The sequence below is a fragment of the Aptenodytes patagonicus genome, chromosome 13, assembly GCF_965638725.1.
Source record: "Aptenodytes patagonicus chromosome 13, bAptPat1.pri.cur, whole genome shotgun sequence".
Lineage (NCBI taxonomy): Eukaryota > Metazoa > Chordata > Aves > Sphenisciformes > Spheniscidae > Aptenodytes > Aptenodytes patagonicus.
The window spans coordinates 17,563,807-17,635,895 of record NC_134961.1 but is presented as its reverse complement, the minus strand read 5'-3'; the positions used below and the strand labels follow the sequence as shown (position 1 = coordinate 17,635,895).

At 42.2% G+C, this 72,089-nt stretch overlaps 1 protein-coding gene and 1 long non-coding RNA gene across 3 annotated transcripts in view; both read left to right on the top strand.

The window, feature by feature from the left end:
• The window catches only part of HAPSTR1 (HUWE1 associated protein modifying stress responses), a 17,464-nt gene extending 1,964 nt beyond the window's left edge, over positions 1–15,500 (top strand). For both annotated transcript variants that reach the window (XM_076351363.1, XM_076351362.1), the window contains 2 exons: positions 3,647–3,922; positions 12,194–15,500. In XM_076351363.1, coding sequence (XP_076207478.1) covers positions 3,647–3,922; positions 12,194–12,438 — 521 coding nt within the window. In that variant the 3' untranslated portion in view covers positions 12,439–15,500. The remainder of the gene's footprint in view (positions 1–3,646; positions 3,923–12,193) is intronic.
• A 28,865-nt stretch (positions 15,501–44,365) lies between these two features.
• Positions 44,366–54,799, top strand: LOC143166459 (uncharacterized). Its single transcript, XR_012996403.1, has 3 exons — positions 44,366–44,790; positions 47,092–47,158; positions 54,001–54,799. It is a non-coding gene; the product is annotated as an uncharacterized LOC143166459 (long non-coding RNA).
• Positions 54,800–72,089: the final 17,290 nt, after the last annotated feature.

Below are 72,089 nucleotides of genomic sequence, written 5' to 3'. Positions count from 1 at the left end.
ATGACTGTGTCCAGGGTGGCTGTAAGAAAGCAGTGTTAGCCAAAACTTTGATAAGAGTGCACTCTGCACGTGGCTATGCTTTGGTGCTGGTTTACTGTGTGTTTCTACTTGTCAGGATCTGTTTCTGAACTCTGCTGTTCTTTGGGTTGTCAAAAGAATTCTTGTCTGCAGAAGAATCATTTGGTGGTTTCTATCTTATTTAAAAGATTGTACGAAGATGATATCTATATCAGTGGAGGCTTAAATGGGCACATTGCTAGGAAGGAAAAAACTTTAAAGTTCCAAATTGTTGTTTTTCTGACTTGCAGTTTAATTTTTATTGAGTTGTGGGGGGGTGTTTTTTCTTGGTCTGTACAGCATTATCTCTAGTTCTACCTGCATGTTCTTTCATTTGTCTCCAGTTTTCCCATTTTGGATTTGCTTTAAACAATTGAACTTAGTAACATGTTTGTGATGGCTGATCAGGTTTCTGACAGATGTGAACAGAGCAAGGAGGAAATGTAGATGCATAACCCTTGCTGCCAGAGACTTGACTCTTGCAGAAAGTGCATTTGGATGTTGTGTATATGTCATAGGTCATATAAAGGGGCAGCACATCACATAACAAGGTAGGTGTTGGCCTGAGGGAGTGGGTCACTAGAACGTGGTCTGGGACACTAGTCACTTGAGTATGGTGCTAGAGTAGCAGCAGGTAGTGTTAATAAGTTGTCTGGAATAATTATAGTCGTCTCTTACAAATGGCATTGCTCTCCCTTACAGCATCTTTACTGCAAAGACTTAGGCTATTTATTTTTGGTTACATCATTTGATTACTTTTTGCTATAGGCAAAATGAGCCCTATTTTTCTGCAATAATGTGATTAACAGAAGACTATGTATGTGGTGATCAGGGAACTAGAATTTAAGTAGGAAGCTGTCTTCAGTCAGGTGTAATGTAATACTTCAAAAAGCAGCACCTGAAACAAATCTTTCCTTAAAACAGGTTTTTAAGAAGTGCTGAAGTCCCTCAGTTATTCAGAACTGCCATCTTTCAATTTTAAATTAACTTCCAAGTGGGTAGAAATTTGTTGAGAACACAGGTAGAACTACTAGGCACTGGCATACTAGACAAGTTGGAGTCTCTTAATGTGAATTTGCCTCCCTAGTGATGAAAATGGTTCTTTAAAAATCTCCTATTGTTTCTCACATACTCAGTAATGTTCATGTTTTGGAGGACTCTGTCAAACCACTGGAGAAATACTTGGTGTGGTAAACTGAACACCACAAATGGCCCCTTCCCCTGTCAGCTGGTTTCTGATCTGATAAATGTTTGGAATTTTGATGCCTCAAAATTCTTTTTAACAAGTGCTGCATGAGGAAGAGTGCATAAGGAGAATGCCATGATGTCTTGAATGTCAGCAGTTTTCTGAAAATAGATTAGAAGTTTAATATCACCACACTGTGAAGGTCTTGGATCACAAATTTGACTGGTGCTGGTGATAGAGGCCTCATTTAAAGACATTTGATTATCTTCCAGATTGCACTAAAGAAGTGAAGGCATTGCTTGTAATGTAGGATTTAGAACTTAAGGCTGCTGTAGAAAGTCTTGGGTATATACTAGAATAAGACTTCTGAGCCTACAATTTACCTTATTTTTATTAAAAAAAGCTAAATGTTTGGTGATGTTAGTTTTGACTTAGTAATTTCAGGATGTAGGCAACTTGACTGCTTATATTTTGCCAGTTTAACTTTGTAAACAAAGTAGTTGTAGCTTTTACCATGAAAATCTAATCTTTCCCAGGGTAATGATGCTTGAAATTTGTCCAGGCTACATCAGCTGTCAGTGTGTTTGACCTCATAACTAGTTCATAGTTAGTCCTTTGTAAAGCATTCTGGTGTACAAGGAAAGAAGGTTATTGATGTAAAGCTGGGCTCCCCACCTCTCAGAAGGACTTTCTCATGGTATTTCAGGAAGTGATTAAAGGAATACTGTCAGTTTCCAAATTAGCTCCAGAGTCTTTAGATAGCTTTTACTGAGTGCATTGGAGCCTTAGCTGCTGTGGTGTATAAAATGGTTGGAGGAATAATCTGTCATGTTGCCATTGCTTTCACAGGAATTAGCATTTGTAAATCTTCTAGCCTTTTGATTACAAAGCAGCATAGGCAAAATACTCTTTCGAGTGCATAAAAGTAACATGTTAAGTGTACTCTATGTATACCTGTATAGTTTCTGTTCTAAAAGCCCCAAGATTTAGCTATGAACAACTTGAGATGTTTTTCTTTTTTTGGTAGGCTGTGTTATGTTTGAAGTGCTGTTCTTTGATAGTGTAGATTTTAGTGCTGTCTTTTGTGGACCATGCAGTGATGCCTTAGAACATAAGTTTAAGAATAGCATTTAATAGTGATTATTTTTGGGTTTTTTTTGAGTGTGAGAACTAGATTAGATGTGTATGTCACTGCTTACCTGTAAACCAGTATCTTGGACAGGTGTTCTTAAATAAATCTTAATATTGTTCTGGGCAAATGGCTCTTAAGTTGGACTTCATTAGTGAAGCAAGAATATAAAAAGCTGTTTTAATCAGCTCTACCAGGTTTAAAAAATCTATGGAAATCAAGTAAATGAAATTGGAGTGGCTATGTTGATGTCTTTTAATGGAGCAAGAGCTAACAGAGCAGTAATTTTCATAAAACTGAAATAGCTGTTGGCAAAGCTGTGATAACAAATCTATGACAAACAAGATGAGCATAATTGTGTAGAGAATATGGTTTGTACCACCTGTTACTGTTGTCTGAAACTTACTCATGCTTAAACTAGTAGGCAGAAATGTACTTGCTGAAGTTTGAAAGCAGTGTAATATAAGGCATTTAAGAGTGCTTCTTAGAGGCACAGTTATAACTGATGTGTACAGGTGACCAATTACATCAATGGAGAATGAAACTGCATTTTTTAGTAGGATTAATTGCAGATAATGTGTTTAAAGCTTTTGTATATCAAATTTGCAATGGGATCTTAAATGGGGAAGGAAATTTTTTTACACTTCCTTTGTAAATGGTATGTTGCCTAATTGAAAGGCATTGGGGACACTTGTGTTCTAACTAGTTTCAAAATTATGGCCTCCTGTGAATTGCCTCTGCAATTGAACATCAGATGAAACTAGAGGGACTCTAAAGGAATGGTGAGTTTTATGGAAATTCCTTACCTGTCAGAATCAAGAGAAGCAGTTATTCCTTTTGGTTTTGTGGGGTTTCTTGACTGTGCCAATGCACTTTAAGAGTATGTCTCTTAAAGTGCATTGTCTGTTGATTTTAAGTACCTTCCTCAGATGGAGAAGCTCAAAGCATGTTTTTAATGTTAATACAACATGGTTTCATAAACAGTGCTGTAGTGTTGACCTGAAGTATAGTAAATGCTGTTTAGGTGGTGCTTGAGTTGCTGTTGACTTGTAAAGGGGGTGGAACTTTTTAGCTAATGTTCTCTTTAGGTTTAATATGACTCAGCTTCAATGCAAGCTAATTTGTTACAGCTAACTTGGTACTGCGTTACAGTAACCTGTAGAAGATATACTACTTTCCCATGGTTGACTGGAAGCCATATCAGTGATGTGCCATACTATACATTGCTCTATCTGTAACACTTACTAAGAAAGCTTTTTTCTGTCTTCTTGCAGAAAGTGTGGATGCCCATCAGCGAAGCTTTGATGTAGGAATTCAGATTGGCTATCAGCGTCGAAATAAGGATGTGTTAGCTTGGGTTAAAAAACGCAGAAGAACTATTCGTAGAGAAGACTTGATCAGCTTCCTATGTGGAAAAGTTCCTCCTCCAAGAAATTCTAGAGCTCCCCCAAGACTGACTGTAGTATCCCCTAACCGAGCTACTTCAACAGAAACTAGCTCATCTGTAGAGACTGATTTGCAACCCTTCCGTGAAGCCATAGCTCTGCATGGTAACACTAATTTTTTCAATACTACTTGGTTAAAATTGGGTGGGGGTTCTTAAAGCATGTCTGGCTCTTGGCCATTATTGGTGTCATAATGTGTCATGTACCTGATGTTCCAGCTGAAGGTATCTCCTTAATTCTCGAGGGAGTTTTTGCATGTATAAGGCATGTAGCTACTAAAGTTGCATAGTCAAATATTTTGAATGATGAAAAGGTATTGTGTAAACATGGGGTTTGGATCTGTAATACTCTACAGCTGTGAACTCAACAGTTAAGTATCAACTTTTGGTAGTGTTTTTGAAGCATGAAGGGACTTAGCATTCATACCAATGCTAAAGTAAACAGAATTCTTGGAAAATGATAATACTATGCTAGCAACTAGTTAAGATTTGACTAGTAGCAAATAACTAGCAAATTTTTGCAGGGTTAGGGAGGGAATTTGATGTCTGAAGCTGTCTCTGGGGTACCTTCACTCCAGTACCCTTGTTGTTATGCACTGGATAATATGGTTTAGCATTCTACTTAAAGTATCCTGGAAAGGGTACTTCACTTGCATGTCGTTGCAATAATTGATTCCTGTCCAGAACTTAGTTCTAGTTCACTTTCAGTCTTAAATGTCTTCCAGTGTCATACTGAATTTTCTTCCTTGCCACCACCAATAATGTTGGTGGTGTATCTTTTCTCCTTTTCAGTGAATATGCAGTAGCTTATTCTGCATTGGACTGTTACCTAGCAAGTGATAAAGAAAAATGTGTTTTAAATTGCTCCTGAGGTGAAATGAAGTTCACCTGTGGGTTCTATGCCTTCTGAAATGCTAAAAGGTAGCTGATACCTTGTATAAATAGTAGACCATTCTAAAAGTAAAAAATCAAGCTATCTAGAAGTACAACCTGTGAAACTTAAATGAAATTTTTACTGTCTCAGTAGTCTCAGTGGGGGGGTGGAATTAATGAGTTAATTAGATGAGTGGATTCCTGAAAGTGCAGTCTTTGCTTCTGCTATGCTGTGGTGGTTTTTCAAGATATATAAGCCAGACACTTACTGTCTAGGTGACAGCCAAATTCTGGTATTGTTTGCTGCTCTGTTGCTGTTTAAATCAAGCATGCTTCCACCCAGTCATGTAGTTTTTGTCAGTTTTCCTTCTCATATTGGAAGCTGGCTAGAGAATTCTGTGCACCAGTATTGTTTATTCAGTAGGTAAAGCTAACTTCATGAGGAGAACAACTGCAGAAGCTGGCTCTCACCTGATGTGATAAACACCCTCTTAAAAAAAAAATCTTGTTTTCTGACACTAGTTGAATCCGGTGTGCACTTGGTTTTAACTGTAAAGGCTTACTCTCAGGTGGGAGTAAGCTGGGTAGACTCACTTCAGCACAGTGAGCTCTTGAGCAGAGTAAACTCAGAGGCATTTTTTTATTGCTAATACGGCTCTCCATGTCCTTGTATTGTTTCGTAGCATCTGCTTTGTATAGAGGTGGTTTATGGAAATCACTTCTATATATAGCATGGGAATCTGAACCATGAAGTATAAAGTTTTTTCATATTTCATAACCTAATACAGGGTCATGAGGACTGTAGGAAGTTCTCTGCTCTGTACTGGCACTGCAGGGGCTAGAAATGCACTCTTCCCCTTCATCAGCTGGTTGACAAGATTACATGTCAGTCACCTTCTGGATTAGGTTCTCCTGATATCAGTTTCAATCTGGTCTTCAGCACAAAAGCATTTGTGTCAATCCTTTAGTGACTAGGCTTGTATTTGGCCTCATAACTGTTTTTAGGTTATCGCCTACAATGTCTGTGTTTCTCCAGCTTCTCCCCTCCTTTTCTTTAACATTAAGGAAGCTGTGGTTAAACTATCTCCTGAACTATTTTCCTATTTATCACAGGGCTTCAGAACTGTGTTTTGATGTTGAAACCTGTGTAGGATCTTCAGGTGTGTGTAAATTAATGTCCTCTGTAGGGCTATGTTTATTTTCATTTTTGGCAGGCTGTTTAAAAGTGATTCACTGCTTTTAGGTATTGTGAGGAAACATGAGAAAACCTGATGATAGTGAGTAGCAATCTCAACAGGTGTTCAGGACTAAAGCTTTAAGGGGAATTTTTGACTGGCATGTAAAGGAGTGAGTCTGTTTTGTGCTGGTAGGCTTCCTGTGGAAATGGAGTATTTCTCTATTGGTAATGTGGATGGGCTGAATTAGATTTGATGGGTAATGCTAAAACTTGCTGCTCTAAGCAAGGTCTCTCTTAGTGAAGCAGGGATAGGTATGAATCTGTTGTATTATGACACCAAGTAAAGCTCTGTTGAAGTTGAGCTGGCTTATTGACTTCTCAGAAATAGGTACTAACATGTCTAAAGACCATGCTCCTATAACTTGTTGATCTTGCTCTTTGATGGGGGAAATATCTGTATTTTGATCATGTAACCTCTAAATGCTTCATAATCACATCTGAAAACTGTGTTACCACAGCTTCTGTCCAAGTAGCTTACAATTAAACATTTCCTGGAACATCAAACACGATTCTAGGTGTATGCCCTAGACTAAAACATTAGAGAAGGGTAGTATCTTTAGGTATCTGTACAATCTTAAAACTATGCTGCATCTGAAGAGAAATCTGTTAAAATTGGGTTTTTAACCTTATCTCTTCTATCTCAAACCTGGTTATGTCTGACCTATATTATAGCTCTGCAAGGTAGTTAATAGTTTTCTTGATGAAAACTAGGGATTTTGAACCCAAAATTTAATCTTCTGATATTAGTTATCAGTAGTCTTTATGCTATAAGGAAACTTGTTCTTCTCTACTGTTCTGCTTTCAAGACTTGTTACAGTAGCTAAAAGCAAAATGATCATGACAAAGCTGTACTGACACAAGAATGTTTAAGGTGTATGTGATCTACCTTTTCTTTTAACTCTATGGCACATATGCTGTGCAGCTGTTACTGAAATCTTTAGTGTAACTTAAGGGTACTTGAGAATGAGTTTTTGGAACTAAGTAACCTCTTGAGATAGTTGAACTCTGGTAAATAAAAAAAATCTTTGCCCTTAATATCAGCTTTCCATTGTTAGTGTGCTGATGGGTGACCTTTGAAATAAAACATGGCTGGAAACTTGAACTGTGAATACCTGAAAAGAAATTAAAGCCTTCAAGAAAAGCTGAGTAGTTAGCTCAAGGTAGTAGATGCTATTTTACTGTGAAGTTAAGTGGATTTTTCTGAAACTTCAAGAACTGTGCATTTGATGCTTAGCACTTTAAGATGTGATAATAGAAAGTAAATACCTTTATTTTTCAACATCTTAAATACAAAGTTGGGTTTTTAACTTACACCAGACCCTAAAATGTCATTGCAGTTAGCATAGGTATGGATGTATCTTCACCTACTTTCTGGATGCATATTGCCATATCCAATTCTGTAAGAGAAGAGTTTCAAATGACAGCATTACATCAAACTGAGATAACAGTCATAAGATTCCCAAAAGCTGACATGTGCCAGGTCATTTTCTGCTTGGCTGTAGCCAGCATACTAAGTCTTGCAGTGCTGGTGGCTGTGCACAGTCCATGTTTGAAATGATGCTGTGGTCTTTTAATGTGGAATATGCTCCATGCTTTATAAACTGTTCTCCCACCATAATGCAAGAAAATGCTATGATTTTGAGAAGGGGAAGAAGCAAGCATGGGAAGGCAATGCTGAAATGCATTAGACTTGAGCATTCTTAACTAAAAATGATGTGAATGAGCAACAGCGCAGTGAGGGAGTTAGTTAATTTGCTCCTTAGCTTTAATGTTGATGTACATCATTTAATGTGATTCAGTCTTGGGGGGTGGAACCCTTGCTCTAACATGTAGAAATGTGTAGCTTGGCCCCTTTAAAGAGCCTGAATTTCCATTAGGCCTTCTTATTCTCTTTTCAAAATATTAAACTGCAATATAAAACACCAGCAGTTGTTAGCAGAGTGGAGAAGAAGCAGTTGATAGAGGGGATGGGAGAGCAGAGTTCAGATTAGTCTGAAAGAGTTTAACTTAAAGGTTGTGTATATATATAGCTATCATAGAATTGTGTATTGGTATGTACTGCTAAAACTTGCTCTTTGAGCAGTACTGTGAAAGGGTGAGTAGGACATAGAGGAGTGACAAGGATCTGTCTGCATGCCATTTTGTATTTATCTGGGGTTATTAACTAATTCCTGCTTTAGTCACACTTATCTAAGCGTGAATGTTCTTTTTGATACTTCCTGATTAAAACTTCTGGAAAACAATAGTTAATACTATTACTATACTGAACAGTAGTTATCCAGTATATTATGCTGTGGTAGTGACCTGAATAACTCATACTCATTATGGACATGGTTGTAGTACAGATAAAATGGCATCTTCAGTTTATTAGGCCAGTGGTGATAAACTACCTAATTATGAGTTTACAGTTTTATTTACCTTAAGTATTTCGTACTCCATAAAACACATACTTTTAGCCAAGCATTCTAATCACTTGATAGTTTTGGAGGTTACTTAGTTATAAATTAAGTAGTATTGGTCACAATTTCTTCTACACTGCAGATTTTGTCTAATAGTACTGTAATAAATGCTTTAGAACGTAGCTTCAGATAAAAGCAGAGTTCTTTGAAATTACTGGCTATGAAACACCATGTTGTTGATGATTTGACTGAAAGATATGGCAGGAGTGAGAATGTAATAAGTACTGCAAAATATTTCAGGTATGCCCTCCACTTCAATCCTTTCAAGTTTAAAAAGGGAGAAAGAGCCACATGTCCTTTCGTAAAGGCCTCTTGTAAAAAAGGAAATGTCTCCTGTAGAAAGCAGTGGGAGACTTCAGGGGTGGTCATAAGATCATGAAAGAAGTAAAGACACTTTAGTAGCTGTTTGAATCTCTATCCTGTTATAGAGACAAAACTGATGTGCCTGTGATTAGGTCATGTTAATAACAATATAGAAATTTGAGGTTGTGAAATGGTGTTGCTAACAGTCATGTCATCTTACTACTTCCTAGTATCTATTACTGCTTGCTTTCTGCTTTAAATGGTTAAATGCTTTGGCAAGAGGTCTCAGAGATCCACTGAAAACTTAAACTCGGAATAATTCACAATAAATGGCTTTTCTGAGATTTCCTCTTCGCATTACAACAACTTTCCAAGAAAGAATGAACCGTGGATCACAGTTCAGTCTCAGATCCTGAAAGATGCTTTCTCTGTCAACAAAAAATAGAACTTTTTTATTGCATTGCTGATTGTCTTCAAAGACTTTGCTTCCATGAAATGGCAACTTGGTATTTCAGTGCATGCCTCAAATTTTCTTTCTGACTCTTACATGTTAGCTTGATTACCCAATCCTAAACTGTGATCTAGATGTTATGTTTGACAGTTCTGCTCTTGGATTGATGTGTAGTGCTGTGTGATATGGTTAACTGCCAGTAACTGATACCAAATTGTCACTGAGTCTAACATACTCAGTAATGAGTGTTACTTACTAGTTCAGTATTAAATACCTGTATGAGATGCAAGATTAAACTGCAACTAGAGGTCCATGTTGTGATGCAATATCCTTGTACTCCTATCTTTGTAGAAATTAATTCAAAACTACTCTCCTGCATTTGACATCAGGTTTGATTGAAGATTTTAACTTCTTGATTATCTCCTGAAGGCTGTTTGTGTATTTAAATGTACAGTGATTCAGTATTACCTAAATACTGGAAAGTTAATGCCTGCTTGAGGCATTGCTTGCAAACCTTGGTAGTCTGTTTTAGAATATGCTGCAGCATATTACACATGCATCTCTTAATTCTGACTTATATCTGCTATTTTAAAAAATGCTTGTTGCTTGAAAAGGCTTTGCTTAAACATAGTTCTTGAGTGATGCCAGAAAATGTATTTTTGCATCACAGGTCAGTTTTGGGGCTTATTTTAAATAATTTTTTCTATCTTTACTTGGGCATGAGGCATAATGAAAAGATGTCATGATAAAACAATTAGTATATTGGTCATTTGGCTATGGGTTGTATAATGTGAGTAAATGACTGATAAATGGTGTAAATTGTTGACTCTCAGTGGAAGTAACACTGAACTTGTGTGTTCAGAGCAATTTTGCTTGGAATAGTGATGTGGGGGGAAATATCTGCAATCAATTTGGGTTTGAAACAATGTCACCTTCTGTGCACTGTCAAACTTTTTCCAATTTAAATGTACAGGATGAATTAATGTTTTTCTATGTATGTCATGCCAGTTGAAATTAAACTTGCTGTTGTCATTGAATTGTGAAGTGATTTGTTACCTGCCCAAATCTTGCACATTAGTGGTTTATCCAAGTTATGGTATCTGAATTGGTTTTTTGCTACTACGTATATGTCATCCAATTAGTTGCTTTACTTTCTTTGGTAGATGTATAGGAACCTCTTCTCATAATGGTTTTGAATTTAAGCTTGACCTTAATCCTGGGATTACTGGAACAAACATTGTTTCTGAATTATCTTTTCACTAAAACAGTTTCTGCTGTTTAAATACTTTCTGCCATCATGAATGAAAGGTGATTTTAGTATTAATAAAATCTGCAGGGTCCCTATCAGACTTCAAACCATGCTTCTGACTTGTGTTGGAACAACACTTAAAGCTGTAAGCAAAAGCTTTAAGAAAGCATCAGTGATTAGTGGCTGTTTCTACTTGTTGCGTAATGCCCAATCTGTGTAAAAGTATATCCTGTGCTGCTACACAGGAAGATCTGTGCTGCTACACTACAAGATCTAAGCTTTAAATGTTCATTCAACAGTAATGTACAACAGTGAAATTGGTTGGCCTGTTTTATCCTGACTTGTATATCAACCTGCCATTGCTGCAGATGGCTTTAGCATTTATCTTCCAATTGAGGTTTCTGGCAGCTGATCTAGTAGCTCTAGCAGTCGTCTTCTCACAGAGCCCCTGAAGTTGCTTGTTTGGCCTATCAGCAGCTAATAGATAGGGTTTTGTTAGGCTTTACTTGTCACTGGCTGCCTACTTGACTAGATATGCATATGCGTATTAAATGGCTTTGCACACACACAAGGTGTGTGATGGCTGGACAAAGGTATGGAGTATTTAAGACTAGAGAACCTCTGAGATAGCTGAAGATTTTGAAGGTTACTGAGGCAGAAATCTTCCTGGACAGCTAAACATTTGCTTGTTCTTACTGCTAGAAAAATATACGGATGTAGATCTTGTTCTGCTGTTCTTCATCTTCCTGCATCACTCTTGCTTTGGTAGTTTATTTCTAGGGCCAACAGATTTTTTTTGTACTTTCCTAATAATACTCAGATTTGAAGCAGTTATGATGGGAAAGATGTTTGCCTTATATCTGAGCTCTTGTTTATCTGCAAATGTAGCCTGAATTCCAAACTGAGAAGAATTGTTAGGCTTTCATGTACTACCCCTTACTAAACTTATGTTTTGGAATGTCCCACTTTTGCAAAGTTGTAATAGTAACATTGCTGAAGACAAAGTTTATATTAAGTTCATGGTTTTCTTGTTTATGGCCTTGTTTCTACAAGAAATAAAATGTTTAATTAAAACAAAGTTTATTAATAACCTGAACACAAACCAAAGTGATTGCAGGGTACCTGTGATAGTGTTTTGGATCACGTCTGTCAAGAGCAAATTTTGGGGGATTGTCACATGGTCTTGCTTGGCTTATTCTTTTATTTGTAAGTGCTCTTCTGAATTCTGATAATACTAATGTGTTGGCTAATAGTGGCAGCCATGAAATAAAGCTTTTATTTAAACACTAGCTGTGGTATAGACCCGCCTGAGATCTGCTGTCATACTGCAGTTTTCTTTTTGAACTACGGTGACTGAGGGGGTGAAAGGGAGCAGGGTGGTGGTGTTTGAAACAAGACCAAGTCAACCTGGAAAGCCCTTGGTAGGGGGATTTTAATTCTGTGTAACTATTGATCTAGTGTGAAGCCTTCATATTGGAATAGTCTACTCTTGAGTATGTACATGTATTTTGAATAGCATGTCATGCTTATGGAGCTAGCATTTGCCATAGTGTGCTGTTACAACCTGGTGTATAAAATCACTTTTAATGTCATAAAAAGCAGTTCTAGTAATTGCTAGATTCTTATATGGACTAAAAGCTGGGAAGGTGTGGTCTGGATTTCAAATTGGTAAGTGTGGTACAAATAATAGGGTGAAGTGCCTTAACATCTTACTAGAAGTCAGATGAGCGTCATCCCTTCTGCCACACGTGGGGTATTAAGTTTCTTTGCTGTTTGACCTAAATGCTTTTTCTTTTTTCCCCTAGGTCTTAGTGGTGCAATGGCTAGTATAAGTGTTCGCTCAAGTACCCCAGGCTCGCCCACTCACGTGAGCAGTGGCTCCAATGCTAGTCGAAGGAGAAATGGACTCCATGATGTTGACTTGAACACTTTCATATCAGAAGAAATGGCACTCCACTTGGACAATGGTGGAACTAGAAAGCGTACCTCAGCCCAGTGTGGCGATGTCATTACAGACTCACCAACTCATAAACGCAACAGAATGATCTAAACTGCAAAAATTTCAAACCCACCATGCTGCTTGAAAGCCACTTGATCCTCAGAGTACTATTGAAAAGGAAACATGAGGCCATCTTTCCATATTCACTGTTTAAGACAAATGAATTCAATAATTGCCATAAAGGAAATTTTAGATATTACATTAGATGCCTCTTGTAACTGCGGCTTTCTTAAACTATATTCTTAGCAGAGGACATCAGATATTGTGTAGTAGTTAGCAAGATCATCATAGGCAAACATGTATCCGTTCCAAGGCTAAAAGTGACCTTACTTGTATTCTTAAAGGGAAAGGAAATTTCAGATGTTTATTTGGTTATAGAATGCTTTTTTTGTCCTTTATTTCCTGCTGTGTTGAGTATTTGCTTAAACAGTATTGCCAGTTTGACTGAAATTGTCTACAACATGACTTGGCATCTTTGTCAAAACTGCAGGCTTCCATTTTTGCAGCACTGTACCATGCACCTAGTTTCTATATAGTAACAGTGTGCAAGTTATAAATATTGGACTGTACCCTTTTTAGTTTTAAAAGCAGTTGATAATTCTGGTGATTGTGTGATAATGTAAAGAGGTGCTATGATGGTCATGCAATTAATACTTAATATTGAATCAATACAATGATCTTTATTGGATTCACTTTGTGTGTTTTAGTGCTCTGAAGTAGCAATATTAAACTTTCCCCAATTAACTTCATAGGCTTTTAAATCAGTTTGAGAAATTATATGTACTTATTGGTATTATCCTTGTGGTAATCATACACAGTGCAGACTGCACCAGTGCTGACCTAAATTTAGAGAAAGATGTCCTGTAATTGGAAAATAGGCTTTTCTGTTCAGTATTAGTGAAGGGTAGGTTTTGTGTACACCCATATCCCATTTTACATTTCTTGTGAAGTAATTGCCCATTGCTGGGAGGGGTGGGAGGAGAGGGAATGAGGGGGAATAGTTGGAAACGGGGTGTGTTCTAACAAGTAAGACTTCTGGTCACATGTGGAAACTTGGACTAACTTAAGATTCTGTGTGATGCCGTCTCCTTCAGGAGGGAGTGACATGCAGGTTCTGTGAAGTGCTAAGAAAATAATTTAAAACTGGAAGTTGATTATAAAGCTCTGGATGAATTTAAAAGGATAAATGGCTTTCTTTTTGTGTTGAGCTTACATTCATAGGATTGAACTCTGGCTGCCATAACTTAAGCATAATCTAAAACTGAACTAGAGATCAAGATTGATCTTGCTGCAAATCTGTTTCTGAATGGGGAAGGATATATGTCAGTCTCAGAGTGTCCTAACTGTTTTTACATGTAAATGCAGCAAGTCTTTGGTGGAGAGCTCTGGCTTTTAGGGCCTCTCAATCTCTGCCTAGGAAAGGGATAATACAGGAAGAATAAGAAAATGAAGAGCTCCAAACCTGCAAGTTGGGAAGGGGTATTTAGTGAGGTGGTATATGCATGCTTTAACTGGAAGCATAGGCTGATTCTTGGATGAAACGCAGCTATACTAGATTCACAATGCTAAAAAAACCTGTGGTGTTCTAGCTAAGTTAAGGCACCTTGAGCTCCATGTTAATACACAGCTCTTCAAGACTTTTGCTTACATGCTTGTAGAGTCAGATCTTTTTTCTATTCTCTTCCCTGTTTGAAGCAGACTTCACTGTAGTTTTGCTCCTTTTTTTTACCCTGATGTCCTCTCATTTGGTGTTCTATAGTCAAGGCAAGACAGCAATGATGTGTTAAATTCTCAGAATTCAAGGCTCTCTACGAAGAGCATGATTTCCTTGCTTTGTGGTGCTTCCATCAAATTTCTTTACATTGAAGAGCTCTTGAAGATGTCAACAGTTGCACAATACTGTAGCTAGAGGTTCTGTAGTTTATGGGACAAGTGTAAGAATTGTCCAAAGCAAGATAGTAAAAACTGTTCAAAGCCCCCACCTGTGTTACATAGCTGAACTTGCACATCACCCAAAGACTCAGTATACATTAATTTCAGTTACTGCTATTAACTACGATTCATAAGACTTATTTTATGTAAAATATTAATACTGTATAAAGCTAGTTTTCATTTGGAGATTTTGAAGATGGTATCTAAATATATCTGTTAGTATTTATTAGGCTGTTGGCAGAGGGACTTTTCTGTTCCAGAAGAAAAATCTGGAGTCCTGAACAGAAAGGACATGTGTGAGAACCATTCTTCAGCTCTTCTGTTTATTCATTAACTGGCTTGTACAACTAAGATGCTTATGCTCTGCAACTTCTAACACACTTTACTATTACATGTGGTAAAGGTAACATCATATTGGTATCAGTTCTGCATATATGGATTGAACTGTAACAGTGCTTCTGGTCTAGCCCAAATATACGGAGCCTGTTCAAATTACTTCTCCCCTTCCTTGCAGTGAAATAAATCCTTTTAATGCTTTGAAGTGTTAATTCAGTCTAGTACCACCTAAAACTAAATTTGTCTGGCTCTTTAATTTGTGCCATTTTTCTTTGAAAGAAAGCAGGCTTAGATATCAAACTGGTTGCATTAATGTTTTTTTGCTTGTACCTTAAATATTTGGCAACTTTTTGATTGTTTTTTGTTTAGCCCCAACTGTTGTTTGCTCTTTGTTAACCTCTGCCAGAATGATCAAAAATGCATGTATTCACCTGGTAAACACAAGGAGAACAGGTTGTCTCTCAAGAAAAATAAAAAAAAAATCCAGTACCTGTTGCTTTGAAGACTATTTCTTGTGCCAGTGTAGAAAACTGATGTTCTGGAAATAGCTTTCAGCTATTATCCTAACTGTAGCTCCTGGAGCCAGAAGTGAGTTGATTTGCTGTAAGAAACCCTGAACTGAGAACTGTTTAGTTTGGTAAAAATGGTGCTTACTTTTGCTTTCTCCTATGAATCGTATAGTTGACAGGTCTCTTCTCCATGTACATCAAATCTAACATGAATGTGCAGCAAGTTACATAAAGTACATCCTGCACTGAAGCTACTGAGCTTGGCTTGCTTATTAATGAAGTAAGTTTTAAATGTTAAATTTAAATCTATATTACAATAAAGTAATGCAAAAATGATTTTGGCTGAAACTGAAGTCCTGCAGTTAAACTTACTCTCAAATGTGGTTTACCCAGCTGGAGTAATAGAAACTCTAAGTCATAATAAACCTAATAAAAAAAAATAAATACAACTAATCAGGCTGCTTTGTAGTTCTTTAAGCTTCTGAATAAAACAGTCCATCTGTAAACCCAAACCAAGATATGATTCATGTGAGTTGACAGGCTTATTTGCTTCTGCAGAGTAGGATTTTTCTTTAGGAATGCAATTTGATGGTAGCTGTTCAGTCTAGCTACACTTAAGAGGCTTTCCTTTAGTTTTTTATGGACTAATGAAGATATTAAGAATTGGGGCGTACTGTTGCATTTGTACAAGATGTTCTGCAGAGTTTAACATCACTAATACTTAGGAAAAGCATCTTAAACTATGCCACTTAAAACCTCTTCAGAAAGTTAAGTGGTATTGACTTCAATAGTAGAGGTTTCCAATCTCTTGCAAAAGACTTTGGATTGAAGTGAAATTAGGTGCTTTAATTAGTAGTGTTTTTCCTGCTTTATATGGGTGTCCCTAAACCTTTGAATTTCATTATGAAGGAAAGCTTTATTTCTCAGGATCTTTTAAGTTAAAAATGTCTTTTTTTAATTAACGTTAACATTTTTTTCACTTCTAGCCAATGGAATGTTCCAGTGGGGATTTGGAAAGTATTCTTAAATGACTTCTAATAAAACAGTATCTTTCAAATGTTGGCCTAGAGCTAGTAACACTTTGGCAGAAATGAGGAATGCACACCTGACTTGTCCCGCTGAGATCACCCTGCCAGGTGGGGCTGATGCGGTTGCCTGGGGTAGCCATGAGGCCCAGTGGTGCTCTCATTCCAGGTCCTCTGGTTATTTAAGGTAATGAGGAAGGCACTGGCACTTGTCAGTAACTGTGCCTCCCTCTAAAGCTTTCCTTGTCTGTGCATATAACTCCTGTGGATAGTTTGGGGCTCGTAAACTTTCTCGGAGAGCTTATGATGAGATGGCTCTGTAGTCAACACTGGTGCTTTCTGCTGTCACTCTCTCACTGGGCCCCTTTCACACCATCTCAAAAGGGAAACTAATGGTGTCTCAAGCTCACAAGGGTAGTAGTGAATAAACCGACCAAATTCACTTCTGTGTAGCGTGGAAGCATCACCTAGCTCTGTGTTATAAGAGAGACTTAGAAGCTGAATGTTTCTTGGTGGGTAATGAGATTCTAGCACTTCCTATGTGACTTTGTTTTGACTAGTGATGCTGCTGCTCTTGTGGCTGATGTTACAGCATCTGGGTTTTTTGAACACTGGGACTGTGTGTAAGGGCTGTATTTTCATTGACTAAGGTGGGATGTGGTGGGGGAGTGCACAAGAATATGACCTTGTTGGAATCTGCTACGAGCCCATTGGGCAGGCACTATGGCTTGTAGAAAATCTTGAACTTCAGTATAAAAAGTTCTGATCAACTGGTTAAGATAGCATCTAAGACCACTCTTAATCATGCTTTGTAATATTTCACCATTCTTGATACTGACTTTGTTTTAAGTGTAAAGGTGAAGTTGGTTCTGGATGCCAGAGAACAGAACAGCAAGCTATGCGTGAAAGGAAATACTGGGGTCCTCACTTATGTCGTCATGGTGTGACACTGTCTTGCATCTTTGCCAGAAAGAAACTTGTGATGCTTCTCCAGCTCTGAAACTCAAGCCACAAGAATTCGGGTATTTCGTACATCTAGTGTCCTCTTTACAAAGCATCAAAGCAGAGGATACAAAATGTTTGCATTTAAACTAGATATACAAAGAGTCTTGTTCTAAGTTTCTACTGGAGTTTTTTGATAGGGTCGCTTCCAGCCCCTGCCCATACAGCTGTGTGTATCTGCTCACAGAATATGGTCAGGGCCGAGAAGTCCAAAGGTTAGCATTTGTTACTTAATACATATTTTTGTTTTTGTATTGGTAACTGTTTGAACCTAGCTTTCTTGTTTTGAAGTGAATTCCTGGAGTCTTACCTATAATGCAGTGTGCAAGACCAAGAGTAAGATAAGTAAGGAGAAAATACCAAGCTTGTTCTGCTGTTTAATTGAGTAATTACTTGATTTCATATAGCTAATAACTCTAGTTGTGTATAGTATTGCCTATATGCAAATTAATGATCTTTCAAACCACAAAAATCTTTGCACCTTTGGAATGCTTTAGGCCAGTCTTGTAGCTATTTTTTTAAAAATACCTACTGTGCTTTTTTTGAATGTAATTAAAACTTTAAAGCTCTGGGGAGAGAATTTTGCCACAAGTTGACAACAGTGATACTGCTCTGTATTTGTTTCATAAAGCACAGCTGAAGATAATGCTGTCTTCTACAAAAGTTCTCTAAAACCTGTTTTCCTATTCTTTCTAAAAGTGCCAACAAAAAGAAATGTGCGGATTGTACTTAGAGGTGAGTGGACTTCTCAGCTAAGGTGGACCATCTTCTAGAGACATGCATCGAATATCCTGCCAATAATCCAACTCTTCATCTTACTGAGGGAACCACAGTTTGTATTATTTCTTCCATCTCTAAGCCTTTCTGCTGGAAAAGCTCACACAGTTAAGTCTGCTCTTTCATGGCTGCATTTAAATGACTTCATGTGGAAGAGCATCTGTGATCTCCCATGGTAGGCAGGCTTTTTTCTCTGCCTGGAGAAACCGTTGCCATTAACGTGAATCACTGAAGATGCATTTCTCTCTGCTAAGATGAATTTTGAAGTCTTTGATTTAAGTGATTGTAGTTTTCAGAGTAGGAAACTGCTGAAGATGCTCTGAATATTGTAGCTGCAGAGGCTTCCATTGCTGCCAGGTGACAGTGCAGTGGTGCAACTCATTTGGAGTCTTAGATTATTTATTAAAAACTAATTTGTCTGCCTCTGCTTGCTCTGTAACAGCTTTGGATGTGGTCTTGCCAAGATTCAGATTTCCTTAGGCCTAGACGCATTTCCCAAAATACAGGCAATTCATCTCTCCCACGTAGAAATTTTCCAGGGAAGTGGGTTCAACATATTTAAATCCCAATAGTTGGGATCTTTAATAATAATTTCAACACAAGAAGGCCTAAGAGTTCCTTCAGAGTTAGTTTTCAGGTTGATTTGATCTTTCTTAAAGCACACACCCGCAAGCCATGTCTGCATCTGGTTTTCTTCCTCCTGTTTGTGACTATGGCCCATTCAGAGCTTTTACACAAGGAGCGTCTCCCTGTGCTGAATGCAGCGTGTCTGAATGTCGAGGTATTTCTGGTAAGTGCTTGTACGCGATATGTGTCGTGTTTCTTTTAAATGAACATAATCTTGGGTTGCCCACAGGTTGTTGGGTCTAGATCCGTGGAGATGCTCAGGACTCAAGCTGGTAGAGCCCAGAGCATCCTGCTTTTGGACCTGCTTTGAGCAGGGGTTGGACCCAGTAACCTTCTGGGCTCCCTTTCCACTTGAATTAGTCTAGGATTCGCTATATACTGTCCTTCTTGATGCAGTTTTATCTGTGAGAGGGGTAAAAGATAATGGTGTCCTTGCTGCCAAGTAACACCTGCTGCTCAAATAACAACTGACTGCTGATGATAACTTAGGAAAGGAAAATCATCTGTCCCTATGAGGCACATGCTCCTCCAGAAACTTGAAGGTTGTTCTATCAAAATTGCTACTCTGTAACTTCCAAAGGATATGCAGCCATGCAAAGTAGAAACCTCCCAAATTTGACTACTTGAATTTCTCGCTTCTGTTGCATGTTTCATGGGCTTTGAAGTAACAGAGTTATTTCGGGCTGAATTGTGAAGCTGCTGCTGTGGATGTTTGCACTACATCTGCTCAGCTGATGGAAACATCACCTCCAAAGGACAGGAAAGTGTCTGCCAGAGCTTGGCTTTGATAAGCCATAAAAATGCCATTTTCTAAGAGGTGAAATTGCAATTATGAGTAGTTAAGTGCTTCTGTATTAAGGCCAAAGCCCCTCCTCATTAATGTTCCGGTAGACTGGTAAGTGATATTGTGAAATTTGGAGTGAAACTTTGTATGTTAGCTTCTGTTGGTGTACATTTTGATGTCATCTGATTTAGCGGAAATGGGGTAGAAAAGTGAAACTGTCAACACAGATTAGATGTATAATCAGTTAAAGCTCTAATTGTTGTCATGTCTGTTTCTTGTCTGACTTATTGGAGACAAACGGTAAAATCATATCAGTTATAAAGGTCTAAAACTTTCCACTTACTGGACACTGTGCTAAAGATTCAGAAAAACACCAGGTGGCCTAATGGCGGCTTGAAAATGTTTTTCACAAACCTGGGATATTGCCTGAAAAGTAGAACATGGATTAGAGTTACTCTGTTCCAGTCTAAGAGCTCCAGAAATACAGATTTCTGAAGTTGTTCCAGGGCCTGGGTTTGTTTGCTATGAACTGGGACTGTATTACTTGAATTTTTTAATTTCCTGAAATAGTCAGACTTTTGTGTATTCCACTGAGACTAAAGCAGCAGGTCTTGGCTAAGCATCCTTCCTTTCAGGATATGTCAAACTCGCAACAGAAACTAGTGGCAAATGTAAAAAGTAATATTGAATGTATATGAAATATTCTGGCTTGGGAGGAATGTGGATACTACCTGTTGGCCACAGGCTCTTGCAAGTGCATACTGCAGTGGTTTTTCTTTTTTTTTTGTACTTGGACTCCCAGGTTGTGATATCATTATGACTATACTGATTTTAACACAGCCAACGGTTTCTTGCATCTCCAGAAGGTGGGCTGGACAGATCAAAGAGATGTCACTGGAGTGTGCCAAAAAGGGGGGCAGGCTTGAGAAGGGTCTCCCCTTCTTGAGCAGCTTTGGTATCTGTATGTCAGCAGCTGATACTGCTTGGAGTAAACGGGTATCTGTAGATTCGATCATGCAAGTTCTGCAGTTATGTTTCCTTAGTTTTAAACATCTATACAGATGTAAAGATGCATGAGGTTCCCAACACTGCTGGTGAGTAACCCACCAGGTTGTCTTTCTATGTTGACCAAGTGGCTTTTAAATAAGACTAACTTTCCATCCCATCATTTACCTGTGTGTGTGGATTTGAGATAATACTGTCAACTCTTTTGTCCCCCTTGTGCAGCTATTTTGCCACAGCTGTTCTGAACAGTAATGACAAATCTAAAGGCAGATTCCCACAACCTGCACAACCATAAACTTGCCCAGCTCAGTGCTCTAGGTCAAGCTGTAAGTCCTTGTGGAAGTTGCGTTAACGTGGAGCTAGAAGGCCCCATTGAGACCCCTAGACTCTGTACAGATGGGCAGCAGGAGGCAGTCTTGAAGAATGTAAGGAGTAAGTGATGGGCAAGAGGTAGTACAGGAGCACTGGAAGGTGAAGTGAACTTGCCCATCAGCTGTCACAGCCCTGAACTACAGTAACTCTTAAGCTTAGACTGGAGTAGCTTTGTATTCCTGCTGTCCCTGGTTCAGCATTGGCTGTACTGGCTGTACCCAACTGATGGCTTGGGTGACTTCAAAAAGTCATTTTTACAACTGCCCATGTGCTGTATTACTTAGAGCTACATAAAACAAGTGGCTTAAGTTCCCAAATAAAGCCATGATGCACTAGTATGGAGAAGTATCTTTAAGCTATAGTTTGGTATGTGGTTTAGGCTCAGTGAAGGCATCTCTGTTTCTATCACATGGGATTTCAATGGGGATGATGCTGATGCTTTAAAGTATCTGAGTTTCTCAAAGCTTTAAAGCAATGCAAAGAGCCCTTGGGATTATTTAACTGCCATGCCCAGTGCCTTTACTCCTTTGAAAACCATTAATTCAGCAAGCAAAAATAATCCCTCTGGTGACTTGCCAATGATTTTGAAATGTTTTTTGTAAAGCAAAACATCCAGAGTCAAGTAACGAGTCACACGAGCTGTGCTGTGAGGCAGGAAGATGATGGCTCTAAAAAGTGCTGATATGCTGTTACTGTGCTGAGCATCTCTTTGCTTACAGAAAGAAATGTACTGCTCTGGCCACGAAAATGAAGTCTTGGCCTGAAGAATGTGTAGTCGTGTTGCAGATCAGGTGTTGGCTGTTCATGGCCATGGTGTGGGGCAAAGTGGCAGTGGTGCTCCTGGTCGGGTGGCTGGTGAAGAAAGCTCCTGGTGCCCAAGTGTTGATTGGGGGGCAGATGCAGGTGAAGTCTACAATTGTTTTTTTGCAAAGGCTGATGTTTGGTAACAAAATCTGGTATGGCGGGAGAACGGGGTGTAATTTGTCAGAAACAAAAAACAGATGATATGATAAGATTTTTCTACAATTTCCGTCTTGCTTGTATGGCTGTAGCTGCTTGCTCTAGTTAACAGGATGCTGGAACAGAAGTGGAGAGAGGGGACTTAGCCAAACCTTTATGCCTTAATTCTCTGTTCTCTCTCCAACCTGCCTGGCAAGCTCTAGGGTTAGGTGTGAATAAGGATATCTCAAAGGAATATGGAAAGGGCCACCAGGGGCCATCGCCTTGAACTTGTCCTTTCAAGTGTTATGTATAAATATGGTCCCCTAGAGCAATCCAGCTGGCACCCTCTAGTCAAGCTCATTGTAATCTCAGATAAAACTACTGTCAAGTGGAGCCAGATCTTCAGCTGCTTTGTGGAGCTGTGCCCATTTGTGCTGCTTGAGGGTGTGAATCAGAGGTGCTCCTTCCCATGGCTCAGCCTCGCAGCTGGTCAGCAGCAGGAAAGAAGAGGGGTGAACCTCCCAGTGATGGGCGAACTGCAGCACTGTTTACAGCATGCAAGAGGAGAAAATCCAACAGAGTTGATGTGCCCCGTAAATCCCACGTGGTGCTGCAGCCCCTGATGTTTTGGGAGGCTCACCACAGTGTGTACCCATAATGCGACAGTGATCCAGCTACTACCTAAACAATGTTTTAAAAAAGCAACATAAGCCCCCACATTAACTGGCAGAGAAAAGACGAGGTGACATGGGCAGCCCAAGGTGTGGGGAAGGAATCCTGGCTCTGCTGAGCTCTGGAGGAGTTTTGCTGCTTGAGTTTTAGCCCAGATTTTCTTTTGGTGTGGCATCCAGCAGGTTGTGCCAATGGCTGTGCTGCGCTGTGCGATGGCAGGGCTGGGTCTGCATCCTTCATTCACCAGTGGGCCTGCATCCTAACAATGCCTTTGCCAGCTAGTGCGACTGATGAGGAATCGATGCTTTTTTTTAGCTGATGAACTCTAAGATCATCAGATGAACAGAACTATGGAACAGAATGTCTTGAATTTACTAGCTGTATTTGTATCCTTAAGAGCTATGTGCTGTCATCTGTCCTTTGTGAAGATCACAATATATCTTGGCAGCCTGCTTTCCTCCTTTCTCAGTGGCTGAAGACAACTTTGCAGGCCCTTGGTGCCGAAACTGTCACTTTTTGTTAATCCTGTATGTTTCCTAAGTTTAAACTTTCAAATATATCAGTAGAGTTGGTGTAATCTCCATAATCATAACTTTCTTATACAAGAGTAACTCTTGCATACCTAGCCCAAAGTTAACTCTCCTCAGACAGTAATGAAACAGGGGATAAGATGGCCAAGATGCTTTCCAGGTGATCTGGTACAACCTGTGGCACTGCCCAGCCCAGCTGGGTGAGGCTCAGGCTGGTGCCTTGGTCGCTGCAGGGTGATGCACAAGGCAGTGGATGGAGTGACACTGTGTGCTTTCCTGCTTCTGCAACTTGTGTCTCATTCTCAGTTTTACATTTGTAGATGTATTGTTTCCATTATCCGCCAGGGTGACACTTAATCCATGTGGTAAAATCCAGGCTTAGCATTTCACATAATGAAACCAATAATACATTGCAAATTAAACAACATTATTTGCTTTCTCTTCTTTTCTCTGAACTTTGTGCCCATACAGGACATGATCAAGAAATGCAAGATGGAAAAAGAACATCAATATTCATTGATGGTAAAATATTTAATGCTCCTTCAAAATGAGGGGTGGAATAGAGTGCTTGCTTTTCTTCTGTGTGGCCCCGGGTCTGGGGAAATTCACTCCCAGGAGTTCAACGCAGCTGTGACTGCGATCCCTCAGGGTAATGCGGGGTTTGCAGGTGAAGCTGGAGAGCAGAGTGTAGTGCAAGTGCAGGCAGGAAGAGAAAAAATGTCTGATATGAGTTAGCAGGCATCATCTTCCTCCCTGTTAGAGGAAAGGGTTGAGATGAACTTGGAGGAAGGGCCAGTCTCCATGTCCCAAGTCGTGACCTGCCTGGTTTTATGGGAGATCCTTGTCCTGTATTGGAAAAGCCTCCTCGTATGGGAGGTGTGGAGAAGATAGCACAGTGCAGGGTTTCATTGCTACATCAGCTTTTGCTGTGCATGTCCATGGGGATGCTGAGGTGTCCCTGCCAGCCTTACCTCTGCCTGTCTTTCTTCAGGTGGGCAGGGTGTGCCTGTTCAGAACTGTTTGGTCTTGGGATCCTCACCTTGCCCACAGCGTTCACTGGTGTCGCTGGCTGGCAGGAGTCTCACCTTGGCAGGTAAATAACATGGAAACCTTTTTATCTTTTCCTCCATCCTGCACTGGGCCTTACATAGGGCTCTGGTATGAGTTGACTTTCCTGGGATGTCTGAAGCTCTCTGACAAACCTCGCACAGCAAAGCGAGTCCCTGTGCGGCGCCTGTCCTGCGTGCCAGTGTGGAAACAGCACCCGGCATCATCTGCTGCTATGTGGGTCCTGGAAAAATCCCGACAGGGTGTGCTTACACTGCTGCCGGGTGGATATAACAGGAATGTCTCTGCAGCTTCTGATGGGCAGCACTGTCCCTCTGCAGCCATCTCCCCACATGCACCCTGTGCCGCTGCCTGCTCCGCACTCCTTGGCTGCAGCTTTCCTGTTGTCCAGGTGTCAAGAAAAAAATCAGGGGAGCTGGACAAGAGGTGTATTGGTACTGAAACAAGTAAAATTATTTTAAGGTATGAGCACGACTTAGAAACGATTACACAGGGAAATGGACCAAGATTTCCCCCAATGTTGAGGCTGTCGTCTTTACCCAGCAGTTCAGCCCTCCCGCTTATGCGAAGGTGGTACCTTTACAGCAGGTTTATCGCCATTATTGTGTCAGAGAAGCGTGTTGGTAACAGAAAGGTGCAGGCTGTCCCTGTGCTCTTTGCAGGCTGCCTTGGCAGAGCTGGCTCCGTACTTACCGTGCTGGCACGAGGGGAGCAGCGTCCCTGCCACTTGCACTGCTACCAGGCACCTCATTTCCCAAGCGTCCAGAAACGCTTTGGAGCTCACACCATATGCCTCTTATTCGGGCTTCCAGAATATTTTATTTTTAGATGGAGGCCTTCAAATAAGATTTACGTGAAGGTAAAAAGCAGATTTCTCCTGGCATGCCATGGGCACAGCGCGGGTTTCCAGGCCCATTCTTTGGATGGTGCTGCCATCTAGGGCGCGAGCGTGCAAAGGCTTCGCTGCAGACAGAAGCAGCCACGTTCCTAAAACACTTTCCACAGTGTTTTCCAGAGCGTTTACTCCCAGAGCACCACTCGGGAAGGGTATGCAGAAAGCCAGGCCAGAGCCCACCACAGCTGCTGGGGCAGAGCAGCGCTTGGAGGCTAGACACATATCCAGTATGTTATTACAATACATTATGCAGTTTTTTCCTTGGAATAAAAAAATTGCAGAAGAGCATTGTATTGTGGCTTGGGTGTTAGCGTGGTCTTGGGGAGGCGGGGGATTGGTTTCTGGCTCTGCTGTGAGCTCTCTGCGCCCCGCAGGCAGCACCATTGCTGCCTTTGTTCGCTGTAGGCTGCAGGTGCCTTGTCCCCACTGAGGTTAGCCCTGATCTCAGATCGGCCTTTTACGCGTGGCTGGGCATGTACTTTGTTTGTTTGTTTACAAGTACCTGTGCAGCTTGTCAGGTTTTGTGGAAGAGGTCAGAGATCACTGGCAGTGACTCTTGGTTAAGCCACGAGCTAAGGGCTCTCTGCAGAGCAACCCTTACTTGTGGCATGTGCTCTGCCTCTGCAAAACGCTGCTGAGCAGCTCTCGGGACCGGCTTGTGCACCTTACCATGTTCTTTGCTTTTATGTTAAACAGTCCTTTTCTGTAGATCCAAGACGTTTTTACATGTACATTTAGAGAAAGCATGAGCCAAATCTAGGCTGCGGGCTGGTTTCTGCCTGGGCTCCGGGGCATAGTTAGGGAACAGATGTTCAGTTCAGACCAAAATCTGTCCCGAGCTTGAAATCTGCACTAATGGCTCTGCCCCCACATCAAGGACTTCAAAGAAAAGGGAAATTTTTTTGTAGTTCCAGCTCAGGTGTAACTGGAATTCCATTTTACAGACTACTTGCCACAGACTTCTTATTTGTAAAGCCCAGCAAACAGGCCTCTCACTCTTCTGCATTAAACTTAAGCCTGGCTGAGTGTACTGAAGCTGTACGAGTTTGCCCTAAGCTTACCTTGGTGTACGGATTAAAGACTTCAGCAAATCAGCTGGTATTTTACCCTGAGCTCAAATTCCTGGTTAAATGAATTTACATACAGTCTTAAATTCCTCCTAGCTGGCTGTCTCAATCAGAGACAGATGAAGAGGGGCTGCCGGGGCCATTTTGCTGTCCATAGGTATAGACAAACTGGGCACTTAATAGCCCGGATCGATACCTGCTGCAGTTTTTCCACAGCTGTATTATTGTGACCTTCCTGATTGAAGGAATGGCTCTCTGCAAAAGCATGTGTACTTTGGAACAGGAGATACAACAGCCATAAAGAGGAGAGTACATTTTTTTAACTGCCTTTTACTTTTAACTGTTTATGGCAGTAAAACTAAGGCAGTGCAGTTTGCTGTGGATCTGTATCCTATTCTTACAAATCCCTTTCTCCTTGTACCTCCTGGTAGTACCTCCATACTCTGCCCTTACTCAGCAATACCTCAAGTTTTCTGTCATTCTTTCCTTTCCTCACATCCTCTAATTTTTACATTGTTTTAAATAAGTTTGTGTTGAAATGCTCTGTATAGTCCATAGTACATACAGTGTTGAGACAAAGTCTACCAAAGGGTCAGCAGGAATTAGATGTTTTAATCTGGGTGGGAGTTTTACTTGGTTCCAGGTTCCCCATTGGTTCTGATGAATTTCAGCAGCTTAGAGAACAGATTCTGACATTTTTAATGTGCTTTGGCTGCAGAACGAACTATGGATCAGATTTTAAAAGCTATATCACATTTGAAATGGCTCTACATATTCTTGTGAGAAGCCTTATGAAGTTATTAAGCCATGCAGGTAACTTTCCCTTCTCCCCCATTTCCTACAAATCAATCCTGTATACAGATGCTACAACCTTTTGCTCTTTTTTTGGTATAAGCATTGGGTTGATCAAACCTTAATGTGTGCTCAGTAGTGGAGGCACGATTTTAAACCTGCAAAACAATACTGGAGCGAACACGGCTGCTGCTTGTAAAGCTGCATGCAGTGGGTCAGATTTGGAGCTATGTGGTTTTGCACCAAGATTTTTGGGGCTCACTCTTTACTTACAATCAATAAGTATTAGTAAATACGAGTATTTACTGATCTGACTTGCTATACTGATGTTTTCTTTCATATTTTTAGAATTATATGAAGTTGAAAGAAAATATTCTTCCCTCTGAAAGAAAGCAGAAGGGTGTGCACACCAAACAGCCCTTCCGTTGGTAGTTGCCTGAATTTTCTTTTGGGTAGCCCCTATTTTTCCCTTGCCTTTGGAAGTACGTGGCAGAACTTAACATGTTGTTGCAGCCCTGAGGGCTGCTTCCATTTTTAAGGCTTCTTGTTGGACATCTTCCCCCTCTCTGAAACACTTTTTGGAGTCCTGTGGTGCTGGTGGGTAGGTGATTCAGCTCCTAGAAAAATGTCTAGCTGGCACTTTTTAATGTGTGGGTTTTTTAGATTCATCTCAAATGAGTACATTTAAAGACATTGATTTCAGTGTGCTTTGAACTTGACCTTTTTTCTTGTTTGTTAATGTGGGTGTAGCTATCGGAGATGACTATTAAATTTGAAGTATTACAGGTGGACTGAAATCCATCAGTTACTCAGTGTGATTAAAATGCTTCCTACTTTTAGGTACTTTAGAGATTTCAGAGACTGCGAGGCTGGTAATTCTGGTATGAATGCATTTTTAGTTATAAGTATTATAAATTGTATATTTATACAGTTGATAGAGTTATATTATACCTTGAAGTGATGCTTTTTGGCCGTGAACAAGAGAAAAAGTGAATGCTTCACTGAGGAGGCTCTCCAAATGGGGAGCGCAAAGGATGGTGGTGTCCCTGCAGCAGTAATGCTGTACCACAGCAAGTCCCTCTCCTGAGCTACGCGTGGATGCCATTTTGTGGGGGTAATTATTGCCTAAAGTTGCCCTGAGCACATGGACCTGGAAAGTGGCTGGAAATCATGTTTCTTACAGAACAGGTGGAAGAAAAATGCTGAGTGTCAGTGGTGATTTCATAAAGAAAAGCAGCTTGTTAGGCACAGGCATCAGCTGTAGCTGGAAGTTTCAGGAGAGACCTTTTGTGCCATAAATGGCTTTAAAGTCATTGATAATTTGTGTCCTACAGAGAAGGAAACCTTCAGCAGCCTCCCTTAGCACCCATGCAGAGCTTAAAGGAGGAGAGTCGTGGGGTGGATTTGCAATAGACCCTGGCAGCAGTGCTCTGAATTTGCTTTGCACTGGCTGATGTGGAGCTGCAGTGGGGACCTCAACTGCAGGGCGCATGCCCACCTTCAATGTCTGTTTTCGTGGTCCACGTCATCTCCTGAACGGATGGCTCCGTCCTCGCCTGGGTTACACCCTTGCCGGTACCCCACAGGGGATGCCCACACTTACACACAGCATATGAACTAGCCTGAGGAAGCTCCCAGTTCAGCTGCTGCTGTTTCAGGCCAGAAGACCCCAAACCTGGTGGTTTTGATAAAGGAGTTGCTTTCTCTGACTGATCTGACAAAGATGCACTTCAATACAAGTAGGCTCCTGGATGTACAGCTTTCCCTTCATATTTTACTTTGGGACTGATTTTCTCAAAATGTGGAGCATCATTTCCTGCTTGCACATCTGTCTGGCATCCACGGACAGTCAATATGGAAGTCCATTGATGGGCTTTTCCAAAAAGTGTTGTTGTAGGGCTACTGGCAGTTTGGTGTTACAGCCACAAGTCATTGCATGTGGCTCATTTTAGACTCCAACCAACCCAGCTTATGGTACAGAAACACATTTAGTATCTTCTAAACTTAAGTTTATTTTGGTGCAACATCCCCCTTGTTTCTTAAGAGCTCCAAAACTTGATCTTGGATAAACCTCCCTATTTCCCAACTGGCTTTCAGCAAGTTCCAGATCTGGTCCTAATTAGTGCTGTGTGAACATATGTTATGTGAAGAACTGACGAAAACCAAAATTTGTTATTGGAAAAACCCTGGTTTACTGATGTTTATGTGAGCATCCGAACAGGGACAAGTTAGTTTTCTTTCATGGATTTGAGTTGCAGGAAAAAAAAAAATCAGATGTCAAAATCTGCATGTGAGGACCTGTGGGTAATTCCTGGGTGTTACCCTCCGAGGCCTTTGCATCCTTGCCCTGTGCCACAAGCTTTGCTCTTTGGCTGGACCAGGGCTCCTCAGTGTTACCCCTGTGACCATGGCTCTGGTGTGGCCTCGTTTCTCCGTGCCCCATAGTAATGTGTCTGCTGGAGCGTGTGACCCCTGTAAACCCCACGCCAGGTCTCTGCTCCCAGGAGGAGCTGCCAGAAAATAGGTTTATAGAAAGATAGTGGCAGGTAACTTGGCAGCTGATAACAGAGCAGCTGTATTTGTTGTTTCTAACTGGCAGAACACAAAGCAGAATTAATTAAGCTACTATACAGGTTACTACAACTCTTAAAGCAAGGGAGACTATAGAAATATTGCTGCTGACATACTAGGTAATATTTTGGTATGAATTTTTGGCTGACCCTGTTAATTTTTCTTGTAACAGCATAGGAGAAATATAAGGAATAACATGTCATGTAAGGTTGCCCATCAGTAATCACAGAGGCTCTGTGCTTGTGTTGTCCGTTGCCGGTGATGGTGAGAACTCTGAAACTGAGAGTGGCACGAGAGCCACTTTACTGGGTGAACCGCGTCAGCCAGCTCATCTGAGCCCTGGGTTTCAACTGGTCAAACTGGTACTGCTCCAGTTGGAGCAATTTAGGTTTCAGAAGGCACAGCATCCCCAGGAGCAGAGCCTGACTTTGCCAGGAGGTACTGTCCACCCCTGAGTCCCCGTGGGACTATTTCCCTTGGTGCTGGTGGCAGCAGTGTCACCAAAGCCCTGCTCTGCCTAGCAGTGTCTCAAGGAGCTCCTCTTTCATGCACAAGTCTGCTTGCAAGCTTCCTAAAGCTGAAATGTGCTAAACATGTTCATTCACCACTTAACTTCCATATTTTTTGCTGTCCATGTTTTCAGCTTGTTTGGGTTGTCTCCATTAGCCTGGCTAAGTGTGTTCTCCGTAGAGATGAGACAGTCTCTGCATTTCTTCCTTTAGTTGAATAGTAAATGACTGGGCAGCAGTCTTACATTTCACCGCCCTCCTTCCTTAGCTGTTCAGTGGCCCCAAACACTGGAGAAATTGAGATTGTATGGGCACCGTGGCACTGAAGTAATGCGACAGAAATGGTAATTACTGAGGATACAAGTACAGGTCAGGAACTAGAAAATCCTACTCGATAGGAGTGTCTTCACTGCTCAGTTCGCCTTGTAAAGCTGCTGGTCGGCTCTGGGTGTCAGACACTGCCAGAGCACTTGCTCAGCTGAGTGCGTTTTGGGGAGCTTTGGGTTCTTTTTATTTGTCTTCTGAGTTTTGAGCCATTAAGTGTCATGCTTTCAAGCAGTTCTTTCCAAACTTGAGTTGGAAACCTTCATTGTAATAACCTGGCAGCTGAAATTTCCACATTACAGTATGACTCCAGGCAGTGGTGATTCAGAAGAAGAAACGAAAGTTCCCTCTGTTTATGTATCAATAACAATTCTGTTTTTTTTCCACTTTGGTCTGATATTTTGCCCATCCTAAGGCATCTGAGAGACCTTTTCCTATTGGGAATATTCCCATTGTCCAACAGGGAAAAGGCTTTCTGCTCATTCTTTTGACTCCTTCAGTTGCATTAGGGTGGGTGACAATATTAGACCAGAAAGCAACTTCATCAGAGCTCCCCTTCAGAAATCCTCAGGATAACTGAAAAAAGAGTTGTTAGAAAACACTTTGCAGCATCACCGCTGCTTTTGATACTGTGGTGAAATGAGGGCGAGTCTGTGCTGTCATAACTAAATGATGGTGTGAAAAGTCTGGAAAACGGTCCAGGTATAACGGGAGCATAAACTTCCCTGATGTCAGACCCGCTAATGACTCCCCTTTGGCTTCGGTTTCCTCCTCTGTGACTTTGAAATACGTTTGGCAGCGGCTGGAGTTTGAGTTACAGCCACAGAAAGTAAAACTGAATGTCACTGAAGATGTGCTTTGGAAAGAAGATACAAGCCTGCTGTACTTAATGGAATGAGATAGTTTGAGGATTACTTCTTCCTAAATGGCCCAATGAAAGTGATAATTTTTCTGGACTGCGGTGAAGAGGATGCAGTGTCCAAGTAAGTTCTGCAGCGTTTTCACGTTTTCCTTAACCTCATAAATACCATTTTTTATTAGTTGGTAGCAGGATGTCGGGCTGTTTGGGAGTGTTTCCTACCAGCCCCTGAAGGCAGGCAAACGGGCTGCGGAACGAGCAGGGGAAGCCGGTGTGCGGTGAACAGGAGAGGGCACTGGCACTCCAGCAGCTGTGCGGGGCTCAGCACCCCGACCGGTGCCAAGGGCCGAGTTACTGCACCTCAGCGCACAGCCTTCTCGTCTTACACCCTTAATATGAGACAAGAGCCTCCGAGAAGAGTGAATGAGCTGCGTTTACTGTCTGTGTCTCTGGAGATAGGGAAATCAAAGGGTTGGGGCTAAACTGCTGTGCACACGTGTGCGCTGGGTAGGAACCTGCCCCTTTCCGTTTAACATAGGCAAGTTCATCTGCTGGTGTCTGGTACAGCTCTTGTGTGGTTTGAAAAACTCTGATTTAGCATCCTTTTTTTTTTTTGCACCTACATTTAGGTATTCAATACACAAACTAAGGTGAATTCTTGTTGTCCAAGGGAAGCTCAAGTCGTCACAGTCTCTCCTGCAGTTGTAAAGGTGTGCAGTCCTTCACCCTGAGAGCCAGTATTTGCTGCCTCTCCTCTTGCCTCCCTTCCCCCCCCCCCCCCCCCCCCGCCATCAGAAACTATGAAACACTGAATTTCCCTCCTGCTTCACCGCGTTACCAAACAGTGTGTTGGGAAGCAATTGGCAAGTGGCCCCTAAACAGTGAGTGAGGAATGCTGGGTCAGGCTCCAGCCACGATCCCACCACCTCTGATGGTGAAGGACTCCCTGCCCTGAGTGAAAATGCTAGGCACAGACCTCTTTTTTTTTTTCTTAATTTCCCTCCTTTTTTGTTTTAATCTTTTTTACTTTGCACATGTAAAGGCTCTACGGTGTTGGAAAGAACCAAGTTCTGTTTGTTTTCAACTCTAAAAAGTCTTAATTAGACCCAAAGTAAAGCTCTTGTGAAGCTGTCAGCATAATTACAGGCTGGGACAGCCTCCCTGCTGAATCCAAATCCAGCCCCTGGCTTCCTGGTCCTGTCAGAGCACGGCAGAGGGAAGGGGGGATGAGGTAGCGGTGGCAGCAGCCCCTTCATTTCTCTCCCAAGTCTCTTTGCAATTTGTCTCTGCACCATGTGAAGGTTTGAAAGGCAAAGCAGAAAGGGCCCGACTGCAACGGAAGGAAATATATTTAGAAACATGAAAAATAGGAAGGGAAAATGTTTTATTTGCATTATTCACCAGGTTCTATTTATTACATTGCTGTGCTAATGTATTGTTTTATAACTCCCAAATGAATGATCGTGCTTCTGGAGAGCACCTTTGTGCTGCTGCAGCCTGTCTTTTAGATATGGGTTGTTGATATGAGACATTGTTTGGCTATTTCAGTGCTGCTTAGTTTAAATGATGAATTTGTCAGGTTGGGTTTTGACATGGGCCCAGGAGAAAGGCAATTCACATTCATGCTGCTTGCCATCCCCCCTGCTCCAGCTTCAGCTGAATTTTTGCTTAAACTGGGGGTTATCTTGTGAGGGGGAGAGCCCGGGTGAGGGGAGCCAGCAAGGTGCAATCGGCTGATTTCCACACTGGATTTAACAAAGGCGACAGGACAGCAGGAGCTGCCTTCCCCCCCTGAGCAGGTCAGTGGGGATTTAACCCTCTTCGCTGACTTTCACAGCATTGCCTTGTCCTCAGGCTCATCTAAACCAGAAGGAACCTCCTGGGCAGCAAAGGCACGCTCGGGTCTCGCTCATTTGGGTCTTGCACAAGCATGTTTAGGAGGTTGCTGCATTTCCAGTGTTGTTCTTGAAGGGCTACAGAGATGCTGGTACTTCTGTGGGATGGTCGGCATCTTCAGTGATCTGCCTCCACGCACAACTCGGTGTAAGGGAAATGTAACGAGTTAGGAGAGACTTTCCTGCGCTTTCTTCTTTTTACAGAAACTAAGATGCTCAGTCTGTTAAGCACATGGTTGCCTTCTCGGCACAGAACAGATGATAGATGCGTGTGGTTTTGGTTCCTTATCACTGCTCGGCAGGTTTGTGGGAGCACCGTCTCTTGCAGCAGTCCCCTTTCGTTGCAGAAACTGCTGCCCACTTCATCTCTATTGTTATCTTGGAGGAATTTTTTTCCACTCGTGATATAGGCAAGATTTTTATCCTGTCTTAAAGAGCTCGTAGAGCCTATGCCTTCTAATACCTCCCCACAGGCAAATATTTGCACATATGTTAAAAAATTCATTTATGTGCAGGACCTCATTCAGGTCCAATTGTGCCCATCCATGTGTGTCCTTTAATGAGGGTCTGCCAGGAAACCCAGCCTCAAAACCGTCCAGATTCAGTGTCCATCTGAACCAGGTGAACCCTTAAAAAGCCTGGAAAAAATAAGGACCTAAAATGTTTCTCTATGAGAATGCATAAATATTCAAATGCTAAACTGAGAGGGCTCTTGTCTCATCCCACAAGCCATTTAAAAGCATTGCTCATTCAGCCACAGGAGGATTTTAGTACTTTAAAAAAATTGCCACAAAACATCTGCAGTCTGCAAAGAGCTGTTCTGCAAAGCATCTTGTAGGCATTCTGTGATGCATCCCCAAAGGATTTATTACCTCCAGCTGGCTGATTCGCAGCAAGTCCTCCTTCCTTCATCTAGATGGCACTCTGCAGTCTGAAAAAGCCTTTTGCAAATTAACGTGGAGAGCGAAGTTTCAGCAATCACAGCCCAGAGTCTGGATCTTTAATTGTAATTTTGTCAAACTCTGTTACATGAATGGGCAGGAAAGGAAAGGGAGGAGAGGGGTGGAAAAAGAAATTACATTGATGGAAATTTTCTAGGGTTTATGAGCTCTGGGACCTTAGAAAAAAGTCTTTTTTCCTGAAGCAGGTGCTGGTCCCTTAATGTTCACTTGATGAATGTGATGTGTATTTCAGGAAGCTGCAGCACAGTCAGACCTCCTCATCATCTCCTTAACCAGTTCCACCACTCACCCACCTATTTCTTGTCCTTGTAGGTTGTGCTACTTCTGAGCCTTTCTAGTACTGGATATTTGGCCCATCTGAGCTTGTTCGTTCTTTCTGTTCCCCAGGTCACTATGTCGTACAGCCTGGCCTTCAAAGGCTTGCAAGTAAGCAAAGGGGTTAGAAAAATAAGCAAAGAGGCTTATTATTTAGGTACTGACATACTGCAGAACCAGGGTAATACTTTCTTACTTTTAAAGGCAAATTTATTGCCTTCTATGAGTTTATTTTTCTGGCTATTCTCAGGCAGCAAGAGAAATGTATGGGGGCACCAAATACAAAGCAGGATCTGATAAAGGCAGTTTGGGGAGGATGAGAAAGGGATATATGGGGATGTGCTAAAATGACCAGGGGAAAATACAGTGAGGTGGAAGTATGAAGAGTGAGGGAGGCGCTGGGAACAGCAATGTGCATTTTTAAACTGCATTAAAATGCCGGCATCCCCAATAGAAGCAGAATACCATTGGTGCCATCTTTCTGATGGTCTGAGTTCATGGCACGGACTTCAGACTGTGAGGAAAATCAAGCACCTTAATCTCTGGCCAAGCAGATGTCTGGGGATGCCCAGGGTGCATATGCAACGTGTGTGCGCGATTCCCTATATAGCTTACTGTAAAATTGTGGAATTTATTGGCCTAAATGGGACAAAAGGTGATGAATAATCATATAACTTCCTGGTGGTCTCCTTTCCTTAGCACGTGTTGGTGAAGGGAGATTTTTGTCTATCCATACGGCCCTTGTCTGCAAGGGGAACTATGAGGTTGAGTATTGAAATCAGCATTTGCTGAATCTGGAGCAACTCTGTCAGTGGCCTTTGCTTGGAGTGAGACTCCTTTTAATTGAAGGCATCAGTGCTGGGAACGGTGTCTGGGAAGATTTACTTGAGATATTTCTCTGTATGGCTTGTGAGCTTGCTCTAATTGAGCCCTCTCTGACTGTTGGTGACTCATTTAGCTTTCACGTGGCACTTGGAGAGTACCCCAAGCTGCTGCAGGGACCCACCTTTCCCCATGCTGGGGTACTTGGCCATGGCCTCGTCCCAGTACAAATCCCCAGTACACATTGCTTAAATGTTTTCAGTGAGCAGCTTTTTGCTGGGTGGCAATTATCAGAGCAGCAGTGGGTTTGTCAATCCAATGTCCCTTTTCACCAGTTTGCGATTCCGCCCTGGATGCCTGCATGTGCTGCCTGGGGTGGTGGTGTGAGCATGGCTCACCCGCTCTGCCTCCAGCTCCCACTGGTTCCCTTCCTTTGCTCTTACTCATCTCTGGTGTGATTGCCCACGTGTCTGGATGAGTTTCCTGAAGTTCTCCTTCCCTTTAATTTCTGTTCCTCTAGTGCAGGTGTCATCATGTGTACAGCTATTTCTTGCCAATTTGCACTGGTTCAGCTTGCAAAACCTGTGTGCCTTGTTTCCTGGTTTGTGTTTGCAGGGACAGTTGTTGCCTGTTTGGGGCTAACGAGAGCTCTGGGACATGGTTTTGTAAAGCTGCTGCCCTGTCCTTCAAATCTCTGCCCTTGAGGTCTCTTCTACCTTGTCTTAGCAGTAGCAGGATGAAGTGTTGTGCGAGCTGGAAGATTTAAATAAAATTACATAATGGTTTAAAAGCTTTTCCTACTTCTGGTGTCCATTGATCAAGGATACAACAGAAGAAATATGCCTATCTACATGCATATAGCCACCTTCTCTCTCCACCCTTGTCCTTCCTGTCCCTGTCCGTTGGTCCCTTCCAGAAAGTGTTACCTTTTGGGTAATGCTTTGGCTTGCAGCTCAAACCCTCAGCTGCATCATTCGGTGCTCCTAAAATTAATAGATACTCTGAAAACTACAGTTCATTGTGGGTTCATGTGAACCCACTCTTCAAAGCTGCCTGACCCTGGTTTGGACAATTTTAAAATCTGTTGTCTTTGACGGCTAAGCTCCCTCTCCTGGGCTGCTTGCCCCGCAAGGGTGATGGCAGAAGTGATGGCTCTGGTCCCAGTGGGTTGTCACTCGTCACACTGGCCAGGAGGTGTGACTGGATGGACCACGGGGTGGCTCGTGCAGGATGTGAGTAACCTGGAGGAGCCGTCCTGCCCTGATGTGGAGTGAGCAAATAGGGAGTGAGTAAGAGGTGGCCTGGGCATGCCGTGGTGGAGCATCAGAAATAGCCTCAGGCTCCGTAGAGGAGCTGCTGATGTGGTGAGAAGAGGAATTTCAGGATTCTGTCAGTCTGTAAGGGGGTGGCAGAGCTCCAGATGGGGTAGCCCATGTTACAAGCTGGAGCAGACTTTGAACCTGCGCTGCTTTTATGGCAGAAATAGGTTTTCATGTCTGTCTGCTCTACCAGCAATATCCCCGCTGCACCAAGGGAGCATCTGACTGTGATCTGCCACACCAAAATCCTGCTGGGGCTCAGCAGCAAGATTAATGCTTATGGGGCTTTCCTGGTGAGAGACTTTTTGTGGTATTTACCAGAAGTCCCTTGAAGGCAGAAGTTATTGCCTTAAAAGATTAAGGCATCATTAATCATGTTTTTTTGTCTCCCACCCTCCACACCTTTTCTTCTGGCAGGCTGGGTCGGTATTACTGAAAAGATCTTTTTTATTTTTCTCCATTCAGAAAAATAAGTTTATTCAAGTCTTTTCTATGATTGTGCCATCCTCAGGTAAGAAGGAGCCTTGAGAAAATTTCAGGCAACCGAGTGGAATTGCTTATCACTTTGAACAGAGACACATTTTGGCCTCTCATTCTAGGTTTCTTCTGAGTGATGTATTTAATTCATGGTTCTTAATAAATTAATAGACATAATTTAAAAAATATTTTTAAATCTATGATGTTGTCATCATCCAAAGATCCTGCCTTGGTGTGAGGGGAACGATGCGGGACAGAGGGTGGTTGCAGAAGTACTAGTTTCTCCTGATGTGGTGGCACTTGTTGTTGGGGTGGAGGGGTTGACCTGATAGTGGAACTGCACGGTGGTTCCCAGCTATGGTCTGGCCCCAGAAATAGTGTGGTTGAAACATAGTTTAGGTGCCCAATTTGGAAAAGATGTCCCAACTTTTTAAGTAGAAAACTTAAAATTTAATCAAGGAAGAAATAGATGCTAGAATAGAAACAGGGTAAACTTTTTAATTTGCTATGGTTATTGAGACTGTCTGCACCATGGGCCATAGCTGTGGCAAAAAGTCATGCCCTCACTCCCTGGTGCTTTATTCGCTTCCATCCCCACAACCTTTCTTCTGTGCTCTGTCAAGGAGGGCCACGGTTGTGCCTCGTACTACTGCATGCAAAACATTTCTTAATTTATGTGCTAATTAACCTCACAGTGCGACTTGATTGTTAGGAGCTTGGTCTCCCGGCAAGCCTGTCTTTGCAGGCAATGATCCTTCCCTTTTATTTTAACTAGAGCAAGGAGTGCAAGGCTGGAGCAGGGGGAGGCAGCGGCTCCTCTGGGGGGGGTTCAGGATGCGATAAGTGCGAGTACCGTGGAGGATGCAGCAGCTTCAAAAATATCTGCTTTCAGCCTCCTCTTTTAATGGAAGTTTTATTTTAGAAAGTTTTAGTTAACGTCATTCTAAACTTTATTTCCATTTTATTTTTTAAATAAAGAAGCTATAAAGCTCCTGGCTGGGTTTTCATTTTTGCTGGCTGGGAAAAGAGAGGTGAATTGGCTGCTTGTCTCCCACGGGGATGCCCTTGGGGCTGCTCAGCATGTTCCTGCCAGCAGCGCCACACAGCCTGACCTACCTATGGCTGTGATTCATCCGCCACCTCCTTGGGGCAGGTGAGGATATCGGATGCACTTCTGCAGCCTCGTGAGCTGTATCTATACCGTGTGCCACTGCATGCAAAACCCCCGTCGCTTTTGCCAGCGTGTCCTGGGTCCACTTGGGTTTCCTTTGCTTCCCGCGCTGCTGCTGTCCCAACCTGGGTGTTGAGTCTGGCCAAAACCGCTGTTAATAAAGGAAAGATGAACCTGTGCCTTGCTTGCGGGGCCAGGGCAGCTGTGGCAGCCTTGGGTTCGGTGCAAAGGTCTTTGCCCTGGCCTCCGGCACGGGGGTGGGAGGATGCAGCAGGCAGCGTGTGCTGGGGGGCCCATGTGTCAGCCCGCACCTTGGTGCCTGCCCTATGGTGCACTCAGCCGGAGGAGCTGCAGCCTGGCTGCTTTGCAGGCTGGGAGCTCGCGCTCTCCTCACCCAGGTTATTGCAAAAAATAAATCTAACCACATGAAAATGAATGGCTATGCCTTTCCTTAATTGCTTGTTTCCTACATGCTTTTACAGCACAAGCTAATTTTAAGTAAATTCATACAGAATTGAAGTCTTGTAGTGAAGCTTTTCCTGAAGAAGCCACTTATGTTAAGTGGGAGAATAGCAATGACCAGTTCCAAAGTCGGACTTGGGGCCACTCGGGGTTAATCCCCTGCACTGCCACAGGCTCCTTTCCTGCCCCCAGGCAAGTCGCTGAAATCACTGTGGGCTTTTGATGGAAATCTGTGTGATTTGAGTGCCCAAATCCCTCAGATACAGGAATTACCTGTGTTCCCACATTCCTTCAGTTCCTTCAGTTGCTTGTCTGTGAAATGGGTGGAAGTGCAGCATTGACTTACAGATGTGATGAAGAACACAAGAATGACGATGAGGTGCTTGGATCTTGTGATGGTGTTTGCACAGTCCTCTCCTCTTGGCTGGACCAGTCACGCCCTGGAAAGGTGTCAACGTACAACTAACGTGTGAGTGCACTTTGTTATTAAGGAGCTTTTTCAGTGATGCCAAGTTTGTGGTGTTTGAGTTGCAGGTAGGGAATGTAATCCCGGCTGGGGCAAGAGCGAGGCTCCTGGGCTGCGCTTCCGAGCATCAGGAAAGTCAAGGTTTCCTCGTCCCTCCCCTTTGCCACCTGCTTTGCTCCCAGCAGCAACATCCTGCACTCTTGCGGCATCAGCACTGTTGGCCATGCTGTGAACTGATTCAACTTAAAAACTTGCAAAAAAAGATGATTTCTTAGAGGGCAGTTCAGTTCAGGAGTGGTGCTGAGCAATGGGAGCAGAGGTGGATGGGAAGAGCTGTTGTGAAGCCACATTTGCGATGCGAAGCTGAGTTTGTGAGGCTGGCAAGTGGGAGGGAGAGGGATTTTTTTCCCTTTTCAGGCTGATAACACACATAAAGCGCCAAAGTGCCACATTTTTTCCTTTACTTGAATGTTTCAACAGAGGCACGTGTCTGATTGTATCAGCCCGCGTCACCCATTGCATCACTAAGGATGTGCTGAGGATGCATAGCACTTCTTGAAATTTGCTGCTGTTCTAGAAACGTCTTTTTCTGTATGGTTTATTTTTTGTTGAGTAATATTTTTTGTTCTTTTATATATTTCAGCATTCTTAGTAATTTTGAAAAAAAAGACTTATTGGGGAAAATAACATGCGTGCAGAGGTGTGGGCTGCACGTGAGAGAGAATGCTAAATCTTGAATAAGGCTGGGTCGATGGGTAACTGTTCAGAAGGAAACCAAAATGACACTGCAGTCTCATACATTTAAAATTGTCCCAATAAAATTGCTGGTTAACGTGCTTAATCAATGCGGCAAAAGTCTGGTTCCTGAATTCATTACTTCCCAGCTGGGAAGATGGCAGAAATTTGGGAAGATTGTTTCTAATTCCATGTGCTCTGTGTATGGGTTTATTTTTTATGTGGAGAGGGTGGGAAATTTGCCTAGTGTAACAAACCCAATTAATCAAAAATTAATTTTGTAGGGCAGCCCAAGCGCAGGATAGGCCCTGATTTAGAAGCATTTGTACAAATGGAGCACGTGGGTCCTTAGGCTGAGCCCTGTGCCAATGTTGGGATGTTTGGACGATGCCATCGTGTGGGCTGGAGACAGGCTTGCTGGTTGGTTTGTTCTTTGGTTCCCTCATCTGGAATAAGGGAAACGTTTAGAGTTTTGATCATATGGGTAAAGCTAAATCAAAATGATAAAGCATTTCATTCCAGACTGGGGGCATCCACACAAGAATAACTGTCCCAGAATAACTTATTGCATAGACTAAAAAAAAAACCAAAACAAAAAAACCTATTTTAACCAGAAAAATGAAGGAGATATAAAGCTCTGGGTGACAAGAACAGCTCCTGAAAACACATGAATCACAGATCACAATAGGCTCTTTAAGACCTATAGAAATGATAGCGCTGTTTTGGTAATGACACATCATGATCCCATCTATATGTGCACATACTATATTTACATTATACACATGTATATATTCCAATTATATATATAAAAAAAATCCAATTTACTGGTGTGGGCTTTAATTAACAACTCTGACTTGTAATTTTCAGTAAAATAATATGATAGAAAGGAATGTAATTTATCAAAGAAACACTGCTGAATTTATGACAAGAAAGGAAGATAATGGGATTTCTGAAACTGTACGGATGCTCTTCGCAGTGATTTGAGAGGGCAGGATATGGGGGAACTTAACTGAAGATGAGTTATCTTTTTTTCCTGAGATTGTTTTAAATCTAATCTACTTGCAGCTCTCATTTTATGGATGCACACGGATTCTTATATGAATACTGAATTTTTTAGATAATATACCGTAATAAGTAGTTTTTGCCTGGAAAAGATCTCATGCTGCAGACCTCTATTACTAACAATATATTCTTTCACAGTGCCAGCCTTTATTTCTTTTTAGTCAAAGCTTTCTATCAAATTCCAAACTTGAATTAAAACTGCTGTTCTGACATGTGAAACATTGCCTCATCACTCTGGAGGTTTGTCGCATTTTTTTCCCTTCCTTTTAATTAGGCCATGTGTAGAGTCCCCCCAGCTAATGCATGCACAGGTTTTGATGTAAGTGCTTGCGGTATTTTGGAAAGCACAACAGACGTGTGACTGGAGAGGGTAGTTCATTTATGTGTAATTAGGCATAAAGGCTTGACAGGTCTTCCCGTGCTCCGCTCGTGCATGATAACCTGACCCCAGTGGACTTGCTAATGAGCAGAAATGAGTATTTCTGCCTTCAGCCTAGGTTGGCATTAGGATCTGCCTGTTTTGCAGCTGCATAGTGAGGTGGGGGAGTCCTGGGACGGACACCCAGGCAGCGGGGAGGGGGTTTGTCCTGCTCCTCCCTGCCGGTGGGTTTGCTGAGGCTTTGTGGGGTTGAGCATTGGGCAAACAGTGTGGTCCCGGGGAGAGGCTGCGAAGCTGCTGGGCAGCTCGGAGCTGGGTGGTACCACCCCTCCCCAGTAAGCAATATTGAACTTGGCTGCATTTTCTAGGAGCCTGAGCTGAGGTTAATTGTGTACGTGCTCATGTGCATGACTGTTTGATGAATATTGTCTGGGGCTGCGTTACTGTCGATGCTGACGGGCGCAGGTCGTGTGAAGTTTGCAGCATGCTGGCTCCATAACTGCGTTCCCTATGCAGGGAGCATGGGTCTCGTCAGGCTTGCTTTTACCTCGCGACCTTGGTGCTCTCTAAGGCAATCTACAGTGACCCAGTAGGGTTTTCTACTACTACAGGAGGATTCTGTCATTTTTTTTGGGACCCTTTTCCAGCTGCAGAGCTCAGTCACTTTGCATGATGTTTTTCAGTTGGAGGCAGTGTCCTGTGTATGATCGATCACTTTTTTAATCCATTGCATCCTGCAATAGCCTCAGTGGGAAAGTACAGCAACACAGCCTAAAAATGTCCTCATGTTGTTCATGTGTCCCCTTAGAGGAATAAACCCCAGAAGACCTCAGCTGTCCTCTGTGTTGCAAATGGCTCTGGCAGGCAGTCCGAGCAGTTGGCTCCCCAGGTATTCTCCATGAAGCATCCTTTTCTTTTATTCATTTGGAAGTTTTCCTACTGCTATTAACCTCATTTTTGGTACTGTTAAGGGACTCCATCGCACATGGGTCAGAGGTGGGGCAGCTGGGGAGAGCATTTAAGCATGGCTGGGAGGGGTTTCTCACCTGCAGGACCCCTGGTGCCTGTCTTGCTCAGGTGTCCAAGCCAGAAGGTGCCACTTTGCACATCCAAACACCACCTGCATCTTCTGCTTCGGGCTTGTAACTTCAGCCTGAGCCCTGGCATTTTCTCCGCATGTCACCCATGCTTCTTGCTGAGCGGAGTGGAGTCAATCACACCCCAGGGCTGTGCTTCCAGTGACTGCTTGCTCTCTGCTTTAAAATATTTACTTCATTTACTGCTTCTGCAATGTATCTGTTTCAGCTGGGCTAGGAGCCACATGCTATCAGAGTTTCTTCCTCTCGGAGGTAATTGTAGACCGTGGCTGAATTATCCCTACCACGTCTTGGGAAAACTCCATAGCCTGAGCTACGAAAGCCTCTTACTAGCAGGCAACTTTTCCAGAGCCACTATAACTTCAGAGTCTTGTCTGAATCCTTCATATATTTTCAAGACTATTCTTGAAATATGGTCACCTGAGCTGCTCACAGCATTTAGCAATGGTATCTTGGATACTGGATGCTGAAATAACACCATTTCCCTGCACTTGCTTGTTAATCTCCTATTTATGTTGCCCTGGATTGCTTCTCCCCTCTTAGTAACAGCATCACATGAGGAGTTCATATGTGGCTGGTTCTGTACAAACCTCCCCATTTCCTTTTCTTAATTGTGGATGCCAAAATACTGTCGTCCATGTTATTAGCATGACCTAAAGTGTATTTGGTCCTTAGACAGGCAATGTGCCATCTGCAGCTATACAGAGCACTTTGCTCAAATAAATTGATATTACCCAGCTTTCCACGTGTTCCCGTCGGTAACGCTGTTCCTGGCACCAAATACTGCCATGCACAAACTGTATCAGTAATGATTTTGTGTATTTGCCAGATAATTGAATAATGTACTGAATAGGGTTGGATCAAGGACAGAAACTACTTGGCTATTTGTTTGTTTATCATGTAGTACCTAGTTAACTAGTTTTAAAATAATTTGGGTACCTTTTGTTTTGTATAAAACGCTTTTAGATTGAAAATCTACTGCCCATGGAAGTCTGCTTCAGGCTTAAGTCTCTGTCAAGCAAAGTACTGATGCAACCAAAATACCTGGTTTATTTGACATTTTATTTTCCATGGTTGATGATGATGATATGCAGATTAGTTGACCTTTAGTTCCTGGATACCCCACTTATTTATAAGTATTGGCTTATACTGAGCTTTGTCCACAGTCCCCAGATGGATCTTGCTATATTTTTTGAATGTATTAACAGTTGGCATGAACTGCTCAGGGCTCTCCTTGGGCAACTCGTCTTCACGTTTGCTAGGAAGTAATACAAACCTGCTTGTTTAAGAGTTTGTTTAATGAGAGGTTTTCATAAGAGAAGGGATTCTGGCCAGAGGTCCGGGTCCCAGCAGTACTGTGAAATACACTGTGAGTTAAAATATAACAATCCTGCTGGTGAGAACTAGTGGCTTTAACTGGCCCCAACTCTGTGAGTGCTTCTGGATGGGTTTAATTCGGCTGGCTTGTGGCTCTGCTGGCTTGTGCCTGTCCCGGCTCACTCCCTCCCCAGCGCGTCTAACCAGAGGGAGAGCAGCATGCCAGCAGCGTGTCGTGTAGGCAGCGCGCAGGCTGACCCTGCTCAGCCTCCCTTCCTGGGGAGGGATGGCTCTGCGAGGGGCAGTTAAGGACTCAAGCCATGTCTGTGCCTGCAGGCTCCCAGCTTAACCTCTCCCTGGCTCCTTTAATAGTGAAACAGCCCGGCTGCTCCTTAGGGTCTCTAATGGGCGTGACTGAGATGCCAACTGAAAATTTTGCTGCAAATCACCAAATGTTGATAATTGCCCACAATTGTTCTGAAATGGATCCAGATCTGAAATGAGGCTATTTTGCACATGATCCATTCTATATTCACTTAAGCACCTACAGAGAATTATTGCTTCTACAAATAGCAGGGACCGAAGTGGCCTGATTTGGGGTTTCTCTGTCAATACTAACAAGCTTCTCTCTGCAGCTCCCTCAGCAAGAGCACAAGTAATGCTGGCTTTCCCGCTCCTCCGGGGTGTGCATCTCTTGGTTGCAGTGGCAGAGCGAGCGTCAGCGGGAGCCGAGTGAGCAGCTCACCAGCTCCTGGGGCACTGCATTCAAGCAGCCTGTGCCTAAAAATAAAAAGCCACCTTGGCTGTAGATGCAAAACCACCGTTATCCGCCCAGCCAAGCCTGTAGCCGTGCCTGGGCAGTGGCTTTGCCTCTGCCCAGGTCAGCAGTGCTGGTACATACGTACCATGTATAGGCAGGGCTGCGGCGTAAACCCCAGCTGCTCAATGGCACCACAGCCACCGCGATAAAACACAGGATGGAAACTGCTTGCCCTTCGGGCACGGTGCAAACACAGGGAATATTTGGCTTTATTTCTACAGCATGTGCTGCTGCTGCTATTTCTGTAGCTGGCTGCCTGAAAAGAGAGGGCACAACGTAGCTTGTGGGGCTCTGCTGAGCAGTATCCTGGGCTTTCAGGAGGAATTTGGCTCATTCTGTCCCTGCTAGGGATCTTCTGCATGAAGATTGTTCAGTATTGCCTTCAAATCAGGCAGTACCTGCCAGGGCTATCCCCTGGAATTTCTTACTGCCAAATCCCCCAACAGAAGAGGCATATTCACATCAGTAGAAAAAGAAAATCGGAAGAATTAAACCAAGAAATACAGGTGAGAAGGGAAAGGTGGTTTTTAGAGTCCTGCAGCTGTCGTAAAGCGCTCTGCTGATGTGCCAATCCCCTGCGATGCACAGCATATTGCGAGATGGCTCAGCTTAAAGGGGTAACGGCAAATGATCTAAAAGGCTGTCTCCTTTTGTGTTCTTATTTCATCCCAATGTATTACAGGATTTTGTTCAGGTTTTTCAGTGGTCTCCTGGGTAACGCTTTATTACAGTGACGGTGTGGAGTTCTAGTTTGTAATAAAGAGATCTATATAAATAATATTGATTCTGCTGCCTCCTGTAATGCTTCCTGCCTGGGAACACTCAAAAGCATTTTGCAACCGTTAATTTCCTGTTATTTTGGGCAGAGAAGCACCTCCAGGTACTGCACAGACCATTGCAGCAGTGTGTGTTGTGCTGGCCAGCTGCCTGTAAAAGCCATTATCTTTGAATCATGGGCTTCAAACAACTGAGGGTCTTTTTGCACCTGGAGTGAGTAATTAAAATAATTACTTTTTTAGTTGTCTGGTTTTTTCATTTATCATTCTGAGGTTTTAAAACAGATGCCAGATAGTATGAGACTAACTTACGAGAGCTGAAGATGCTGTGAGGGGAGCTTGAGCCTTGGAGAAGACACAGGTGAAGGTTGGTAGAAAAGGATGATTGTGGCATTTCATGGATTATAACTTGATGTGCAAAGAGGTTAAAGAGGCTGTGACCCAGCTGACTGCAGTGCTGTGTCGAGGACAGGCACTTTGGCTCAGAGCAGCATCCTTGGCACCATAATATAGCTTTCCATACAGTGCTGCACTGTGCTGGGTGAATCTATAGTCAGATACTCAGGGACAGGGTAAGGCCCCCAGGTATCCAGGCTCGGTTTGGGCATCTGTGTTGCCCTAAACTGCCTGTGCTTGGTCAGGGAGAGGAGGATGAGCTGAGTCCCCAGGACTCCGTCCTGCTCCTCCCTGGGGAGCTGGGGTGTGCTGTTACCGGTGGGTGCCTGGTGGGAAAGGGTGATGCTGTGCTGGATGTGGAGCAGAGCCGGCAACAGAGCCCAAACGGCATGTGTGGCACTGGCAAGAGAAAACAGCAACGGCGATGAACCGAGTAAAGGCTTAATGGGTTTCTTAGAACCATGCTTTATAAGGGCCTGGTTGTCAGGATTTGCACTGTATTGACATGGGTTTTCAAAGAAATGAGGACTGGGTTGTGTAGCAATGGCTGTCACTTTACTTGGCTGACCTACCATGCTCCCTCCTTTCAGGGTAACATTAAAATGAATATCATATAGCGGAGAGTGCGGTATAATTGGCTGGAGACAATGTATGTGCTGTGCTGCTCTGTACAATATTGATTGCTCCTTGTCCAAATACATGTATCTGGAATCAGTCCATTAAGCGGCAGCCCCGTTGGGTGGATGCCAATCTTTTCACGCTGCAGTGGCTTTCACTTTGCCTCGGCTGTACTTATGAGCCCCATAGGTGATCTGCTGGCACACCGCAGCCTGGCGCTCGGGTGCACGCGGCCACGGGGGGGGGGTGTGTGTGGGTGCATCAGCGCCCATCGTGGGCCCCCAGCCGCTGCCTTTGTGGGTGAATCTTCTTTGCTCTGCCGGGGATCTCCATCCTCGCACGGGTGGTATCAACTGTATAGTGATGTTGTGTGGCAGTAGTGCTGAGTGCCGTGTGCTCTTCAGGGCTTGCGTGAGGCTGCAGCTAAATCCCAAAGGAAAACTCTGCTCTCTTTTTTTTAGACAGATGAATTAAGGGGAAAACCCATTGTGGCTTGGCAGAGCCCAGCCAGCAGACATGCTAATGCAGAGATGAGTCCTGGAGGTTGGCAACACGAGCAGGAGCGACACAGATGCTGTCAGGGCATGTCTACGCCACAGCACGCTGCACAGCCGCCTCAGCTGGTTCGAGATAGTAAAACCAGTTGTGCAGCTGCTGGGCAGGGTAGCTGCAGCTCGGTCATGCTGGAGCTGTCATGTGTGATGCTGCACTGGCCTGTGTGCTGCCACGCACCTATACACAGCCATGTGCTGTCTGCTCCCCTCCCAGGCTCCCTGCCAAGCCCGTGGGACTAACGGCAGCACAGCTCACACAGGCTCATTGGTGGCTACTGAAGTGCCTTATTCTGGTTTTTTTACTACCTTTTACCACTTAAAGGCTCCTAAATCTCTGCATTCAGAGAAGAGCGGTGCTGCTTTTCCACCAGTGCAGAAGGGATGCAGAAGAAGGAAGGTCCATGATACTTTTCTCCAGCCTTCACCTCCGGTCTAACTTAAATCTCTGCTTCTTACTTGGCAGACTGAAACGCATTACAGCTGTCTGCAAGCAGTTTTCAGACTGAACACAGAACACATTACCAGTGCCAGTAGGTATAGTGTGTACCAACAGGCATGCTCGACAGATGCAGCTTGGGGCTGTTTGCGCTGCTGCAGGGTTTACAGCATGCTGCAGGGTTTACAGCATGCTGCAGGGTTTACAGCATGCTGCAGGGTTTACAGCATGCTGCAGGGTTTACAGCATGCTGCAGGGTTTACAGCATGCTGCAGAGCAGAGGGGCTCAGCTGCGGAGCTTGCTGCACCCGGTGGCACCGGCTTCACGCTGTAATGCAAAGCCACTCGACACCACATGCTGCAGCTATTTGGAACTGAGGTCCATATATTCCTACATCTTATTTTATATATATATGTACACATATATAAATGGGAATCATTCCTCTCTTAAATATAAGTAAACAATTTCTTTTCTCCTGCAAACATTAGTGTCCTAGCAGATCCTACAATAAATTAATCTTCTTTATCATCTAGTTAATCGGTTCCACAAAACCAGTGAACAGTGAAATCTTCTGACCTATTGACTGATGTATAATGTTGTATTAGTAGATAGCGAATTACAAGAGCCGCTATGTGCTTTGATACTGCTGCTGAATTTGTGCTACAGGGAGCTATTTCAGGGTTAGTGTCTTAGCTTGTGTGTTGCATGTAAGAGCAGTGTGTAAAGGTCTGGGGAAGGACTTCTGTGGAGTTAAAGCTCAAACAGAGAAGAAAAAAGAGTGTCTGCTGTTTTCCTTGCCCCACACCATCCGTTTTAGGTAGAGAAGAGCAATATGCTGCAATGTGACAGACTGCTAGAATCAACAGCTGAACTTTTAAATAATACAGAAATGACAAAAAGCCTCGATTATTGACTCTCGCAGAGCTGTTGGTGGCAGTAATGGATGTTGGGTTGGGGCTTTGGGTTCATCTCACCTTAGGTTTGGCATTTTATTCCATAAGATGGGACACCAGTCCCCTGGGCTTACTCTGCTGCAGGAAGCAGAGAGCGAGGTGCACATCTGGGTTGTTATTCAGCTCACCTCAGATGTTCCTCCCTCTGTAGTTTGAAGGATGCAGTGTGTGGGCTGTGGGCATTTAACACTTCAAATTAACGTTTGATATTTAGGTGGGATGCATATGTGCTTAGGTACGCAATCAGTTTTTCAACCCCCTGCCTGTGCTCTGCTGATGTGAAAGGCTTAGTTATAAACTGTGTTTGTTTTGGCTACAAATAATGCTTTTGGGCTACCCAAAATTATATTGTTTTAATACAGCAGTTGGCAATAGCTGAAACTCCTCTAGCTACTTTTTCCCAAGACAGTGTGGCGAAGGAGAAAAAGCAGAAAAGGAAACAGATAAAATAAAATATCCCTGTGGTATTTTTTCTATTAAAAACCTACCAAAAGTTGCAGTGGTATGTTGAGACAAAGGGCTGAGCCCTCGATGTCATCCAAGGCAAACAGCACAGAAAACTATTAATCCCTCTGTGTGGCACTGACCTTTTATTCGCTCCCATCTTTTTCCTCATTTCTGTGATGTTCTGTGTGCTGCACAGTGTCACATCAGCCTGCAGGGCTGTGGGGAAGGGTGGGCAGTGTAAGTCCCAGCTCTTGATTTCAGTTCAGATGTTTGAGGCACACAAGTAACACATGGAGAGAAACCATCAGGGCAAACAGAAATCTTGTCTCTGTGCTGGGCTCCTCCACAAGCACCGAAGTGTTGGCTTTGTCCTGCTGTTGGTTTGCTCTTTTGAGGAGCCAGTACACCCTCAACCTCCATCTTCTGGCTCCTCAGCCCTCCATTGCAAGATGCTGTTTGCTCCTGCCTGTGTTTACTTGCTGCTAGCTCCATGCTGCACATCAGGGAACTCAGAGCTGGTCAAAGCTGGTGATGGTGGAAGAGAAACAAATCTTTGGCCTGATTTTCCTCACCCCCTTTGCTAAGGAGCAGACTTTGGGCAGGGAAGCTGTGCCTTTCTGTGCTGCTCACATGCCACTGCTTACAGCAGGAGGAAAGTGCTCCTCTTTGGCTCCATGACTGTGTTTTGGCTGTCGATCTGGTGAGACTTTCCTTGAGGGGAGGTAAGGGTGGCTCATTCACCAGGCACATCCCATCCCCAATTCCTCCTCTTCTTCCTTCCCCTGGTGCTGAGCCATTACATCTCTCCCCACCAGGAGGAGGACTGAGACCGACAAATCCTATGGGCTGTAGATGAGCATAAGTCTCTCAGCTAGAAATAATGCCTGGGAAGGATTTACCTGAGCTTTGCTAGATAAAATTTTAAGTTTTGGTGGGGGTTAGGGTGCACATCTACAGCGTCTGCCCGTGAACTAATGGTGGAGGAGGAGAGAAAAGCCTGATAACTTCTGAAACTCTCTGCAGCCTGGGGGCTGAGCACACAGGATCCCACTGCTCCTGGGTGGATGGGCAGTGGTGGGATATGAGGCTGTGTGACATTGTCAGGATGGAATATAGGGAAGAAAACATTTATTCCCCCTTTTAAATGGGAAAGAACAACAACTTTACTTCTTGCTTTCACGTGGTAAGTAATGGATGGAGAAGGTCCTCAGGCACAACATTTTGTGTGTGTTGAGACAAGTTGCAAGAACTAGAAACTTTTGTGAATTCTGGCCCAGTACAAGAAAAAAAGCTAGAAAGGAGTTAAGAAAACATGTTAATCCTCATCACTGTTTGGCCGATGCACTGTATTGCCACTGAGACTCAGGCACGGTGCTTTGTGCTGACATGAGCTAAGCTTTCCGGGAGCAACAGCACCGCCAAACACCCCTCAAAGTAAAGCAGAAAGGAAAGGTAAGACAGAAAATGCTCATTACTTTGACTAACATGAGTTTTTTGCTAGGGCTGTTTTTGGCTGAGGGTCTTAATTCACCACATTGCTCTGCAGAAGGGATCCTCATGCACAGGAGCCATTTGTGTAGAAAGAGGGTCTCTTCCCAATTCTACCCAGTAACTTTCACAACCAAATAAGGTCTGGTTTTTAAAAGCTTAAAATGTGGAGAGCATCAAATAGCAATTCAAATAATAAATCAATGTCATCTAATGAGAAATTACAGAGAATAGAGCTGGACTCTCTTCAGAGCTGCACAGCGAAGGGCAAGGGCAGCGAGCAGTTTGCAGCAAGTGAAATTCTGGTTAGATAGAAAAAAATGTTCTCATTGTGAGGGTGGTCAGACATTGCCACAGGGGCCCAGAGAGGTGGTACAACCTCTGTCCTTGGAGACACTGAAAGCTTAACTGGCCACAGCCCCGAGCAACCTGATCTGATGTTGAAGTTGGCCCCACTGCGAGCATCACTCCTGCCAACATCAACCATTCTCTGCTGCTGTGATTTACAGGAGCAAATTCTGTTATTGTTAAGCTATCATTTTATAGATCTGTTTTTATCATGAAAATACATTGCTTCATGAGCAGTGGTATCTCTGAGCATTCATTATTCAGAAAAAAATTGTCTTCCAATTACACAAGATCATAAGAAGAAAAGTGACTGGTTTGTCAGAACTGCAGAGCTAAAATAAGCTGCAGCAAGCACATTTCCTTGGCATGGAGCTGGTGTCTCTAATTAGAAAAGCTCTGGAGAGTTAATCTACTTGGGTAGTGAGACCTATTGATTCCTCCTGCAGCATGTGAGATGGCTGGAGCTGAGCATCTCAGAAAAAGGCCTGGAGGCTGTGCTTCAGATAATGAATATCTCTTATTTGGGAACTTTATATATGTATGAATTTCCTAAACATTAGGTTTGGTGTGCTCCTGTCAAATGGCTGAACTGCAGCAGGGCTGGGAATTGACTTAGAGATGTAAATTCTTTTAGTTAATAAAAAAAAAAAGGGCTGAAAGTCCTAATCTCTGGAAAGCAGTTGCTGCAGAGAGCAGACTAAGTTACCGTACCATCTAGCTGGGTGAAAGAAGTGTCCTCAACAGGCATGAATAGCAGTTGCTCAGAAGTGCTCAGGACTGGACTGGTTTCTTGTTCGGGGAAACCATGCCTCCACCCTTACAGATATATCAGCAGTAAGAGGGGAAGAAGTGGTGATAATTAGCTGAAACAAGCTTCTTCTGGGCCAATAACCTCACCCATGCTGCTAAACAGATAACCCTGATATTTCAGTAAATATTGAAGCTATCTCTGCTCTCATGCTAATGCTCCCCAGAGCAGGGGGAGCAACTAATCAGAGTTACAGCAATCAGTCAGGTTTTCCTTAACACGTGATGAGTTTAATTATTTTGCAGTTCACTCCACGTTCTTGTTAGCCATGGTGATGTTTATTCTGGGAGGCCCTTCTGCCTGAGATGGTACAAGGGTTTTAATTTCAGACAGGAGCTTACCAAGTTGGGTGTTTGGCCTAGACTCCAAGTTTCAAGAGTTTCTGTGAAGCCCTAGTTAGCTTTATCAGACTTTATCAGTCTCGGTTCCTCTTCTGAGACATCTACCACATATGACAGTTTTGACGTGGATACTGATGTACTAGAGTCGACTGATGAATGCCATTAGACAAAAATAGCTTGCATTTATAGGTGATTTGAACTAAACTGCTTGATTTAAAAGCAAAAGCCTTATCTGACTTGGCCAGCCCCTCCACTTTATCTCCTCCCCGGCAAAACTTTTAAACACGACTCCAGCTGAGCAGTTCATGAGCTGAAGATAAATGAATGCATCGTTAGGGCAGACGGCTGGTGAAGAAGGGGCTGAGTGCATTGTTGCTGTAATGGCTCTCATTTGGGTTCTGGGAAGGCTTGGGTTTTGCCATGCCGTCAACAGGTGCTGATGTACCTCTGCTGGCTATGCTGGGACTTCAAAACACTTTCCCGGTGCGGTGGGCAGCTCTCTTTCAAACACTCAACAACCATTTAGCAGATTCACATGGGCTTAGACCTCACACTTACTTAAGAAGCGCTTACTGAGTTGTTAGTCAGTGTGAAAAGCTTGGCAGGACTCTCTCAGGCTTCAGGCAGCTGAGAGTTTACTCTCTGATGGATGCTCTTCTGCCCGGTCACACCTGCGTAGAGCCAATGTTAACTTCCCTCATTTTAATACTTGCAGTTACTTAAGCATATCTTCTTCTTAATAACAGATTCTCACATCTGGATTGCCAAAAATTTACACGTTACCCATCTCAAGCTCTGCAAATAATATAAAAAGTGATGCTGTAGGATTTTTTTTGTCTCTACTGTCAATCTACCTATTTCCTTTGCAAGCTACAAGAAATATTATTATTACTGCAGGCAAACTCCCTGGGAATGTGCAATTGATTATTCAAACCTCATGGTGCTGCTGCTGCAGAGATTTGTGTGGCTGTGGCTGACACTGATTCCCTGATAGTCTGTCTCATGCTTCTGTTCCCTAATGCAGCTGATAGCATTAAGTCATGCACTTAATCAAGCGAAAGAAATTGCTTCTCCTTATCTAAAGACCTGATGACTTTATCTGATCGGGAGGGTCTCTAACAGAATGAGACAAGGAGAAGTAGATGAGATAAGAACATCCACAGGACTCTATGCAGTGGAGTAGGAGCGCTTTTAAAGCTCAAATTTGGAATAGAAAAACATACTGAATAATCTATTAATAAAAGCAGTCCTCTGGCTGGCTCTTTCTTATTGCATTTTTCTCTATTAAGAAGCCAAAGATCAAGAATAAATTAAGTCCAGGTAATGATACACAAAATTGCTAATTTAAATGTGCAGAGTGAGCTCAGCTCATCAGCAAGCTGTTCAGGCGCTCAAGTACAGCACGGAGCATAGTAACTCCATAGAGGAGGCAGCTGGCAAAGATGGGTGCAAAGTCCCATATTATCTATGCATGCATGGGTTTCCACATATTGTTTCCATCAGTGATAACGAGGAATTAAAACATAATTCACTAATGCATGAAAAGAAAGGTCTTCACAGGGCTGGGTACACCCAGGTAATGGCTATCCTGATAAAATTAACTTAATTACAGGAGGCTCAGGAGGGACCATAATCATAGAATCATAGAATCGTTTGGGTTGGAAGGGACCTCTAAAGGTCATCTAGTCCAACCCCCCTGCCATGGGCAGGGACATCTTCAGCTACATCAGGTTGCTCAGAGCCCCGTCCAACCTGACCTGGAATGTTTCCAGGGATGGGGCATCCACCACCTCTCTGGGCAACCTGGGCCAGTGCCTCACCACCCTCAGCGTAAAATATTTCTTCCTTAGATCTAGTCTAAATCTACCCCCCTTTAGTTTAAAGCCATTCCCCCCCTTGTCCTGTCGCAATAGGCCCTGCTAAAAAGTTTGTCCCCTTCTTTCTTATAAGCCCCCTTGAAGTATTGAAAGGCCACAAATAATTCCTCCTCCTTTTCTTGCTACCCCATTATAACAATGATCTGTGCAAAATCAATTTGACTATGACTACTAAAATAAACTAAAACCATTTACAAGTATCCTTGCAGGATTTGCTGCAAGTAAATGCCTGAGCACTGCACGGCTTCCAGTGCTGTTGAGTTTAATTTGCACCCTCCCCATTACCTACCTACTTTGCTATGTGGAGCTATTCTCTCTGATACACGGTATTTTTGCATTACTGGAGAACAGCAAGAGGCTGAACGGGGCACAGTCCCTCCGAGGAGGGAATGACAGTGTGTTCTTCTTATTCTTAGACTTTAAGAGATGGTCCCCTAAGGAGCCTTCATGCAAAACTGTGCCCGGTTCACACGAGACAGGCTCCAGTCTGATCTCTGCTGTAATTACTACAGAAAGCAGGATGTGATAATGGTTAACGTTAGGATTAATAAAAAAAAAAAACAACAAAACACAAAAGGACACTGCAGCAGGCTTCGGCTAGAAATGTGACAGGTCCTTATGAAGAATTTCCCTGTGAGTTTGTAAATGCTGACTTTCTTTTTTCTTCTTGCAGTTTCTCACTCCACGTTCACGGTGCCTTTCCGTCCCCTGGTGATGAGCCAAGGCACAGGAAATCCAGCTAGCTGCTGTGTCTCACACGGTCCCTCCCCAGATCATTCCTCCCAGGCAGACTGGGAATCACCTTGATGCTGGGATTGTTACTGTTTTCCTGGCGGTTGGGGCCTTTTATACCCTTTCATTGCCAGTTCTGTTCAACTGCGAAAATGGTAAGACTCAAGCAACTGTGCTGTTACTTTTTTTTTTGGACTGCTCTCTTGCTCCTGGGCTGTTCCTCATTTATTTCTTTGGACTATATCCAACGTTCAAGGTGAGCGCTGTCTTTCCCTAAATGCAGTGGTTTAAGAGACGTTCTGTGGGCTGTGCTCAGGCCTTCCCTGTTGGACTGATCAAAGACTTTTCTTTCCTGATATGAGTCCAATACTGTCAACCACAAGTGCTCTGACCATGGAGAGCATAGGAGTGATTGTAGGAATAGCTGGCTCCTATGCTGCAACCGTGATCCACTTTGTCATCCTTCCTTTGCTGGTTGACTTCAGCCAAAAAGGCACCTGGGAGAAATTTGATGTTTACGTAAAGCGCACCTCGCCGTTCCAGCACAACCTCTGGGTAATGCTGGTCATCATTTTTGCAGTATTTGCTATAAACACTTTCACAATATTGTATCTAAAACACCTTACATAGTAAATGGATGGTCACATTGTATAACTGATGTATAAAGAAAGTGGTCATTGTCAATGCCCAGGAAAAAACATAATTTACTGCTAAAAATAGAAGTGTGACACTTCATGACTTACTAACTGGGTCTTGGTCAGGGTGTATTATGTTGACTTCCAATGTGGTGCCTATTAATTTTAAGTCATAACCTATTTTTGGCCTTAGGAGAGTTTTGCAATCAGAAGGCTATGTTGCACTGCATCCATTGGGTAAATATTTTAGTAATAACGTAAAATACGTTGTAATCAGATGGTTAGGAATCTACTTCAGAGAACCCGACCTGCTTGTTAGCTTGCTAGGGACTGTCCCCCCCAGTTTGTGGGAATTCAGGGACAATTTGAGGGAATTTTCAAAGAAAATTTTTTGCATCTAGATAATTGGATATTATTAATGTTAAATTGATCTATTGAGGATAGATCATATAATATCACATACCCTAATAATAAGTTACCCTATATAATATCACAAGTACCTCTATGGGTTATTTGGTGACTAAGTGGGCTTTCTGTCCTCTGTCCAGGGAAAGCCCCAGATAATTTATTTTCCTGAATCTTCTCCCCACCACTGTTTTCCATCCACCTTATTTATTAACATAACTAAAGCGAAATTCAGTCTAGGCTTCTACAATGGCTACTCATACTTGCAAAGCTTTTACTGATAGCATTGTCGTGTTAGTTATACTACCCTTGTATCTCTAAATACTATCTTATAGTATATTTCTTTCATTACATAATACACTCAAGCGGTCTAAGGCAGATATGATTAAACCCATGTGCTAGGCAATTTGTCTTCTGCGGATTGCATGTAACAAGCATGCAATAAACTGCTAAACCAGCATGAGTCATAAGCAAAGTCTTATTTAAGAGAAGCAGGGATAAAGGATGAGCGTTTGCAGTACAGCTGCAAGCAGAGAGGAGGGGACCTCGCCAGGTCAGATCCTTGCTCTGTAAGCAAAGTGATGCCAGACTTTGAGGTTATCCCTTTAAGGAAGGACGCTTTTCCAAAGTAATCAACTCCTTTCTCTGCCTGTGCCCGTCATTCCATTCGAACCATTCCCGCTCTTGAGCTCCGTTCCCAGCTTGCTGTTACTGCGCTGCTGCTGGGTGGCGGTGGCCCTCCAGATTAGGAGTGAGAATAGTCTGGATGTAATCTTTGCTTTTCTTTAACATATACAGATGCCAGATACAGAACAGAAATTTTCAAAGGGTTTTAGCCAAAACATCAGCCTGGGGACTCCCCTCAGCTCCAATAAGAGTCTCCTGTGTTGAAGTTTGGGTTGCTTGAGGATGATTGCATGGGTATTGGTGTAGCAAAAAAGCATCAGGATGAGTGAAGAATTAGTAATAAATTGTTCCAGGAGTGGTGGAATTAGTGAACTCTGTTGCTTCTGGATTTATTTATTTATTTATCCTTACATCCTTGCAGTATTCCTTAGGTATGTATCGATGTTTCTTTGACCCCTCCATGCAATGCCTCTAAGCCCTCTCTATATCCTCACATATCCTTCTATATTCCCTCTCTCTCCCTGTGCCCAGCCATGAAACTTTTTATATCCACTATCCATTTCTGTTAAATGAGGTGAATAGGTCTCTCACTGCATTGCTACTGCCTTTCAAAGTGGGGGCATTTGTTTGAGTCCTTCCTGGCCTGAGATTGTTCACAAAATAGGTATGACTCTAACATCTCTGAAACCACTCTGTCTTCATTAATTTAAGTTGAAATTGGCCAGCAGGCTCAAAACTTATCAGAGTGGACAAACAGGCAGGCAGCCCAAGTACATTGACTTCACTGTCTTGGGAAATGAGGCTAAAAATAATAGTATATTTATTTCTGGAAGAATGAAATTGGGTTTGATCTACCAATCTCTTTAGCTAATAAGGGTAATGGAAATGAGATTACACTGGCTGATTTATTATTTCTGGTGGTTATTAACTATTGGGCTTTTCTTTTGAGAAAAATTAAAAAAGAATTTTTCTTGCTTTAAATGAGTGCACTAGATCTCATTAATCTGAAGTTTTTAAAATATATTCTTAACCTGGAGACCCCAAGAAAATGCTAGTTTTCCTTATAACTGTTCATTTGCAATGTAAGACCATGAAGTTAATCTTACAAAGACTTCTTTGAAGCTTTCCATGTTTCTGTGAGTGTGTAAGTCCTATTTATGCCCTGGCTGTTTATTTGCATTTTGGTTCTGCCTTCCTTCGTTTCTATCTTTTACAGATCAACTCCAGATCTGTAAAAGATCTGGAGATCTGTAGATCAGCAGAATCAGTCATGGGTAATTTTAAGCACACAGATATAAAATGAAAACTAGATTTTTTTTTTTAAACCACGAACTTCAGTTTCCCTAAGAGAGACCTTAAAAGGGAGGCATAGGTAGTTGTGGTGATTTTAGGTGGCAGCCCAGCTCCTTGCTCCAAGTGAATATTTTGGAGGCAGCTTTCTGCCGTGGAAGAGCTAGCCAAGCCAGAAAGCTGCTATGGGTTACTGCTGACGTAAGTGCAGTCCGACAGCAGCAGGATGATGGCTTTTAAAAATAGGACTTCTTGCCATTTTGTATTCTTGTCAGTGTGTCACAAATGTCGTAAGGTCAGATTTGTTTTTCCTACCATTTTTCTCTTCTGGTTATTGCCTTCAACAAAGGAATAAATTAATTTTGTTGGTGTGGGATTTCGTCCTTGCAGTGACAGGAAAAGAAGGAATAAAACCGCTTGTCTTTTTTGCGGTCCCCGTGGCTCCCTTAGGACAGCAGATTTGCATTCATACCGTGGCGTTTGCAATGTGAATTATGGGGCTGAGGCTGAGCTCTGCAGAGCACGGTGCTGAGTTTCTAATGCTCCTGTTATGAGGCATTTGACCTTTCCAAGGATAGAAGCGTCAGCTGCCCGTAGCGCTGCAGGAGTGGACACAGGACTCGCAGCTTCCCACCCTTCCCTTTACAGAGCATGGGCGTCTTGTGCTCAGGCTGCCGAGGTCCCCGCAGCCGACCTACCCTAGGTGTTCTTGTCCATGGGTATCAGCGCAGCAACTAAGAAAAACAGCATATTCAACAGCTTGTAAAGATTATTTTGACAAAAACCAAAGCCAAACAAATCCCCTTCCCATGAAACAGCCACACTGTGAAGCGATGTAAGCAGAAAACAGGGAGAAAGAGAAGAGCAGAGTTTGGCTTGGTTAAACCAGTTGACTGAATTATTCAAGTGTCTCTTGTCAGCCTGCTCAGCTGTCCCAAAACCTGATCGCTGAAGTCTGTCGTACATCATCTCTGTGGAGCGCATGTCAGAGGGCTCTGGTGAGCCTGTGGGAATGCTGCAGTGAAGTCAAGCTGGCCCTACAAGTTTGACTAAAAGCCAAGGCTGCACTTGGCATTAGGAATGATCCTTGGTGCCCATGGAGCTTGTTCCATAAGGGGCTGAGCTCATTTCCAGTGATTTCCAGGTCACAGTGGGCTGTGCCCTCAGCTGGCTCCATCCCTTGGGCTGGCTGCATCCCTTAATGTTTGTTTAGCAGGAACAGTGGGCAGGATGGGTGCTGGGACTGCAGGACAACACCTTTCTCATGCAGGTCACTGGGAGCGCAGGTGGGATCCCTCATGTCCCCTCTCCATGTCGAAGTTTATTCAGCTGCAAAATTTTAACAGTGGAAAGCTTAATCTTTGGGCTGCAATGCTATCTGGACTTTCTATAGCTTGTAGTAAACAATAAACGTGTTCCCAAGGCTTGTTAATTAACCTTTTTTGTAAAGATGAAATCAATTTCAACAACCTCCTTGCAGAACTTCCGCATAATGCTTGCATTCTGTCTTGAATGAGCTAACATTTATTATCCTCTAATAAATCCTGTAGGGAGTCTTCAAGGGCTGGCAGCAGGAGTGTCCAGCTCTGAGCAAGTGCCTGCAGGTACCATTTCCATGGCAATTTACCTTTGAACTGAAAAACAAATTCCTCAAAAAAAGGAGCGATCACCTGCTTCAGAAACGGGAAGGACAGTTTAGGAATATTCTTTTTTGCTTTATGAAAGCAAAAAACCAAAAAGTCAGGTTTCCAGGAGAGGAGAAAGAAAATACTTCTCCTGAATTCAACGCTGATAAGGAAATCTTTTTTAGAGCAATCAAATCCACTCAGACCCAATACCATCCCTCTAATTACCAACGCCAGGATGTGGCTGATGTTAATCAGCACCGTTGAAGTACGTGATAGAGAATCCAGGAAATGAAGAAATGTCAGGAATTGGACCTCCCCGTAGAAAGTTTTGTGGAAAAACGTATTCTCAAGTATATTTATACTTTCCAAAGAAACAGTACTCCAAAGGTACTCTAACAAGCAGGTCCGTAGCAAAGAAGATCAAATGGGTAACGTGGAGACATGCTGTCAGGCTGCCAAGACGAATAGATTTTCCCAGGGAAAGGGGGAAAATCATCGTAAAAGAAGGAACAGGAGAAGTTTTAACAGAGAAAAAAACTAAGGTTTTCTCATGTCTTCATCGTAATTTTATAATATTTTTCACAAAGGGTTTACAGAGCCATCTGTTCTGTCAGCATCTGAATAGCTGGTAATTGCAGGTAAGCACAGTGGTGCTGGCTGCTGATCTGCTGGTCTTCAGAGGCGGTGCGGTGATGTTTGCACAGTGACATTGATGGGGGATGAGCTAGAAAGTGCAAACCTGACTTTGTGCCATATGGAAGCTCTTTGAAAGTTCATGATTTGGAAAATTCCCACTTTGTTTTAAAAGAAAAGAAAAGTTGATTATACTTCAGTAATATTTATGCCAAAATGCTGATATGTTTTTAAAAGGCATGCCTTTTTTCCAAAATGGGAATATTGAAAATGTCAAGTGTGATACAAGAAGCCTTAATGTTAATAAAACTGGTCTTATTGGAAAGAAACCTTTGCCTTAAAACTTTTGACCAGTTCTAGGCAGGATACCGGAATTATGGGACTGACTTAAAAATTCCCAAGTTTATAAAGAAAAAGCTATTCTCTGGGTTTAATACCCACTTATTGCCCTGATATGGGACACTATTTCAAGGTTATCTTTGCAGCCATAAGTGACAGGTATTGGGACAGGATACTTCTCCCAGTGCTGAGGCTTGGAGGCGGTACTGAATATTGTGCAATATGCGATACAGTCCTGGGAGCTGATGTTTTAATTTGCATCTGGCTGTGGCAGTATGTTTTTGTTTGAATTTACAAATAAGTTGGAGTTCTACTTTGTACTCCTTTGGATTTATACACCATAAGCTTATGAATAATCAATATTGTCCTATTAGTGACCTCCTAATAATAAAACCACAGTCACTGTCAGATCTAAGTCCCGATATTACACTATAAAGTAACTGGGAGATTTGCTCTTGGCTTAAATAAAACCCACATTATTTTCTCAAACCACGCTAAAATCAGTGAGAATTATTGATTTTCAACACTTTTAAAACTGGGCCAATAAAACATACTATGTATTACCTGATCTACTTCTGGAGTACCAGAAAGCACTGACATCTCTCAAACAGAATTACTGTTTTTTTAAAAAGCAGTGAGATAAGAATGTAACCTGCAAATTTAGCATTTTGAAAAGAATGGTTTCTTGAATAAGAATATTGTAAAACCAATCAAAGAGAAGAATGCTCCTAGGAGGATGATGTTGCATAAGGTGCCTGAGATAAAGATTTTACTGTTTTTCATGTTCTCATAAAATTTTACTGAAATGGAAGATTTTTTTCTTTAAATCTCCTTTGTTACAAACATGCTTTGCATAGGGAGATAATAGCTACCTTTGCCTAGTCCTCATGGTCTGGTTTGAATATAGAGTTGGTATCACTCTCCAGTTTCTTTGCACCTGGAGGAAAAATATCAGTGTTTTATTTCAGAAGAGTTGATGAGTTTTCAAGTTCCCCCAGACATCAGAGACCTAATAATTTTAGCCCATGACTGAGCAAGATAATTCAATATGTGCCAGACTTTCAGGGTGTGTTTAATAAGTGTCCCTGAAATCAGTTGCAAAATTTATCTATCTGCTTTAAATTTTAAATATCTTCCAGTATGGGGACCCGGAACCTGATTTGCTTTTCAAAGCAATTTGAATTTTTTCAAACTCAATTTTTTCATTTTTTTTCAAATGCAAGAATTTTTTTTTCTTCAGCACAACCTATAAACATAATTTGTTTGCATATGTAAGTGCCTTTTGAAGTAAATGGGAATTCTGTGCAAGTTTCTTGTTTTAAGGCTGATTCTTACGATAACGCATTCTTCTGTGATAGAGAACTTCACGTGTTGGGTTCAGGGAGTTATATAGCCCAGCTAGGCAGTGATGCAAGGATGCACTGTGCAGGAGTTATATCACATTATGGATGTCAGGGGTTTGGTCCTCATATTGAACAAATATTTTGTTCATCTAAAATGGAGTCACAACAAGGTCCAGTTCTTCAGCGAAACTGGTGGTCCTACGGACAATTCTGCCTTTTGTTCTGCTGCTCTGTGTGAAGATCATCTTCCCAGCCTTTCACTTTTTCTTAACTTTTCTTAACTGTAAGAATTATCTTAAAAAAAATACAGTTACTTCAGAGACTTCTACAAAGCCATCCTTGAACCTGAGGAGTACCTGCAACAAATTGTTGATGCTGAGACCTGTCTTGAAGTTGTGAGTCAAAGAAATTAAGCCATTGTAAGAGAGATTGTTTAATTTTTCCTGTGAGTCACTGAAGGTAATATAAATATTAGTCTCCAGCCTACAGATATGTCATTCACTTTACAGAAGGTAGCAGCTGTCTTCAGGTTAATGAAGGGACTGATATAAACAAAACAGACTCCTGAAGAGGCATTTGCAGGATTATGCAAAGATTTGGGCTGGAACTGGATATGATATGTAAAATGATTCGTACAAGCAGGCCTGTGCAGTGGTGGGCTCTGGATGCCATTGCCCATGCTACTGCTTTCCTTAGGTGCTCAAACCCCTGTTCAGAAAAATAAGTGCTTATTTAAATCCAGTCTAATCAGGAAACTACTGATGAGTGTATTTAGCTTTAAGGATATGTTTAAAAAAACATTCATTTTAATGGGACTGAAATATGTGCTTAATTTCAAACACACTTTTAAATACTTTCTGAAACAGTGAGACCTTATTGTTTTAAAGCTTTCGTGTGAGTTCAAGGCCACCTTATTAGAGTGTTGCAGAAACAGTCACATTTATGCTTGGAAATAGAGACTTCATTTGCTGCCGTTGCTGCATGATCCTCAATTGAAGATTGTGATCATGGGACATGGGATGAGCACTTAATTTTAACCTTGATGGAATCTTGCTCATTACACAGTAACTTGTAATTTATTAATTAAAAGTAGATGGTGGGCTCCCTCATATGTTGATTAACCTAATAGCTTTCACAGCAAGAACTGAATTTGACCAGACACATCATTACAACTTTTAACATAATGATCTGGAGGGCTATTGAGTGCATCCCTTAAAACACTTTTACTTATTAGACAGCTAATCTGCATGAGGAACCACTTGGCAGCTGAACATAAACCACTACGGAAAACATCCTGCCACTGATTTTGTGAAATTATCTTAAACCTTCTAGTCATGCATGAGAAGCTCCATCAGTCATTGTTTGGCTTTAACTAGATACGTTTTCAGTGAGAGAAGATGTGAAGGACGAGGGGCTTTGACCTCCTATAAACCTGTGAACAGAGTGACATACAGCAAGATATAAACCTAGGACTAAAGCCAAGATGCAGTTTGATTATAGATGCACTGAGTGATTTGGAAAGATAAACTTTGCATGACCCTGGGAAAAGGAATGTTGCTGAATGCTCAGTATTTCAAGTGAAGCCACTGAAGCATTTGGTATTTCAAACAAAATGTTGTCTTTTTAGGGCTAAATGCAAATTTATATACCTTTTGTGAAGTCTGAATGTACAGGTGAATTATCTGCACCTTCTTTTTGGAGGTATCTGGGTATTTAATGAAGAAGTACACTGTGACTGTTGTATTATTGCTAATTACGGCATGAGTGGGGGGATTGTGTTTGGGTACTTTTAAAACTCAGGGTTTCCCATGCTGAAATGGATTTCTGTGGCTGTACCTGATGTCAGGTGAATATTTGGCCAGCTGCTCCAGCAAAACCTGCTGTTAGTGTTTCAGACAGCATCAGCTGAAGAAAGCTCTAAAGAACAACAGTGGGGACACTCATGAATAATGTAATATTTTCCTTCTGCATCTCCCTGTCTACCTTCCATTCCCCATCCACCTTCTTTGGAGAAATGCAAATCCACATTTTGGGAATGTTGCAAGTAAAGTACTGTCTTATCATTCTTTTACCTTAAAAATTGGAAAAGACTACAGAAGCAGGTTACAGATATTAATTGTTTTCATATTTGGAATTCTTGTGTATTTCTGTAGAATAAGTGATGATATTTATTACTTTTCCTTTGTAGAAGTCTGGGAATTTTGTATCATCTCAGATTAACCCTTCTCAGCACAGTTCATCTCTATGGTCCTCAACACTGTAAAACGCATGAATGATGTTACTGTTTATTACTTTAAAAATAGCTTTAGGAGAAAAGGCATCAAGTCGATTTTGATGCAGCATTTCTGTTAGTAACTGAGCTTTTGTGTGGATAATAGCCTAAAAGTGCACCCATGTAATTTTACTCAACTTTTTGAATGTCTGAAATTCAGCTGGTATTTTAAGAAGCTAGAAGATTCTAGAAGATCTGCACTGTGGGCAAAACCTTTTTTTCCCCAAAACTTAAGTACTAAGGTTTCATCATACCCAGAAGTGTTAAAAAAGACTGAACCAAACAATTCTATGTATTGTATTTAGCTCTAGAACCTGAGGAAAATGTTTTTTTACATACTCTGGAAAAACAATACATGCTTGGTTTTTCCCCAAACGGGTTACATGGCTTCATTCTTTTGTATGCTTGCTATGAACTTAAGCTGTTCCCGAGTCTTTTCACAGAGAACTCTCACCTTGATTGCTTCATCTGAATTAAAGAATTTAGAGTTTTGTTAGTTTTGTTTATTTTTATAGTTCAGACTTATGAACCTGGTCTCTTTTATGCAGCAAGGCAAAAATGCAATTTTCTACAGCCAAACTCAGTGGCCATAGGACCACTGGGCAATTTTCCGTGCAGGACATCCCTGCCCAGAAGGACTGCTGAAGGCTGTTCCCTGAAATAGAAAGACTTCATTCTCAGCTCTTAAGCTCTCGTTTCACGCAGGTGGAATTGCAGTGGTACCAAGGTAATAGTTTCTGACTTGTCCCAAGGTGCTGGGGAAATCCAGCCTTTCAGTTTTAAGTTAGAGTAGACAAAGGGAAAATCTCATGCTGGATACCTTTGACTGCAGTCAGCAGTACCCAGAACTTTGCTGTACTGCTGCTTTTGAAGTTGGATGACAGAAGATGTCCTCAGAAGGGATTTGGTAAGAGAATAGAGACTCCAGACTTGAAGATGGAGTATCTCTGAGTCGCTTGTGTATGTTTTTGTCTCCTAACAAGTGACGTGGTAAGCCAGCCCTGGATATTCACCTGCTTGCTGAGCTGATGTAAAGGTATGCCTGTGCTGTGGTCACGGCTGTGACTACAGCTCAGGTAGATGGACCCCAGAGAGGTGAGGCATACTGGTGGCATGAGACATAACTCTACTGGACTCAGTAGACACTTCAACGTGTCCAAGAAAGGCATGGGTGAGGGTAAAGAGCCTGCACCAACTTTTATGCTATTAAATCATACTGGAAGGGAGCTACTTTAGGGTAGATGCACTGTAAGCACAGCAGTGAGTGTGTTATAACCGTACTGTGAGCTCGCCTTGCTGTCCTGGATTTACCTGACTCTAGTTTCCATGAGCTTTGAATGTGTCAGCTGAGTTGCTCTTGATTTTTTTTCTAATCTCCTTTGGACAGTCAAAGAGATTTCCCATGCGGCTGGGGTAAATGTCAAGCTGTAGGCAGCAATAGTTTATAATCCTTTCAAGAACATTGGCACCAATCTCTAAAATATCTGTAAGTTATGCCAAGAGCATTTTTCTGGAATTGGAGACAATCCCTATGCAGTGCTTAAGTAGATTACACACACTGTGTAGTGATTTTGCTGCTGCTGTTGCAGCCTTTCTATTTTTAGTTAATAAGGTCCCTGAGGATGTAAGAATGGGTTTTCCTCATGTATCAGCTTCAGGAAAGAACATGAAATGGTTATTCTTTTGCTTGCGTATGATCAAAGAGTCTTTTACAGAGGTGTGATTCCAGATCATGCGTTCAGAGTTTCATCATGGCTGCTGCTCTACTGGCCCACATAAAGGTAACTACTTAACGTAGCTGCTTGCGCTCCATGCACCTCAGAGAAGGTGCAATGATAAAAATAACCAAAGCAAACAACCAAAAATGGTTATTGCTCTTCCTTTGTTTCAAGATAGGTACATGCTTTAGGTGATATTTGTGCATGTCTATAAGGGACCAACTCAATGAGCTACCACCATCTGCTTCTGCATAAGAGCATAGACCTTCTGTAGAGCTTATGTGTGTTTAACTGATGTTTTTATTAAGTCCCAGCAATGTGCCAATTATTTTAGTTTTGTTTAAAAGTTCCTTATCAGTACTAAAATGACTTTTATAGACTACATGAACAAAGTTGTAAATTTTATGTTAAAAAACTCAAGGTCATTGGGATCTTCAAGAAGAAAGAGCAGTCGCCTCCAAAGTCACTGGTGAAGATTACGTTCTGGGAACAAGTGTTGGAAACAGGTAACTGCCTGGGCTCTTGAAGGTGATATACAGTAGAAAGTCCTTTAAAGCACAAGCACTTCACCCATGAAATTAAGGATCTTGTTTCAACTATAGTTTCATTCCCATATATTGGTTGTTCCTATGCATTGATTCCTTTTTTTAATTGTGAAGTTTTGCTTGCTTCTGTTCAGTCTGCAATTTATCTGTCTTCCTAGAGAACATTAAGCCAAGAACCTGCAGTTTCTGGTGTCGGGATGGTAAAGCACAGAAGGAAAGGGCCATTAGGTCACTCAGGATATCTTCCCAAAATGTCCTTGAAATCTGCTTTCTTTCTCCCTTAGGGGCTTTAGGAGTCACCTGTAGTGAACTGGAATAAGGTATGCCTTAAGGTGTATAAGTGTGAACCTGTTCCATGAGAAACTGTTGCAATGTTCACAATGCATAAGTCACAGTAAGAAAAAATTATTGTGCATTTGGGAGAGATGAACACATTTCCAATAATTTTGCTAAATGACTGTGCCCTTTTCTGACTAACGCTCCCCAGATTTTAATGAAATAGCATGGCTTTGCCACAGACACTTCTCTGAGGCAGTAAACAAAAAGGGAATTGATGGAAACAAATTACCAGACAATGTTGACCTCAGAGCAAAATCTCTGCAGACAGGAGGTAGGGCATGGACTGCTACTCTGCATTGTCAGATCACTGCAGAAAGCAGATATGCAGATGATGATGTTCTCTCAGAAGACATTAGAAAACAAGAGACAAAGGTATCCTAGAGGGTTAAGAACAATTGTCATAGCTATATCAGGGCATGCAACATAGCTGTGAGTCTCAAGAGAGTCCAGCCCATCTGCTGTAAATGTGCAGCAGTCAGGGAGATGATAGGTAGCATATGAAGCAGACCTTGCAATATGTCCCTGTGGCTGTTAATGACAAATCAATGCAAATCTCTTGAGCTTCAGGACATTTTTTCTTTTGCCCAATTTCAAGAGAAAAAAGATAATTCTCATGCAAAAAACATGTTATGAAATTTTAATTGTTAAGTAAGTCCTGGTAGGAAACACTTACTTGCAGTATTTTTCTTTGTTCATAAGGGGTACTGCCCAGCCAAGCCTGTGATCCTACACCTTACGGCAGTGGTGTATCAACACACTGTGTGAGACAGATCCATTCCCAAGGGATCTTTCACCTGAAAAACAAAACAATAGAGCAGAAACAGAAAAAACATGACTTACCCAATGTCATGAAGGTCTGCAGTAAAGCCAGGAGTGGAGTTCAGATATTTTAATTCACAGAACAACTCCCAATCACAGGATGTACCAACCTCCGGTAGCATTTCGAAGTGAGGATCTTTTAATCTCTCAGATGAATTGAGTTTATTTCTTGGGGAATTTTTCTTGTAGCTGGGGTGTGGGAAGATCTAGAACGCTGTGAGCAGTTGGTAAGAGCAGCTAAAGCACATAGATAGGCTCAGATTATCGTGGCTGCTCTCTTCTTGCGGAAGCCAATGAAAAGATGCTGCAAACATTTGCATACTGAGACAAGATACATGGTATCAGCTGCGCTCTTCTAGCCATGAGATAGAAGAGTTAGAAGATGGCAGGGTTTCCCTCTGTACAAGCACAAGATCTCCAAATGTTTCAAAATATTCCATGACTACTTCAGTTCACAAAGCGTTACACTGGGTTTAGGTAGTGTTTTCAAGCGTCCTATGAAAATTAGACATCTGCTCCTACTGGCTTTCAGAGAAGTGTGAGTCCATGGCTGTCTAGATAAAACAGGTAGCTACATGGTCAGTACACTCACGTAACCCACAGGTTCTCCGGATCACTTTTGAAACTGATTTAACTGTGTCAGCCTTTCATTTCCCCCCTTTCTCAGTGGTGAAGTCTTCTGCCTCTAATAGCTGTCTGGAAGTCAGTTTACAGACGTGCCATCGAATAGCATTCCCACGTGTAACTGTTTGGCTCAGCGTGTACTCAGCACAATGCAGATGAGTGTAATGGTATAATAATGCAGATGAGTGTGATGGTATAATAATGCAGTGCGGCTGGAAGAGTGCAACGAGAGTCAGGGGTTATGAAATGATGCTGCTCTGCTCTAAGACCTCAACGAGAATGCTACTGGTGTTTTGAACTCTGCAGTAGATAAAATATATTGCTGTATGTAAAGACATGCTGGGACTGGAGATGGTATCTAGTTCATGAATAAAGGGTATGATGAGGCCATTCTCCAAGAGGGAAAAGCAAACTAACAGAATAAAGCCTGCTGATTAATTTAGATAGAATTGGGACATAGATTTGAGGGAATTGCATATTGTTTTCATAAGGCGCAAAGCAGCCAAGTCCAGAGAGGGAGCCATAAAGCGAAGAGACAGAGAACCTAAAACTAATGCTGGGAGGCAATCTGGTGGCTGTTGAAATGAATGTGTGAAGGAGCTGACCATGCAAGGCAACGGACAGTAAAGCCAAATGGAGGTTAATCTCTGGGAAAGAGTAAGTATACCAAAGTGAGGGAAGGAAATACCTCTTCGTTGATTCTCATAAATGTGTCCCTGTTGTTATAAATTTATGTCAATGCATCTTTCTTGTGAAAGGAAAAACAGGCTCTGTGGAAATAAGAATACAGTTGTTATTTGTATGATGGTTGTGCTGAGAGGTCCTGATTCATACTGAGCCTACAGCATTGCCAGACATGGACATGGAGGGGGATAGGAAGGATTTCATGTCACTGCTTTAAACATCTAATTTAGGCACTGCAAGTTCTCTATGTGCTCAAAGAAGAGAAGTAGCTGCTTGGGAAAGGACAGGAATGGCTATTCAGAGTACCTAATGTTGGCTATGTTTTGGCTAAATTATGTGCTTGAATAAGCCTAACGTACCTTAGTTAGAGACCTCTGTAGCCCCCCAGATAACTAATCAAAACAGCAATACAACCAGAGGGCAAGAAAAACGTAGACTTAAGAGCTGCCAAAGCGAAGAAAAAGCCAAAGTCCCATGGCTTTTGTGGAGTTAATCTAAATCTTGCACTTGTCCTCCACCAAAAGCCAAACATTTTGGTTATATGCACTTTTGCAGTTTCTCTCTTACATTTCTCAAGAATCAAACCAGGACCAGGGCAGAGGTCTGCCAAGACCAGGCTTGATCTCTGAACTGTAGATTTCTTACTACTGAGCATAACCAGCATTGCAGATCCAGTGGTCGTAAACAGTCTTTGCTCCTGAATTTTTTAAAAACTTAGGAGTTGAGACTTGATGTTTCCAAGTAAAAACAGACATTTATCTGAACTTTAATATGTCGTGAAACCAAGTTTTGCACTGAGTTTTTGCTTCCAGCAATGACTAATGTTTCCCTGTATTCTCCCGTCTGGACACTAACAGCTAGTGTAGAAATCTGATATTTGGGTGTTTTTACAAAACAAGCCTAAAGAAACCACCTCATTTGAATTTCTGTCATTACTAGCCCAAACCTTGTTGATGCAGAAAGATTAATCTGTAGCAGAAATAAGTTTGGCCTGTCATTTTTGGACTCTTTTGAAACAAGAAACCTATAGAAACTATTGCAAATGCAAACACTTGACAGAAAAATCAATTGTAATTGTACAGTCTTAAATCCTTGAATGAGCCTTAGATTTTTGAATGAAGGTTGCTTCTGCTAATTCATGTTTGTGGCAAATCATATATCCAACATCTTGTGGGAAGCCTAAGAAGGTTTCCAGGACTGAGTGGTGAGATGTTGCTCTGGCACAACTAATTATTTTGGGAAATTGTAAGTTACCTGATGATTTGGGAAGTCTCTGCTGAATACATGAAATGAGGAGAAACAGCAAAGCATCAAACCAAAATGATTCATCTTCTCTCTGTACTTCCACATCTGCCCAGATACTGTAAAGAACTGTAATGAAACCAATCCCAATGAAACTAAGTTTTCAGCAAGAATGGTGGTGTATTCCCCATTAGGTGACTCTGAATCCTTCTTTTCAATTTGCTCAAAGAAGGTACACCCTGGTTTTAAAAGATACAGCTTAGTCTGTTTCTTCTAAACAGATCTGTCAGAAGATACTGCAATGGTCTCTTTAATGGAGAGGTGGGATTTTAACGATCCATTCCTATCAGTCTAGTATTCAGCAATTGTTCTGGCACATCTTTGCTTGTGTGGCCACCCTTCCAGAAGGCATAGCAACCTTACTTGTACTTGCTTGGCAGCTGTGGTGGACAATCTCTCAGCTACTTCTGCACAGGTTGTTTAGGAGAGGCACCAAGCCAGGATGTGAGCTTACTGTGAGACCTTCCCTGCTCAGTGACAGACAAGAAGGAGGCTCTGAGAAGACGCAGTAAGTAGTAAAATGGATGATTTGCATTCTGGGTAAGTAAGATGGATTATTTTCATTCTAGGGACTAAAATTATATTCACAGCTTGGATTTAGTGCTTGTATTTTGGGACATGGAGCTAAAAGGAGGTAGTCAGTATTAGGAGGAACAAACCTAGTCCAGTCCTAACACCCAACAGGACTGCACACTTTATCTATGGAGAGTTCAGGTCAAGTGGTAATGGCGTTTGGGAACAGGGTGGTACCAGCTATATGATGTTGGAAACAAAGCCATGAGTTGAAGGGAATGAGAGTTGCGGTTTTAATAATATTAAACAACTTTTCAAGTGGTCTGTAACCATTCTGCAAGTTGGTGGGTCTGTTCTAGTCTGCATGCATTATATACCTTTGTGTGTTCTAATGATACCCTGACCATCAGTGTGCCTGTGCTGGAAAGTGAGTCCAGGTTTGAGTATTTATAGCACAGACAAATTATAGTTGAAGAATTATGATTTTGCTGTTATATTTTTATATATATACACACATGGTTTTTTTTTTTCACACTTTCACCAAGAAAATATGAGTAAACTGGTGCTTCTGATAAAGTTTACATGTGGAGTTTAATCAGAATGAGACTTGAGAGTTCAGACCCATGGAGGTAGAAAGTAGGAAAGGCAAGAAAGCCAGCGATGCAAAGACTGTCATTTCCTACAGCTGCAGTGTCTGGACTTCACTTCTCATCTTTCCTTTATTTGCTATGGTATAATGTGATCCCAGAGCAGGTATTAATGATTAAGCTTAGCAGCTGAAAAAAATAATTGGCATTTCATATTTTAGCAAAGTATGCCTGTATGTGAAGTTGTGTATATTGTGTAGTATTTCTGACCTACCAGCCTTTGTAATTTATCTTTTTGGGTGGTAAATTAATTTGTTTTCATGCATTTTTTTTATTGGGCCAGTTGCTGAGGCTCCAGTAAGGATGGGAGCATTGGGCAGGGAATGCTGTTAACAGTGTAAAGATTTTAAAACCAGAAGTCAGAGTCCTGTCTTGTCTGACGTTCTGAATAATAGACCACAAGTTCCAGCCAGTGTTTCCTACATGAAGTCTAAGAACCTGTGGCTGAACACTGTGCTTGCTAATTTAGAGACTCAATTGCTGATAAATCCACGATACCCATGGGTGGTCCACCTGGTGTTTAGTTGCGTGAAGGTTAGATTTTATTTTCGGTGTGAATGTGGCTGACCACTTTTCAGACATGGCATCTGGTTTTAATTTTCTTTTTTTGCTCAAATTTTCTAGTCTCCGATATCTCCTCTCTAGGCTGATAATTATAGCTCATGAACAAGGTGTCTTCCTTTGAAAGTCTTGCTAGACTGAACTCTTTCAGTTTCTCATAAAAATAATGGATCAAGGAAACTAAGGAGTAGATGTATAATTAGCTAAGTGACTAAACCGTGGGAATTACAGCATGTCAGGAGGTACCGCTACCGCCCCAACAAGAAGGAACAAAAGTGAGTGGGCCACATTGTTTGCACCATGTTCCTTTTTTTTTTTTATTTGTCTGTACTGGGAGGACTCTCAACTGTTTGCCTTACTTCAGTTCTCATAACTCAGCTGGTGCGCTGGTCATGCGTGGATGATATTCTCGTCCTACTACAGTGAGCACTGGCATTGTACAAGGAACTCTGAGGGACGTGTATAAGAGGTGAAGAAATATAGGCAGGTGGGAGTGTAAAACATGTTATATTGTTTGCATTTTGTGTGTCCCCTTTATTTAGCACAGCACCATACCAGGAATACCATGTCAGCAGCAATAATTAATAATGCTTCATAATTCAACAGAAAGGGGGAGAGAGCTGTGAGAACAAAATGGATTCTAGCCCAATTGCCTCATGCAACTGATGGTTTTTTGTTTGAGGATATTTTTTAATTTAACCTTTAGGTGAATCTCTTTTCTGTACACAAGTATGTATGTTTTCTTTGTTGTCTGCGTTCCTCTCATTTACATCTCTACCATCTTTAAATGCATGTTGGCCTGATTGACCATTGCTTCTCATCTTCATGCATTTTACTTTTCTCAGATGCCCATAGCTAGCATCCAAGTATGAAGAGAAAGGAGGAAAAGCCCTTAAGAAAAATTGCTAGCAAAGCAGCATGTCTGCTTTGACAAAAAAAAAGTCTTTTTCTTTCACAAGAAAAATATTTCTTTCCTGAAAGAGTGGTTAAACATTGGAACAGGCTGCCCAGGGAAGTGGTTGAGTCCCCATCCCTGGAGGTATTTAAAAGACGTGTAGATGAGGCACTTAGGGACATGGTTTAGGGGGCATGGTGGTGTTGGGTTG